General features: G+C 51.5%; 3 protein-coding genes and 1 non-coding gene across 6 annotated transcripts; 1 reads left to right on the forward strand and 3 right to left on the reverse strand.

Annotated features, from left to right (window-relative positions):
* Positions 1-25149: 25149 nt before the first annotated feature.
* PDCD6 (programmed cell death 6) lies at positions 25150-34937 on the reverse strand. 2 transcript variants are annotated; one of them, XM_049767947.1, is made up of 6 exons: positions 34674-34937; positions 33998-34059; positions 29651-29695; positions 29391-29543; positions 27290-27399; positions 25150-25678 (listed from the first exon to the last, which is right to left on the reverse strand). In XM_049767947.1, exons 1-6 carry the CDS (start codon positions 34766-34768, stop codon positions 25580-25582), a joined length of 564 nt encoding a protein of 187 aa, XP_049623904.1. In that variant the 5' UTR covers positions 34769-34937; the 3' UTR covers positions 25150-25579. The 2 variants fall into 2 exon arrangements, with proteins under 2 accessions (XP_049623904.1, XP_049623903.1); XM_049767946.1 differs by having other exon boundaries at positions 29385-29543.
* Positions 34938-38266: 3329 nt separating this feature from the next.
* On the reverse strand, positions 38267-38374 carry LOC126003146 (U6 spliceosomal RNA). Its single transcript, XR_007493683.1, has one exon. It is a non-coding gene; the product is annotated as a U6 spliceosomal RNA (small nuclear RNA).
* Positions 38375-38709: 335 nt separating this feature from the next.
* Positions 38710-55644, reverse strand: SDHA (succinate dehydrogenase complex flavoprotein subunit A). 2 transcript variants are annotated; one of them, XM_049767920.1, is made up of 15 exons: positions 55469-55644; positions 51616-51702; positions 50811-50972; positions 49745-49888; positions 49490-49654; positions 48535-48683; positions 47703-47827; positions 45348-45516; positions 44326-44521; positions 43452-43623; positions 42317-42435; positions 40386-40497; positions 40170-40300; positions 39386-39499; positions 38710-38968 (listed from the first exon to the last, which is right to left on the reverse strand). In XM_049767920.1, exons 1-15 carry the CDS (start codon positions 55529-55531, stop codon positions 38882-38884), a joined length of 1995 nt encoding a protein of 664 aa, XP_049623877.1. In that variant the 5' UTR covers positions 55532-55644; the 3' UTR covers positions 38710-38881. The 2 variants fall into 2 exon arrangements, with proteins under 2 accessions (XP_049623877.1, XP_049623876.1); XM_049767919.1 differs by having other exon boundaries at positions 51616-51705.
* Positions 55645-55731: 87 nt separating this feature from the next.
* Positions 55732-58550, forward strand: CCDC127 (coiled-coil domain containing 127). The gene is made up of 3 exons (XM_049767942.1): positions 55732-55868; positions 56390-56532; positions 57598-58550. Exons 1-3 carry the CDS (start codon positions 55762-55764, stop codon positions 58257-58259), a joined length of 912 nt encoding a protein of 303 aa, XP_049623899.1. The 5' UTR covers positions 55732-55761; the 3' UTR covers positions 58260-58550.
* The last annotated feature ends 2398 nt before the right edge of the window (positions 58551-60948 follow it).

Genomic DNA, 60948 nt, shown 5'->3' on the forward strand with positions numbered 1-60948 from the left:
CTCTGTCCCTCTCCCCCTTTCTCAGAGCACCCTGTGCCAGGAGAGGGGCACAGGGAAGAAAACCCAGGGAGAGTTGGAGAGCCTGAGCTGTGGGGGCCAAGAAGGGATCCAATTTCTGCTTTAACCCTTTTACCCCAGTTCCCATGACTGAGTCAGTCCTGACCTAAGTGAAGCACTGGGTCCAGGTATCAGTACCAGTACGCCTTGGGGTCTTACAAAGGACCATACAAAGGTCTTACAAAGGATCCTGTGTTCTCAGAGGAGCCCCAATCATAAGCCTTGGGTTCCCAGAGGAGACCAAGGTCCTGGCCCTCCCCAGGGACCAGCTTAGAACCCACATCTCCTCCAGAGATCCAGTAACCAGGAGTGACTGGGACTAAGAGCACCTTCATCTGCTCACCTTTGGGTCACCAAGATTTCACATGAGCAAGCTGCACCCCAGGGCCCTGGTCCTCACTCCACAGCCTCACAGGCATCTGACTTGCAGCTCCTCCAAATCCAAGACCCTATAGGCTCCCAAAGCCCACCAGCCTCCAGCCCCATAGTCCCTCAACTATTCAGCCCTGAGACTAGCCTCTCAGACTAGCAGCCTATCAGGCATGCATTCCCATAACCCCTCAGCTCTGTAGCCCCCCAGTTCCTCAGTTCTGTAGCTTCTCAGCCCTTACAGTCCCACAGTCCCTCAGCCCAGCAGCCTCTCAGTTTCCCAGAGTCTCAGTTCCTCAGCCCTGCAGCGAAGTGGTTCTTTAGCCCTGCAGGTCATGGCCACCAGCCCAATCCCTGGAAATCTGGGATAGAACAGTCCTGCCATCTCTCCTCCACCCGCCCTCACTCCTCTCTCCCTCTTTTTGTCTCTCCCCTTTTCTCCCTCTTTCTCTTTTCCTTCCTCTCCTGTCAAACTGGGGGCTAGAAGGGGTCTCCAACAGTGAGCACTCCCCACCTCCATGCACAGTGGGGCATCCCCCTCCTTTCCCCCTCTAGGGAGGACCCTGACCCCCAGCCTTGCGTGCTGCCCCGCACCCCACTTCCCCTCCTCTGCACCACATTCCTCCCGCAGGCCTCCCCATGTCACGCGATGGGGCCTCAGTGGCAGGCGCCTGGAGCCTGGCCAGACCCTCGCGTGCGAGCAGGAGCCCCGCCCCGCCTGTGGGAGCCCAGAACCCGGAGGCTCCAGCTCTGTGTCCCAGGAGTCCCTGGTGGGGGCATCAAGGGCTGTGGGTGGGGGCGCCAGGGTCTGTGTTGGGAAGAGAAACCAGCCACTGTCTTGCTGTCCTGGGAATCCCAGGGACTGAAAAGAGCAGAACAGGGGGCAGGCCAGGCCCTTGAAGCCCCCCAGATCCCCACCTATGTGACCCGGGATTCAGCTGCAGATCACCTGAGGTGTGTGCAGAGGGGCATGTGGGAGCTTCTCAGGGGACCGCAGTCCGTTGGAGGCACACTTGGGGATTCTCCTCTTGTGACAATAGATAAGCCAGGGCTTCCTAGTTACTAGCTAACTGCTTTCTTGCAAAAAGAGTTGCAAGAGCAGCAGGGAACTTTCTGGAACTGGTGGGAGCGGAGAGAAGCCTGCTGGCTAAGAGAGGCAGGGGAGGGGCCGGAGAGATAGCATGGAGGTAAGGCGTTTGCCTTTCATGCAGGTCATCGGTTCAAATCCCGGCATCCCATATGGTCCCCCGTGCCTGCCAGGAGCAATTTCTGAGCATGGAGCCAGGAGTAACCCCTGAGCACTGCCGGGTGTGACCCAAAAACCACACACACACACACACACACACACACACACACAAAGAGAGGCAGGGGCAGAGGATGAGGTACCAGGGGCGCTGGGCAGAGCTGAGCAGGACCCCTGAGACCTCTCAGAGTGACTGCCCCATCACTGGCCTGCCTGCTCTTGAGATAGGCCCACAGTTTTGGGCACCCTGGGGACAGTGACAGGGTCACTGAGCCAATGTCAGGAGCTTCAGTCTGGAATGTTCACTCCTGGGAATCTCAGGCTAGGCCAGTTCTGTCCAGGGCTCTCTCCCTAGTTCCAATAACCTCCCGCACTCAAGAGTCACTGTTCAGGCTGCACCAAGCTACCACCATAAGATCCAGCCACGTGAGATCGAACGCTTGTGGGGTCTGTCTAGCCTGCAAGGGGGCTATTCTACACAGAACCTACTACATCTGGCTCTCTGACTTGCTAACCAAGTTATGAGTAGGAACATTGTCCCTTGTGAAATAGCCTAGTACTAACCAAGTACTAACCATAGAGTTTAGAACTGACCACATAGCTCAGTATTTAACACATAGACCAGTACTGTCTATAGCTCAGTTCTGACAATATAGCCCAATACAAACCATAGAGTCCAGCACTGATCATATAGCCTAGTATTATCAACATATCCCGATACTGACCTGAGTACTGACCACAATATGCATCAACTCTCGTACATATATATGTATCTATAACATATCTAAATGCCTACTTGCACACATGTATACATACACTTTATCTGTTAAAGACCATGAGTCTAGGAGCCAGAGTAATAAGACAGTGGGTAGAGCACTTCCTTGCATGTCATGGGAACGAAGTCAACCTGAGTTCAATCCCTGGCATCTCATACATTCCCCTGAACCCTCCAGGAGTGACCCCTGAGCTGATCTAGGAATAGATCTTGAACACCACCAGGTGTGCCCCCCAACAAAATAAACAATACAACCCCCTCCTCAAACAAGTCTACATCAGGCCCTCCAACCTCAATTTATACTGTAGCATCCAGCTGAGTTTGCTCACTGTCTCACTGTCCCCATATCTGAGCTGGACTCTGTGGGGATACTTTTAACTGCGAATCCACCTTCTGTAATTATCACATAACTGTTTGGGTTTTCTATTTCTTCTTGAGTCAATTTTAATAACCATATATCTAATAATTCATTGACTTTTTTGTTTGTTTGTTTATTTGTTTTTGTTTTTTGTTTTTTGGATCACACCCGGCAGTGCTCAGGTGTTAATCCTGGCTCTACGCTCAGAAATCGCTCCTTGCAGGCTCGGAGGATCATATGGGATGCCGGGATTCAAATCAATGACCTTCTGCATGAAAGGCAAATGCCTTACCTCCATGCTATCTCTCTGGCCCCTGACTTCTGTTTTTTAAGTTCAAATTGATTGGCATAAATAATCTCATGATAGTCTCAAACTTTCTTTAAGTGTGTGCACCACTGAGACCATACTTCTTTTATATGTTTTTGTTTGTTTGGGGACATACTTGGTGGTGCTCAGGGGTTATTCCTGGCTCTGTGCTCAGAAATTACTTCTGGCAGGCTTGGGGAACCAAATGGAATGCCAGGGATTAAATCTAGGTTGGCTGAGTGCAAGACAAATGCCCTCCCCTCTGTGCTGTCACTCCAGCTCCTTCTTTTATACTTGTAAAACTTGCTCACTGTTTATGAATTTATCTTAGCAGATCTTCATCAGTTTTAAAATAACCCTATTTTGTGTTTCATTTTTATAATACCATTTATTTATTTATTGGTTTTCCGGCCACACCGGAAAAGAGGTTACTTCTGACTCTGTGCTCAGAAGTCGCTCCTGGCAGGCTTGGGGACCATATGGGATGTTGGGAATCGAACCCACTAAAGGTGGTTTTTCAATATAGTATTTCCTGCATCCTATATATGTTGATTTGTAAATACACCCTAAATCTCTACCATTTTCTTCTTTGATCTATGAGTTATTTACCAGTGTGTTCCTGTCCATATGTAAGTTTTTCCAGACTTGAAATTCATTGCACAGAATTTGCTGTGCATTTTTGTACAGAGATCTGATTTATTGACCCATTTCTTCTCAGTATATTGATAAGTTCTAAATAATTTGAAGAGATATAAATTCTGTGATACCAGTGTGTGGTGTGGTCAGTGTGTCTCTTAGATCAGCCCTTTTGTATAGTGCTGAAATTTTCTAGAATCTTTAGGTATTTTTTTTCCATTGGAGCAAACTAACTACTGAGAATTATTTTAACTCTCTCTCCCAATAAGTCCATGTGTTTTCCCTACAGCTCTGTCCATCTCTGTACCATGTTATTCGAGCTGTGCCACTAGAGGTTCACCAATCTAAAACAAGTCAGTTGCTCAAAATGACTCTATTGTTGAAGATACCATCTAATCCCCAGAAGGGTCTTTCATTTCAGGCATTTTCTTTCTTTTATTTATTTATTTATTTATTTATTTATTTATTTATTTATTTATTTTTTTGGTTTTTGGGCCACACCCGGCTTTGCTCAGGGGTTACTCCTGGCTGTCTGCTCAGAAATAGCTCCTGGCAGGCACGGGGGACCATATGGGACACCGGGATTCGAACCAACCACCTTTGGTCCTGGATCGGCTGCTTGCAAGGCAAACACCGCTGTGCTATCTCTCCGGGCCCACATTTTAGGCATTTTCTAATACATACATTTCTGTCCACACTTTCATCTTCTCTGAACCTTCAAGCATGGGTGTGGCCCCATAATTCTGATCTCAGTTGGCATGCTGGGTTCATTGACACTGAGCAGAATTTATGACACATTTGGAATTCTTTGCTTTTTATTGTTGCTCTGCCCTCTCATGCTTCTTTTCTCCCAATTCTTGTCCTTTTGCTTTCTCAGTGGGGGGTTATGCCCAGCATTCTCAGGACTTACTCCTAACTCTGCACTCAGGAATTATTCCTGGTAGTGTTCGAGACCATATGGGATGGTAGGGATTGAGCCAAGGTTAATTCATGCAACCTTACCCATTGGACTATCTCTCTGACCCCAGTGTTTTTGCTTTTGATAGGTCACTCTCTCATTCTACCTTTTCCCTTACCCTTTGTACATTAAAGCCCCTTTATGTTGTCTCCATGATTATTCTGGAAATTGGCTAATCAGCCATTAAAGTGCCTTACCAGAGGAGCCACTGAACATACTTGGAGTCCCTATTTGACTGAGTGGGCATTAGTATCTGGCAATTATCTCCTCTCTAGTTCCTCCACGTCCTTGGTTGATGCTACTTTGATTCACCATCTGGTACCTTCCTTGTTCTTACTCCTCAGTATTTCAATCTTCCCTTCTGGGCGCCCCTTCTTTCTGCAGGAATTTCAGCCCTCCAAGTGGCCTATCACAAAGTTCTTTGTGTCATCTTCACTTTGGCTGCCAAGTAACTCTCTAGCTTAGGTTTTTTTGGGGGGATCACACCCAGCAGCACTCAGGGGTTACTCCTGGCTCTATGCTCAGAAATCACTCCTAAAAGGCTCAGGGGACCATATGAAATGCCGGGATTCGAACCACCATCCTTCTGCATGAAAGGCAAATGCCTTACCTCCATGCTATCTCTCTGGCCCCAGTCAAGTAGCTCTCAATACAGGTGAGGGTAAAGAAATTGGGTATGGCCCAGCTGAGTCGCTGGGACAGCAGGGGTTCAATGCTGGTCACTTCTGGTTTCAGTGCCTAGAGAGCTGGGCTGTGCATGGAGCAGGATGATAAAATGGAACTTTTCCATCTGGATGTTGGCTGAGGCCCCAAGACAACAGGCAGAAACTTTACTCAAGTCCCAACACAAGATCCTGGGGCACTGAGACCCAGAGCAGATCAAGAGGCTGGAGCAAAGAGTTCTGGGGGCACCCCAAGAGGGAAAGCACCCTATCAGTCCTGCACAGAAAACACAGGGCATCTCTGCATGCATAGAGCCCAGAAATGCTGGACAGTGCCACAGGTAGCCTCATTGGTGCAAGGTGCAGGGTCCTGTGAGCAGATGGGACCCCCTCAGCTCAATATGGCCAAAGGGCTTTTCCTAGAAGGCTCACTTCAGTGTCTCCCTAGGATGCATTAGTCAGGGAGAGGCACCTGAAGATGGCCTCATCCCTGACCCACTTCAGTCTGGCCCGAGGGGCTCAGCCTCAGACATACACATCTGGAGACACCAATTTCTTTGATCATTCAGGTCTCAGGACTCAGGTCATGGGATGCAGGACTCAGGGTACATGATTCGGGATGAAAGACTTAGGACACAGGACTCAGATTCAGGATGCAGGACATGATTCTACACAGGTGCAGAATATTGGGACAAACTGCTGCACCCCAGGACAGATTTGCTTGCTCCCTGGGCCTTTGCAGGGAGACAGAACAATGTGGAGTTGACACCAGGATGGGTGTAGGACAGCTGAGCTCAGACTGTGCTAAACTGAACTTGACAAGGGCTCTAGGGTTGTCCCCTCAGCCTCCAGGATCTTGCCACACTGAGGGTCTTTCTAATCCTCTGAGGCCATTTGTCGCAAATCTTACCATCCACACATCCCACACAAGTGCTTTCCCACCATCGCCACACACACTCTGCAGGTGGTCATGTCCACACAGTCAAGAGAATGAAGATGGCACCTGAGCTTCAGTGCTGGTCCCCAGCATAGCCAACCTCCACAAGCTCACAATCACAGGGTCCCCAGTACAATCAAGGCCCCTCTGTGCTCACAATCACAGGGTGCCTAGGGGTGCCTCCAGGGAATACTGCAGCTGCCAGGCTGAAAGAGGCTAATCCTTAGGAAAATACCTCCCTCCCCTGAAAACCCCAAATCTGCCTCACACATGGATGGTTCAGGAAAGTGGATGTAGGAGAAACTGAGGCACAGGCTCCCCCTGAGGCACTGTCCCTCCAGCTATCAGCCTGTCCCAGGGCACCCATCCTTACTAGGCAGAGTGCTAAAACTTTGAGGCCCAAGGTTCTGCTGCACTAAAGCAGTGCTGGTACAGGAAGAGGAGAGACCCTCCTGTGGTAGCACCAGGCAGACACTGAGCTTGTGACTCCAAGTTTCCACAGATCTGTGTCCCCTTTACAGGGGAGCCTGACACTGGGGAAATGAGGCAACACAGCCTTTCAATCTAGGTAGACACACCCGCTCCCCTCCCAGGGCCTGAGTTTGGTCCACTGGAGGGTCTAACAAGCCCTCCAAGAACCAGGATAGGCTCCCACAATCTAGGAAACAGCATGTGATTGCCCCTGAGCTCTTCTGCCCTGTGTCCCCACAACACACACGCACTCCTGATCCCCAGTCCTTACTCCTTTCCCAGTATTCTCCATAGCTTCTAGCTGACATGCCTCCAGTGAGACCAACAGCACAGGTAAGACCCAGAGGCACAGGTGAGACCAAGTGGCACAGGTGAAACTGGGGCCCAGACAAGCAGGGAGGCCTACCTTGGAAGAAGCTCCTCACCCTGAGGAAACTGACACTGAGGCGTAGCACTGACAGCTTGTCCAGCTTGGAGACAATGTCAGGGGGGAAGGGTAGCAGGCTGGCCAGGTGGTCCAGTTCAGCATTGAGGCGGTCCCGGTGCCGTTTGGAAGGGTTTGACTTCTGCGCCCCCAAGGTGGGTCTTCTGTGGGAGACACCACAGTAAGACTCAGGCAGACTCACGCCTGCCGCAGTGGTCACACCCATAACTCTTAGCTCAGATCTGCTTCTCTCCATGCCCCAAAGGCTGAGACACCGCTATTCCCAAAGCTTGACATAAGGGGTGGGGTGGGGTCATGAGTGGGACAGACAGGGGTGGGGACAGTCCCAAGGATTATCTGGGTTACTTTCCTAATGCAGTCTGCAGTGTGGACCATGTGGCAGGGGGCAAAGGGGAGGCAGAGGAGCAGTAGAGAAGAGAGGAAGCCATAGGAAGGCAGGAGACAGAGGGGATCAAGGTGGGAGAAGGAAAGGGTAGGGGAAGGGAGAATATGAGAGGGGAGGGGAGAGGAAGAGCTTACACACTGTGGCTACTAAGGGTGACTGTGGCTTGAAAAGCCAACACTGTGTGACCCAGCATCTCCTCCCAGGTAAAGAAAATAGAGTTACAGATATGCAAAGACATGCCAGCAACTTCTCCTTAACAATACCCCTGTGCACAGCCTAGCTCAGCGGACCACATAGGGCTGTTGTTCACACTCCTCACCAAATGAGGGGCCCACAACACCACACATGGAGATCTGGGAAGAAGCATAAAAAAAATGCCAGGGTTGGAGATGGGCAAGATCAGGGCAGTGAGCAGGGCACCAAGGAAGAGGTGGTGTTTGTGGTTTTGACTATCTCTGATGGACGGACACAGACATTATCCCAGCATCTGCACGGGGAATGCTGCAGGCCAAAGGAGGAAACTAGACATGGGAATTGTACAGGCCATGAGAACAAGCTGCATGTGGCATGGTGCCAGCCAAGCTGCACATGAAAAAATGCAGGGCACAAGAGGAAGTTGCACATGGAACAGTGCAGGACTCAGGATACCACACAGTGAGTGGGGGAAAGCCACAGTAGCACACCACATACTGCTGCATTGCTGGTGAGCACAGACTATCCTGTGTGCACCAAACAGTTGTCATTGAGTTCCATGGGATGACAACACAAGAGGAGCCAGTGTAAGTATTGCACAACAGGCTTTCCTAACCACCACATCTATCCACGGGCTTCCTGCAGCAACCTCAGCTTATGAGCCAGGAGACCTAGAGCCCTGGCTCCAGCTTCTCCTCCTCATCCCTGGCAGAAGTCATCACTGCTGGGACAGAGAGGAGCATGGCCACACAGGAGAGCTGTGGGCTCCACGTCTTCAATCAAACTTCAAAACCTCAGTCACTTGTACAGCAGTCCCCAGAGAGACACACTGCACATGAACCCTAGGCACAAGGACTCATGCCAACACCACTCACAACCCCAGGTTCACAAATACACACCTGTACATATCACAGTTCCCTCCACATAGACTCATAACTATACATATCAGTCTCCATGTACATGGACACACACCTGCACATTCCACAATCCCCCATGTCACACATCTGCACATATACCACAGTTCCAATGTACATGAACATACGCCCATGCATACCAGTCTCCATGTGCATGGACACACATCTACACATACCATAGTTCCCATGTATACAAACACATCTGTACATACCAGTCTCCCATGCACATGGATATATTCCTATACATACCACAGCCCCACATGTACACACATCTGCACATGCCAAGTTTCTCATGTACATAAACACATCTGTACATATCACAGTCACTCCCTCCACATGGATACATGCCAGTACATACCACAGTCACCCATGCACATGGACACATATCTATACATACTACAGTCCCTGTGCAACAAACACAGCTGTACATTACACATTACCCAAGCACATGAACATATACATGTGCACATGCCACAGTCTCCTGTGTACATAAACACATCTGTACATATCACAGTCCCCTTCAAATAGATACATGCCTGTACATAACACAGTACCCCATGCACATGAACACAGTCTGCACGTACTGTCATCAGTCTCCATACATATGGACATACCTATATATAACATAGTTCACATGTATGTGGGCACATCTCTATACCAACCAGCTTCCCATGCACATGGACAAATACCTGTACATACTATTGTCTCCATGTACATGGATACACATCTGTATATAGCAAGTTTCCATGTACATGGGCAAATGCCTATATATACCATAGTCCCAGTGTATATGAACACAGCCTGTAGACACCACAGTCTCCCATATATTCAACATAGACATGAGTCTGCTGAAGTAGGAAAGGAAATGAATTCAGACCCCACAGCTGATACCTCTCTTAGCCACATCCCACACATACCTGCACACAAATGACCCCTGAAAGCCAGAGTGCTGCTCTAGGGGGACACTCTACAGCTCCTCTGGGAAGATGTGAGTGATCTGGCTCTACCCTTTCAGTGGCATCCTGGCTGCATAGGACAGACAGCTGGCAGAGTGAGGGAAAGCTGCTCCCTGCCCTAAGGTGGGTAACCAGAGGGCCTCACAGGCAGAGGGAAGGTGCCCAGCTCCATGGCACTGCCCCAAATCCTAGCTCTGCTCCTGGGAAGCTGAGTCCCACTCCAGCCTTGATAGGCCTCACTCCTTGACCTGAAATTACCCCCTCAGAGCTCCTGTTCATGGCTCCCTTCCTTCCCTTTTTCCTCCTTTTTCCCCGTCTTCTTTCCTCTTCTCTGTCCTTCCCTTCCCTTTCCCCTTTCTTTCCCTTCCCCTTCACTTCCTTCTCCTTCCCTCCTCTTTCTTACCCTCCCCTCCCTTCCCCTCCCCCCTCTCTCCCTTTTCTCCTCTTCCCTTCCCTCCCCTTCCCTACCTTCCCCTTCCTCCCTTCTCTTCCCTTTTCTCCCCCCTCAATCCCCCCTTCCATCTCAGACCCAGAACCCACCGCTTCTGTACAGGTCTCCTCCTCCTCCTGCCAGCGTAGGTGCACTCCCCTGGTGGGATCATCCTCTAGGCCCAGAGAGAGAGAGAGAGAGAGAGAAGGAGAGAGAGAGGGGGAGGGAGAGAAAAAAGGGAGGGAGGGAGAAGAGGTTCAGACCTTGAAGCCTATACCCCACAGGTGGGCATTACCCTTCTCCCCTCCCAGGGGTCCCCAATCCTCCCCCAAACAGTGAAAATGAATACCTCACCTATCCAGTCTGGCCTGAGTGCCTGCACCAAGCTCCTAGAGGGAGGCAGCCTGGGCCCTGGGCTAGTGGGTATCCCTGGGAAGTCAGTGACCAAGGAAGATATGGGGATCACTGGGAGCCCAGGAAGATGTATGGGAGCCCTAGGAACTCCAGAAAGATGGTCAGTCATGAGTATAGGCTGTGGGGAGCCCCCAGGCCCAGAGAGACCATCAGCTTCTGTCCACCAGGGTTTTTGTGACTCTGGGTCTCTTTCTACCATCCCTGTAGCCACAGGCCCCTCCTCTACAATCCCCTGCTTAGTTTCCCAGTGCTTCTTTTGTTGGGACCCTAACCCAGCACCTCCCACGCTGCTGACTGCTGCAGGCTCCACTGTCCCCACTGATAGAGGTCCCCGAGATGCACCGAGGCTGTGGCTCAGTGGGGCTGGTTCAGCACTGTCCGTCTTAGGACATCACAATCTTGATTTTCTTAAAGAGTGAGGACCCTTGTGGGTCAGAGAGCTAGCACAGTGGGGAAAGAACTTGCCTAGTATGCAGCCAATCAGGGGTTGATCCCTGGCATCTCATATACTCCCCAAAGCATGGCCAGGTGTGATTCCTGAGTGCAAAGCCAGGAGAAACCCCTGACTACCAAATGGGTGTGACCCCAAAACAAACAATGAGAACCTCTGAATCCCCAAACCACCTCAGACCAGGTGCACATCCCCCATCTCCACTCAGGCCCATCTGTCCTTATATGCAGGCTGAGCCTGGAGGACAGACCAGAGGGAAGACTGACAGAGATGCCTGTACAGACTCAGAAATGCAAGCATGGCCAGGACCAAAAGGAATGCTATGAAACCACAGATGGTCCCTCCCCACAGTGTGGCCCCCAGTGCACACAGCACAGGGCCTCAGGACACAGAAGGGAACTTGCAGAACAGTGGAACTAGCTGGGGACATGCATCTCTGATTAGCAGGGCAGGGGAACAAAGCCAGGATGGACATGAGGTTACTCCTCTCTGTCTGCCCCTGCCAACACCCACCTCCTATACATGTACCCTCATTAGGGGTCTTCAGCCTTCCTAAATAGGCTGCAAAGAGAAGAAAGCATGCCAAGTGGATTCTCTAATATCAGTGGAATAAAACTAGGAAGAATAAGGAGAATTCCCAGCTATTTGGAAAATCTCTCCCTTCTAAAAAATTGTAGGCAGAGTAAGTATTATGAAGGAACAAAAGAAACACAGAGGCGAGGGCATGTGTTGATGGGACTGACAGGAAATGCCAACTGGGGTTCAAAGTTTCCAGTACCCAGAGGCCAAGTCAAAGGAAGGTGCCAAAGGATGATACTGTTGTGAAAGGGAATCGGTTCTTGGAAAAGGGGAACAGAATCCATAACATCTCATCAGACAGATAAAGGCTAACAACACGGGAAGGAGGATGGGCTGTAGGCCAGAGCTCATGAGCCCATGAACTTCGGGCCCCTACCACAGCTCAAAACTCATCTCATTGGGCTGCATGGGAAGGGGGATACAGTGCCAGTGCCCAGAACCAGGTCAACGAGGGATCTCAAGTGGCGTCTAGTCAGTCCAGAAGTATGTGGTCACCTGCAGCCAGGCCTATGGGCACCTAGCCTGAGATATTCCAGAGATGAGAACAGATGTCCAGGTTTGTTACCCAGACATGATAACACTGTGGCAGCCAAGCAAACTACAAAAACATCATATTCACAAGGGCAGCGACTCAGATGGAACCTACCATGAAGGTCAGGCAGAGGAATCTGGGGATGTCAAAGTCTGTGCTCAGGACTCTTAGTGCTCAAGTTTCTGTGGAATGGACATGGCATTAACAGCAAGAGCAGAAAGTAGCAGGGCCTAGAGCAGACTAAGTCTCTGAAAGGTGTAAACTGCCAACACTCACTACAAAGAATCAGATGACCTATTTGGTCCTCTATCTGCTCCTCACACAAAGCCCAGACCCAGGGTTTCCTGAGAGCCCATCTATGTAAAGAAGTAGCAGACTACTAAAAAGGACAGAATTAACCAGCCTGTTTCCAAGTTCAGAATGACCCCATACCAAAAGACCATTTGGAGACAACCCAGACCCACATGGCTCACCTGCAATACAGAAGCCCTCGTCAGAGACTACAAAGGACCTCATTATCTCACACACAGAAGCACTACCAGGCTAGAGCAGGTACCCAGCACAGGGATTCTAGCTGAAGACTAAGAGAAACACACACGACCTCTTTCTCAAGCAGAGAAAGCTGTTCTGGTCAGGAGTCAGGAGAAGGGATGCAAAGCCTACAATGAAGGATGCTTTCCCAAGGTCACAGAAATCTGGGGTTGTTCTGCAGGGCAGTAGGGAGAAGAGTGAGCAAGACTCGGACCTATTTCTCATCACCAAAAACTTGGGCTCAGGATCACAGAGGATGACACGCACACAGGCTGGGCACTCCATCTGCACAGAAATCAAACATAGAAGGCTCTTTGTGGGGCTGGAGAGATAGCATGGAGTTAAGGTGTTTGCCTTTCATGCAGAAGGTCATTGGTTCAAATCCCAGCATCCCACATGATCCCCCGAGCCTGATAGGAGCGATTTCTGAGCATGGAGCCAGTAGTTACCCCTGAGTGCTGCTGGGTGTGACCCAAAAATAAAAATAAATAAATAAATAAATAAAAAATAAAAAAGAAGGTTCTTTGTACATAGATGTGCAAGTGACCCATAGAGGGAGGCAGGGGCCAGAGATACACTAGAGACAGGAAACCAGCTGGAGCTTGGGCCTACCTTGAAGGTCAGGCAGAGAAATCTGGGGATGTCAAAGTCTGTGCTCAGGACTCTTAGTGCTCAAGTTTATGTGGAATGGACATGGCATTAGCAGCAAGAGCAGAAAGAGCAGGGCCTAGAGCAGTCAGGCAGAGCAGACAGGAGCTCTTAAGGGGGATGATACTCCTCATCTTGCTGCATAGCCAGCACTGGGGACTCACAGTGGGGAAGAGGCTCCATGCTGGAGACCCCACTGGCATTAGGAGGTTTGGTGCCTGGGCAGGGGTTACAAGGGTCACACATGAGAGGAGCTTCCCCATATTGTAGGGCTTCTAACCAGAGCTTTGCCTCACCAGGGCTTGTCACTGGGGGCTTCTCACTGGGAATTCTCCCTGAAGGCCTCTCACCTAGGCTTCTCCTCATCAGAACTTCTCCTCACTCGAGGCTTCTTACTCTCACTGGGGTTTCTTTCTGGAACTTCTCTCACTAGAAACTTCTCATTGGCATTTCTCATTATTGGGGCCTTCCTCAACAGAACTTCTCACCGGGGCTTCTCCTCACTGGGGATCTCTCACCAAGGTTTTTCCTCATCAGGGCTTCTCTTCATCAGGGGCTTCTCTTTATCGGGACTTTTCCCTTCCAGGGGTTTCTCCTTACCAGAACTTCTCTTCACTGGGGTTTCTATTCATTGGATCTTCTCACCAGGACTTCTCACCAGGGACTTCTCACCAGGGACTTCTCACCAGGGACTTCTCACCAGGGACTTCTCACTAAGGCTTCTCTTCACTAGGGATTTTATTCATTACAGTTACTCACTAGGACTTCTTTTCACTGGGGGCTTCTCCTTACCAGGGACTTCTCATCCCTGGGGGCTTCTTGCTGGGCTTTTCTCTTTAGAAAATATCTCTTGATTTGGGGCCTCGCCAGCAGGGATGCCTATGTTTTTCCAGTTATCTCGATTTCCTCTACCAGACACTGAGCTATCCCCTTTGAAGTCTGTACATCTTGTATGAGACTGAATCCTAGTTTGGAAAGGGACACTTCAGAGTTTTCCTCACATCACTGTGACTCCACTGCTGCATTAACACTTCCTCATAATTGGTGCTGGAAGACTCTTGGCCCATGTAAGGCACTGAGTTCCTTAGCTGGCACTGTAGGACTTCCTAAGCTCTGACATGTGTAGCCTCCCAAAATAGTTCTTCCCATGAAAGTCTTTCAAGTCCAGTATAAAAAATATAAGAATTAAAAGTTGTGGTTTTGGCCCACATGTTTTAAAGCTAGTAAAATACTTTAAAGAAATGGCATGTTTAGGGCCAGAGCAATAGCACAGCAGGTAGAGTGCTTACATTGCATGTGGCCAGCCCAAGTTGAAGTCCTGCTATCCCATATGATCCCCTGAGCCTGCCAGGATTAATTTCGGAGTGCAGAGCCAGTCATGGCCAACAAAACAAAACAAGAAGAAAGAGAAAGAAAGAAAGGAAGAAGAAAGAAGGAAGGAAGGAAAGAAGGAAGGAAGGAAGGAAGGAAGGAAGGAAGGAAGGAAGGAAGAAAGAAAGAAAGAAAGAAAGATATAAACAAAGAAAGAAAGAAAGAAGAAAGAAAAGAAAGAAAGAAAGAAAGAAAGAAAGAAAGAAAAGAAAGAAAAAAGAAGAAGAAAGAAAGAAAGAAAGAAAGAAGAAAGAAGAAAGAAAGAGAAAAAGAAAGAAAGAAAGAAGAAAGAAAGAAAGAAAGAAAAAGAAAAAGAAAGAGAAAGAAAGAAAGAAAAAGAAAGAGAAGAAAAAAGAAAAAGAAAGAGAAAGAAGAAAGAGAAAGAAAGAAAGAAAGAAAGAAAGAAAGAAAGAAAGAAAGAAAGAAAGAAAGAAAGAAAGAAGAAAGAAAGAAGAGAAGAGAAAGAAAGAGAAAAGAAGGAAGGGAGAAAGGAAGGAAAGAAATAGGAAGGAAGGTAGGAAGGAAGGAAAGAAGCAAGGAGGAAGCAAGGAAGGAAGGAAGAAATAGGAAGGAAGGTAGGAAGGAAGGAAAGAAGCAAGGAAGGAAGCAAGGAAGGAAGGAAGGGATGTTCAAGTTAGAACAATACAGTGGATAGAGTACTTGCCTTGTACACAGCTTACCAAGATTCTGTTTTTTGTTTGTTTCAGGCCACATCCAGAGGCACTTGGGATATTCCTGGCTCTGCATTCAGAAAATGCTCCTGGCAGGCTTGGGAGAACATGGGATGCTGGGGATTGAACCCAGGTCTGTCCCAGGTCAGCAGTGTGCAAGGCAAATGCCCTACCACTGTGCCATCACTCCGGTCGTGGCTGACCCAGATTCTATAGTAGGCATTCCATTTGGGTATATTCCTGAGTGAGGAGCCAGGAGTAATCTCTGAGCCTCACTGGTGTGACCCAAAACAAAAAGACAGGTAGCTGAGAGCTTTTCTGTAAGTGCCAGGCTACAGCTCCTAGTGGGATACTCTCACATATTCTAGGGTTATCCCTGACTTCTAACCATGTTGAGGTACTTATACACACCTGTCTGTGTGCTGTATTATGGCTAAAAACTGCTTATGGATTGGGGTCACAGACAATAGAGCTGCTAGGAGGCCTAGGGATTGAAATCCTGGCTTGAGGTTGGGGCTCATAAGGACAGAGGTTAGGGGTGTAGTTCAGCAGTTGAGCACATGTCTTGCCATATGTAAAGCCTGAATTAGATCTCCAGCACCCACACACATACATAAATGCACATACAAACACAGACTTCTGACACAGGTGTAGGAAAGAAAAAATTTCTTTAACAGATGCCACTGGGACAAGCATACAATGACATGTCAGTGTATTTTAAATGTTAACCACAGTTAGAGACCAAAGCACAAAAGTTAAATCTATAAAAATTTCAACGAAATAGAGCCGTCGAGGGGGGGGGTGGCCGCTAGAGGTAAGGTGTCTGCCTTGCAAGCGCTAGCCAAGGAAGGACTGCGGTTCGATCCACCGGTGTCCCATTTGGTCCCCCCAAGCCAGGGCCAATTTCTGAGTGCCTTAGCCAGGAGTAACCCCCGAGCATCAAACGGTTGTGGCCCGAAAAAACAAAACAACACAACAAAAAGAAAACAGGATTATCCACCATAATCTTAATATTAAAAATGAGTTACCAGGTATGTCACCAGACACAAGCAAAGGAAAAAGAGGTAGACAGGACTCAGTAAAAAAAATTCAATCAAGGGCTGGAGCAATGGCTCAGCGGGTAGGGGTGTTTGTTCTTGCATGCAGCTGACCTAGGATGGGACTGCAATTCGGTCCCATGGCATCCCATATGGTCCCTAAACCCAGAAGCGATTTCTGAGTACATGGCCAGGAATAATCCCCTGAGCATCACCTGGTGTGCCCCCCCCAAAAGATTCATTTAAGAAAGTGGGGCCCGGAGAGATAGCACAGCAGCGTTTGCCCTTGCAAGCAGCCGTTCCAGGACCAAAGGTGATTGGTTCAAATCCCGGTGTCCCATATGGTCTCCCGTGCCTGCCAGGAGCTATTTCTGGCACACAGCCAGGAGTAACCCTCTGAGCACCACCGGGTGTGGCCCAAAACCAAAAAAGAAAAAAAAAAAAAAAAGAAAATGAAGACAGGGTTGGAGAGATAGCATGGAGGTAGGGTGTTTGCCTTGCATGCAAAAGGACGGTGGTTTGAATCCCGGCATCTCATATGATCCCCCGAGCCTGCCAGGAGCAATTTTTGAGCATAGAGCCAGGAGTAACCCCTGAGCGCTGCCGGGTGAGACCCAAAAACAAAACAAACAAACTAACAAAAAGTGAAGACAGCCTGCGGAAAGGGGGAAATATTTACAAATCATAACTCTAGAAAGGGTCTGGATGCAAGAACACAGAAAGACTCACACTTGGGGCAGGAGCAGTAGCTCACAGTGAGAAAGTCATGTACCTTGCACAGGCTGAAATGGTTCAATCTTTGGTATTTTCATATGTTCCAAAGGCTGGCCAGAAGTATTTCTGAGTGCAGACCCAGGAGTAATCTCTGAGTGCTGTGGGATATAGCAAAAAACAAAAACAAAACCCTCACATAGCTCAACAACAGAAGGCAAAACTATTATAAAGAGTGCAAAGGAGTTGAATAGAAATTTATACCAAGGAAAATATACAACCCAGGGCCAGAGTACAGTGATGGGTAGGATGCTTGCCTTGCACAATGGCCAACCCAGGTTTGATCTCCAACTTTTTATGTTCCCAAAGGCACTGCTAGGAGTAATCTCTGAGTGCAGAGCCATAAGATCCTGAGCACCACTGGATGTGGTCTCAAAACATAAACAAAATAAAAATACCAGTCAACAAGCTTCACAGAAAGAGGCTATACTTCACTGCCATGAGAGAAATGCAAATTGAAGCCACAATCCACTGGGGTTATGATATTCCAAAAACTGGAAATTGGATGAGGGAGACAAATCATAGGGCTGACTCAAGCTTCTTCTTCAGGACTCTTAGTCCATGACACCTCATAGTCCTCTGAGCACTGCCCAGAGTCATCCCCAAGCACCACCCAAGAGGAAGGTGGTGACCAAAAGCCTGGAAATTATCCAATCATACAAACCCACTCAGCCTCCTGGAAAGAGGTAGCTTTGGGTTGAGCTGATTGGCCTGATTCGGTGAAGGCAGCAGGGAACAGGAGGCGTCAAGCTGTGCTCATAACATGATGTCTATGTGGATAAAAAGTTTAAGGCAAGAAGAGAAAAATAAGATACAGAGTTGGGGGGACTCAAAGGATTAGTGTACATGCTCTGTATATTGGAGGCCCAGGTTTGACCCCCCAAAATACATCCAGAGCACAGCCAGAGTTATCAAAACACAGAGCCTAAAGAGTCCTTCAAGTACTGCCAGGTGAGGCTCAAACACAAAAACGAAAACAAAACTAAGAACACTGTGATGACATGAAGCACTGGGAGCCGGGTGCACCATGGGAAGATGTGAGTTGGTGGAAGTGAGTGAAAAGAGCCTGTTGCTTTCCCAAAAATTGTAGACTCACGTAAGCACAGTTCCATGCCTAGGTGCATAAGCAAGAAAACTAGAAACGTATGTTCAAATAGTCTGGCTCACATGCTCAGACATCGTCCTCCACAGCTGCCAGGATGCATGGATATCCAGCTACACACTTGCTGAGAGCGGAAAATCAACTAAGTATACTCAACTTCGGAGGCAAGGGCACCTGGATATGAGGACCAGAAGGAATGATAGCTGCTGGGCAGGATGCAGTGAGCCTAGTAGGCCAGAGGGGACAGAAGGACAGTCAGGGAGAGCAGTCTCAGAGCTCCTGAAAACTAAAGGTGGGGAGGTTACAACATGTGAGAAGTCACTGAACCCCACTTTTTAAAATGGGGACGTGTGGCCAGAGTAATAGTTGTAGTGGAGAGAGTGTTTGTTTTGCATGTACCTGAACTGGGTTCAATCCCCAGCACCCCACATGATCCCTGAGCCCTGCAAGGAGTGATCCCTGAATGCAGAGCCAAGAGTAAGCCCTGATCATCTCTGGGGTTGGTCACCAAAACAAAAACAAAAAAAATTTTAAATAAATAAAACGAGGAGTTGTGTAGATATGGGGCAGCATACAGATTTCAAGCTCCTTCATAAATGTGAGTAGAGTCTCTCGGTGGGCGGACAGGAAAGTCAGGAGACTTGGGAGAGCCAGGACAGGCATTTCCTGAGCCCCAAGAGGGCTGCAGGTCGAGGGGCAGAACTGACCTTTTCAAGGTACAGAACCTCGAACGAATCCACATCATCTCACCTGTGCCCTTCTGTTCATGGTTAGTGCCAGGGAATGGGGGTCAATGAGGAAGATGAGGAGATGAGTCCTTTGGGTGAGCAAGGCTGATGCCTCACCCTCAAATAACCTCTCATGTCCAGTCCCCATCACAGAACAAACCCCCTTGATCCCGCTGCTCAGAAAAGCCCCAACTCAGGCATGGGGAAGCAGAGCAGTGTCTCGAGGCATGGGGAAGCAGAGCAGTGTCTCGAGTTAGCACGAACTGAAGGAAACAGCCCAGCTCTTCAGCCAGTGTCCCAGGAACTTCATCTGGGGTCTTATGGGGACCCGGATCTGTTTTAGCACCCTGGACACAAGAGGAGAGCTGGGGCTGAGCCTGCCTTTCACTACTAGGATCTTATCTCTAGACGGGAATAGTCCACAATCTGAGGCAGAAAGTGTCACAGCATCCTCAGGACCCCTTCCCTTCCTCTGGAAACTCCCTCTCCTTCCCTGGGACCTCTTCACTTCTCCAATCCCCCTTCTCTGGGACCCCTTATCTCCCCAGGACCTCATCTCTGGATCCCCCAGCAAAGGGACAATCCTTTTGCAGGCAATCTCAGGTTGCATTGCTCCCTGCTCTTGCACCCTCAGGGGTCCCTTTAGAACTCCCCTGAGCAGACTGGTGGACAGAAGCCCAAATGCCAGACGGACATGCCACGTGGCCACTGACCAAGGCCCAAACATGTTGGCACACAAGGCTCCAGAGCCGGGGTGAGGGTCACCCCCAGGCTCAGCGGGGGGTACGGAGCCATCACCTGCAATTCAATCAAAATGTTGAAGAGGGACCCAGGACCCCAAGCCACCACTCTGACTCCCACCCACTTGCCCACACAAGAATCGGAGTTTGAATTCTCTGCCGGAACAGGGGACAGAGCTGCCCTTAAGATCAATATGCTTCTGTGCCCAGGCCACTGACCAGATGTCAGAGCAAAAGTGCTGCAGCATTGGACACCCCATCCACAGGGACAGGATACAGAGGTGGGTGACAGGGGGACGGAGACAGACACAGGAACAGGGACAGGGCAGAGGCAAAGGTGGACAGGTGGACAGGGAGGGACGGGGACAAAGGAGATGGGGCAGGAGGTGGGGAGCGAGGTGCAGGGAGAGAGGACGGTGGACTGCGGGCAGTGGCAGGCAGGGGAAGGGGAAAGGAACGGGGGTGAGAGTGAGGGACGACGGGGGACAGAGCACAGGGGAAAGGTCTGGGGGACAGGGACGGGGTCAGGCAGAGGATAGGGGCAAGGAACAAAACCGGGGGACGGGGCCAGGGGACTCTGGACAGAGGCCAGGAGGCAGGATGGGGACAGAGGCAAGGTGCAAGGAAAGGATACGGGGTACAGCAGAGAGGACCAGCAGGGGCAGTCGGGGACTTACCGAGCGCGCGCTGGCGCGGAGCAGAGCCTGCACGGAGGGGACCGAGCAGGCAGCTCGCCCGCGGCTCTTCCCAGAGGGAGGCAACAGGGGGCGCGCGCACCCCGGGCCGGAGTCTACACCCCCTTCACCCCGGCTAAGCCACCGCCCCCCCCACTCCCACCCCCGCTCTCCGCCTACACGGGTCCGGACCGATCCCGCCTGGGTCGTGCCCGGCGTTCCCGCACTCTGGGGTCCCGGGGCGGGCGGCAGGAGGCGGCGGCCCAGATCGGGGTACCCCACTGGGCTGGCGCCTCGTGTCGGGGCCCCGCGTTCCTGGTGCACCAACGCCAGAGACCACCACCCCCCACCCCCAGGCTGGGCTCCTCCAGCTGCCTCCGCCTGCCTACTTCAGGGATCTCGGAACCCCCGACACCGACACCCCGGAGCCTCAGTCAGGGAGTGTCATCGCCCCCCCAGCAGGCCGCCCGGGAAGCCCCCCGGGAAACCCGCGCCTGGACCAGCCCAGCTGCAGTCTACGTGCCCCGTCTTGCTGGCTCCGTGGACAGTCTTGGGAGACGGGGATCCCTAGTGAGACTCGCGGGGCGGTAAAGGGGGCCTGGGGACCCCGCGGGCCGAGTCTCCGGAGGCAGGGCGGGTGTATCATGACAGCGCTGGGCGGAGACTGTCGTGAGGGGCGAAGTCTGTTGCTATGGGAGGAGTCTGTCGTGAAGGGTGGAGTCTTTTTAATTTTATTTTTTATTAATATCTTTATTTAAACACCTTGATTACTAATACGATTGTAGTTGGGGTTTCAGTCATTTAAAGAACACCCCTCTTCACCTGTGCAACATTCCCATCACCAATGTCCCCAAATCTCCCTCCTCCCCACCCCACCCCTGCTTGTACTCAAGACAGGCTTTCTACTTTTCTCATCCATTCACATTGTAGGATAGTTTCTCAATGTAGTTCTTTCTCTAACTGTACTCATCACTCTGTGGTGAGCTGCATGTCGTGAGCTGGACCTTCCAGTCCTCCTCTCTTTTGTCTCTGGGAACTATTGCAAAAAATGTCGTATTTTTCTTAAAATCCATAGATGAGGGAGACTATTCCTGCGTCTAACTCTCTCCCTCTGACTTCTTTCACTCAGCATGATAGATTCCATGTACATACACGTATAGGAAAATTTCATGACTTCATCTCTCCTGATGGCTGCATAATATTCCCATTGTGTATATGTACCACAGTTTCTTTAGCATTCCTCTGCTGAAGGGCATCTTGGGTTGTTGCCAGAGTCTGGCTATTGTAAACAGCGCTACAATGAATATAGGTGTGAGGAAGGGATTTTGTCTGTATTTTTGTGTTCCTCGGTATATCCCCAGGAGTGGTATAGCTGGGTCGTATGGGGAGCTCAAGTTCCAGTTTTTGGAGGAATCTCCATATCGCTTTCCAATAAAGGTTGACTAGACAGAATTCCAAGGGTGGGGTCTTGATGATGGGCGGAGTCTGTCCGTAGCTCGGGCAAAGACTTCGTGGTGGGCGGGGTCTGTCATGATGAGCGGGTCTTGATGATCAGGGCTGTCAGCGCAGGGGTTGGAGACTGTCACGATGGGCAGTCTTCATGAAGGGCAGTCTGTCAAGGGGGGGTGGGGTCTGTGGTGATGGGCGGAAGTCCCTGTCAGCGAAGGGTGGAGTCTATTAATGAAGTGTCCAACCTGTAGGGGTAGGGGCAGCGTCTATCAGAGTGTTGGGGGTTCCGGGTGGAGGGTGGGCTTGTTGAAAGCGCGGGGGTCTGTCAGGGCGGAGTCTGTCAGGTCGGGGCGTGTCCTGCATGGGAGGACAGTCTGTCAGGGCCGGGCAGGATCTGTCATGAAGGACGGAGTCTGTAGGCACTGGCAGAGACTTCATGACGGGCGGAATCTGTGTGGAGGGCGGGGCCTTTATCAGTGGGCGTGGTCTGTCGTGATGGGCGGAGTCTTGATTATGGGCAGTCTGTCAGGTCAGGGTGGGTTTTCTATCGTGAAAGGCCCGACCTGCGGGGCAGGGCGGAGTCTATCATGGTGTTGGGGGTTCAGGGTGGAGGGTGGGCTTGTTGGAAGGGACGGGGCCTGTCTGGGCGGACACTGTCAGGTCGGGGCTTGTCCTGCCTGCGAGGACAGTCTGTGAGGGTAGCGCCTGTGTTGATGGGTAGAGTCTCTCAGGGCAGGGCGGGCTCTGTCATGAAGGAGGGATCTGTCAGGGAAGGGCGGAGACTGTCGTGGTGGGCGGAGTCTGTTTGATGGGCAGTCTCAGGGCGGAGTCTCTCAGGAAGGGTCGCTCTGCGGGGCAGGACGGAGTCTACCAGGGTGTTGAGGGTTCAAGGTGAAGGATGGGGCTTGTTGGAAAAGCCAGGTTCTGTCAGGGCGGAGTCTGTCAGGTCGGGGCATATCCTGCCTGGGAGGACAGTTTGTCAGGGCAGGGCAGTTTGCAGGGTCTGTCACGACGGGCGGTGTTTGTGAGGGAGGTTCGAGGCGGAGTCGATGGGCAGAGCCTCTGCAGTCTAGTTCCCTTGGTCGTCCAGGTGGTGGCTCAGTTTCGTTGCCCGGTTATCTTTGGACCTGGATCGTCCTCGGCTGACCCTGAAAACCTTCCATAGGTTCCCGTGAGTCTCCTGAGCAGAGCCTCTGCGGTACAGTCCAGGCCTTGGACAGTGGTAACAAGGAGAGCAGGAGCTGAGGTCAGTGATCCAGCACAAGCATGGCTGGGCCTGGAAGGGGCCCGGTGTGGGTGATTGTGCCACATCCGTGCTGATGCTACCCCAGCTCCGGGGACTGCAGCCTCCCCCTGCTGGTCATCGAGAGGCCATTCTGGGCGGAACTCGGGTAAGGCAGCGGTTACAGTCTAAAAAGGCGCAGCCGGATAGCGCCATGCAGCATGTACGCCCCCTGGCGGGAAGAGCACGGTACAGCGGGCACTGCGTCCAAATCCCTACCTGACCACCCTTCAATGAATGGAACCCTGGCCAATTAAGAGCCCTGTTCTAGCTTCCCCAATCCCCTACAAAACAGGCCAGCATGGACTCAGATGCCAGGGATGTGGCAATGCACAAGCCTCGTACGCATAGGTAGATGTGACCCTATAGTAATTTTTTATTCTATTTTTCCCCATACCTGGTGGTGCTCAGGGATCACTCCTGGCGGGCACTGGGGATAGGGGATGTGGAGGATTGAATGAACCCTCATTGGACACGTGCAAAGCGAGCGTCTTACCCGCTGTAGTACCATTCTGGCTCCTTTACAATGATATTTTTTTAGTCAGAACAGAGGGCCAGATAGGACAAGGATTAAAGCACTCACACCAAGATGATGTCCATGGGCATCCCTGGGAGAAAAAAATGGCTTGCATGCTGCTGGGATTATTCCAGCAGTAAAACCAGTCCTGAAACCCGTGTCCAGTATCTCCCTTCTTATATGGGTAACATGTGAACTGAGCACATGGGCCTAAACCAAAGGATCCTTACCTACTCTGAGCAGCAGCATAGCCAGATGCCACTGATGAAGAAGCCAAGTGGGGCATAACTGCACAACAGAACAGCACCAGCCTTAAAAAAAAAGGGGACAGCTGGGGCTGGAGCAACGGTGCAGAGGTAGGGAGTTTTGCCTTGCGATGCGGCTGACCCAGGACAGGACTGTAGTTTGATCCCCCAGAGTCCAATATGGTTTCCCAAGCCAGGAGCGATTTCTGAGGGCATAGCCAGGAGTAACCCCAGAGTTACCCCCCCAAAAGAGGGACCCCCCCCCAAAAAAAAGAGGGACCTTATGGTAGCAGGTAAACCTAAGGACAATGCTCAGGAAATAATCCAACAGATACGAGTTCACTCGACCACTCTAATACCTTCTCTACTGTGCTCCTTCGACTCATCCTTAATGAAATAATGTATTATGATCAACTGTGTCAACAAACTATAGCCTTTAGTTTAATGTTAAAGGAGTTACATAAATTTTGTGGCTTTAGATTGCTTTGTGTACTGCTAAGAAATGTTATAATGTACTACAATCTGGGGACTTGAGGAACAAAGTAATTGTGCATGTATTTTATTTTTCTTAATGTTTTTTGGTTGAAAATGAGAATTCTGTTTATGGGTGATTGTCTTCCAACTGTACCTTCACCTTGTCCTCTCTCTTTGCATCTTTGTCTTCATAAAAGAAAAAAAAGAAAAAAAAGAAATATTCATAAAGTGATGAGAAATAATATTAAATATACCCAGACACCCCCCACCCCCCCAAAACAGAGTCCACTTGAACAACAAACCTGCTCCAATGCAGAAAGTGAGAGCAACCTCAGAAGCTGAGGGAAAGTGCAGAATGGAGATCAAGTTGGTGAGGGGAAATTAAATTGCTCAGGAAACAAAGGGCAGGCAGTTGCACAACCATGTAAATGTACCTTGCATTGCTTTGACAAATGCAACTTTCCCCAGCACCCATTCACTCATTCAAATACTGACATTCAGGTCTTAGAAGCAGCCATAGGCTGACAGAGTTTCTGTCTCAGGGGTCAAGCCTTTATCCATGATTACACACTCCCTCACCTGCACACTCAGGCACACACCACACACATTACCATGCACACTCAGGCATATGTGGGTATACACACACAACCCCTTGCATGTAAGGTGTCCCAGGATCATTTTTCAGAACACTGCTACTTGGGATCTAAAGACCCTCCTAAGTTCCAGCCCCAACTCTGGGGAAGCATATTGCAGAGCAAGACAGAGAGAGCTTTACAGACAGGGTAGAGTGCCCAGGACCCACAGGACCCATGTTAGGGACATGGCCGAGAGACTGAGATCTGGGGCGCATCAGCTTTATTGCGACAGTACATATGCAAATGAATACAACAGCCCCTTTAAAAAAGTAAGGCACATGAAAGTGTGCAAATTCCCAGGTCCCTGAGTATCTGGACTCCAGGAGAGAAAGTCTTAAAAAGCACATGATTTCTGAGCATGCAGAATAGCTGAAACATTATTATCTCTTACCTCATGGCACTAGTAAAGAGTCATAAACTACATTTGTATCTGAATGATAGAACTATTGTTACAACTGCAAAAACAATCAGCTTATCCACATATGTACAATTGGTTCCCCAAAATATTAATCATATAAAATCTAAAGAACAACAGCATCTAATTGCATCCGTGCTCTGCTCTGTTAAAGGTAGAGATTTGGCATTTCCAGTCTTTTTTTTCCATGATTCATGCTGCTATTTGCAAGGCAGATGCTACACGATGGTGAAGACCATAGAGAGATACTGCTCGTAGGACACCTGGATCCAGCCATCTTGGTCTGTGTCATAGCGCCTGAATATATCTGTCAACCTCTGAGGAAACACAGCAGTTAGTCAGAGAGAAATATTTAATATAAACTCAAAGACAATCAAGACATTCAAGGTTCCACACCCCATCTCAGGGATACAGACAGGACCCAACTGACAGTCCCTACCAGGTTTTCCCCCACAAGTCTGGTGTGATCAATAACAAGCAGGCAAGAGGGCAGGGAGCTTTGTCACACTACTCAGGTTCCTAGGTGGGGAAGCAGGTGCTTCCAGGTCAAAGGCTTCACATCGAGGGACACACACACACACGGACACACACACACACACACACCTTCCAGGTCAAAGGCATCACATCGAGGGACACACGGGGACACACACACACACACACACACCTGCAGGTCAAAGGCATCACATCGAGGGACACACACACACACACCTGCGCAGATTTCATTGCTGTACCACTGGAACTGAACAAAACTGAATGTTTCCCCAAACCTCAAATGACATCTGGTTGGGGTGGGATGGGGGATGTGTCTCCCCATTGCTGCCTGGCCCAGGTGGCAATGTTTGGCCTGACTGTAGGCCTAACAGTTTTCAGTGCTCAGAGGCTTCCAGAGCTACCCCAGTGGGGTTGGCTTAAATGTGGGACTCCATGCATGCCCAGAATGTGCTCTAGCTCTCAAATTACATGCATGAACCTCAGGCTGCTTAGAGGATTCTGGATTCTAGGTGATCTCCCATTCTGTTTAAGCAGAGATTTCAGAGGCAGGTTCTACTGAGTCCCATGGAAAAGGCCCCCCACGGAACCTGCCTCAGAGTTAGGGGGGAGCGTCACAGCACCTACCATGCATGCAAGCAACAGGCACCTGCATGCACCAGCCATCAACTCTGCTGCTGCTTTACATCATCAAAATCCCAAAGATCAGTATGAGTGAGCGAGGTTCCACATTTGTTTGTTTTTGTTTTTCAGCATACCCGGTGATGCTCGGGTTACTTCTGGCTATGCGCTCAGAAATCACTCCTAGGTTGGGGGACCATATGGGACACCGGAGGATCAAAGCGCGGTCCGTCCTAGGATAGCGCATGCAAGGCAGATACCTTTATGCCCTGCGCCACCACTCCAACCCCAAGGTTCCACATTTCTAAGGCTTAAATGAGAACTGGAGTGGCACCCATACAGAATCAATTTGGGACTGACACCTCATGCAACATGGTTGCTGCCTCTGCTTTTGCAGGTATCTTGAGGAGGTTCCTTCACTGGGAGACAGTGAGGTGGGACGTCCAGTAGGGCAGAGTACAGCCACCTGCTGGCAGGGACAGAGGTACAGTAGCCCTGAAGGGAAGCCTGCTGGGGAGGGTAGGAACTGGGATCCCAGGGTAGAGTCGCCCATTTCAGATTGAAACGCATCAAAAACACAGCTAGAAATACTGGCCAAAGCCAAGAGAACTGCCCTCTTTTTCGCAATGGCCTGCCTACAAGTATGTCCAGGCAAAGCAAACTGCATGCAGACCTCTCTGTGCAGAGAGCATTGCTTCTCCAGGGGCCAGGCTGACTGCTGTGTACCAGACTAATCTTACACACTTAACACTGTTAAACAGCAGATTCTAGAAAGGAGCCCCCTGCCCATGTTTTGTAGGCCCCTGGAGTGCTGTTACCTGCAGAACGATGCAACCCTGGATGAAATCATCAAAAGCAATCTGGCCCCGTCCTTGTCTGTCAAACTTTCGAATGAGAATGTCGTGAAACTGGTCAGAGAGCCGGTACCCTGGAAGAGGGAATCAGAAATCAAGGAGGGCCAGGAGAGTAGCCATCCCCCTTCCAAGGGACCCCTAAGCTCCTCTGACTCTTCAATCTTCCCACTGGTCCCTGCACTGCCCAGGCCTAGGGCAGGTGGACTGAGCACTGTGAGTGAATGTGGGAACACTGGTGGCTGTGACAGTTCTAGGGAGACAGTCCTGAACCCTAACCTGATTTTTTTAACGCCTGATTTTGCATGGGCTTACTGCTGCCGCTACCCACTGTTCCCACTTCCTGAGGCTCTGGGTCCTCTGTGATAGAGCCTTCTGCTTAGTCCTTGCACCAGCACGTCAACCATCTCAAAGAAGATTCAAACATGCACACACAGGCAGCACATTCCAGAGTGGCCAGGGCATTCTGGGTGCATAACTCAAATCAAATCAGGGGCCTGTCCTTCAAGCTGACTCAGCTAGTAGATCTCAGCAGTGATCAGGGCTGAGAGCAGAGTGTAGGGCATGGTGGGGAAGAAACCAGTCTGGGTAAGCACAGGCAGATCACAGGCCTGACTCTCCAGCTGCCGACTCCCCTCATGCTTGGCAAGGCCACAGGAAGCAGGGACAGTGGGAGCTAAGGGTGAACAGTGTGGATGGATGCGGCATCTCTCATCACCCAAGCAGCCAGGGTCTGTCTACCCTGGGCCAGTTGGGAAGAAGTACACCAAGGTATGGTCCAGCAGGGTGCATGGGGAAGAATGGGGCCCAGAGTGCCCAGCCTCTGAACAGGACTGAGGCTGTGCCTGACAGGCATCAGCTTGGACACTGCAGGAACCCATCCCATACCCCGATGACTGAGCCCATGTCTTCACCCTCCTGTCCAACCACTGTCCCAGGAGGCAACTGTCTGTCCCCTCAAACACACCTAGAGCCAAGTGGAGTAAACTACTTCTGAGTACACTCCAGAGAACTGGAGCAGACCTGGTGCCCAGCCCTGCCCACACCATAGGGACAAGACTCTCCACAGAATCAGGGTCTTTCTACGCCAATGGTCCTCAAACTACGGCCCGCGGGCCACATATTGTATTTATTCCCATTTTGTTTCTTTACTTCTAAATAAGATATATGCAGTGTGCTAGAAATTTGTTCATAATTTTTGTTTTTACTATAATCTGGCCCTCCAACAGTCTGAAGGACAGTGAACTGACCCCCTGTTTAAAAAGTTTGAGGACCCCTGTTCTACGCCTATGTCCATGTTCCCCAGACGGGAGAGGAGGGAAGGTTCAGGGCAGGAATGAGGAGAGGGGGCCAGAAGCAGAAGGCAGGCCCAGAGCAGGAGAGAGGAGGAGAGAGGGGGCCAGAAGCAGAGGGCAGGGAAGAGGAGAGAGGGGGTCGACAAGGTCTTACAGCCCCTCATGCTTTCTCTAGGAAAGATACAAGAAGCACCTCCCAGGACATACCACAAGGGCCATGTCACCCCCAACAAATCAGGACTGGGCTATGCCATAAGCACCTGCACTCCAGGTTTCTTTGATAAATGAAAATGCCACTTCCTCTCAGACATGAGACCACTGGCCACTCTGGAAGTTTGCTATGTCTACACCCTACAGCACAGCACTCTCAGGTCTCAGCTCACCGCATTGAGAAACTGGATTTCTGTGCCAATGCATCCTGCACCTCACAGCAGTGCTGGACAGGAGCTGCTCCCCCTACCCCAAACCCCATTTTATCCCAAGGTTCTTTGCAGTGGGCTCAGAAGCTATGTTCTCAATGGGCTGAGACATCACACCACTCCATAGAAGACACACACTTGTATAGCCCTTATCTCATTTTGGATGAAAATCTGCATAAAGTCTTCATGTCAAATAGATGCGGCATGATGTCAAAAACCTGCCTGGTGTAAGCAAACGTTTTATACACACTGGGTCACAGAATGAGCGAGTTGAAGCATTTCAGATGTATCGGAGGGTCGCTGGGCTCCAAAATGAAATACGCTACACAAGCAGGAAAGGCGGGTTACCGAAACCTGACAGCGCTTGCTTGAGCTCGTTCTTGTCGATCATGCCAGAGTTGTCCCGGTCGTAGGTGCGGAAAACGTTCTGCCAGTCTGTGATGTACTTCCACACGCCCGTGAACTCGCTGAAGTTCACACCGGCCTTGTTCTCTCGGTCAAACATGGCTGAAAGAGCACAGGGTGTGATCAGGTCACATTACACACTAGCGCCCCCCCTAAACCCTAGGTGGTAAGGCAGTGAGCAGTGACCTGCTGTGTGCAGCTCTACTTACATATGATGGACCTCACGGTCACGGGGTTGAACGGTGTCCATGTGCCTGGAATGACAGGGGCTTGGGTGAGAGGAGCCCAGGCAAAGACACTCAGTGCCTCCCATGCACACACATCTATGAAGGCCCCTGTGCCATACCAATGAGCAGAGTGAGAGGGCTGCTAAAAAGAGGCTTCAAGCCAGGCACAGGGACTGCCCCAAATATAAACCCACCCAACATCCTTCCCCGACAGAACCAGCCCAGAATCCAGATCCTGCAGGCAGACCTGGACCTGCATCTCCAAGGAGCAGGGAGTGAACCACACTGACCTTGGGCAGGTGAAGCACATAGCTGCATTCATGAGCAGAGAGAAAACATTCAGAAGCACAGAGATTGGGAGGGCGAGCAGAGCTCAGGATGGAGGACACCTGGGCACACAATTGAGCGCAAGGGACAGGCTGCCCCTCTCGGGGGCACTGCTTCCCTGGTGATCACCCCTATCACTTCTCAGGGACCCCTCTCCATGTTTCTCTGATCTAGGGTTTCTTTTCTTAAAACTGGCCTGAGCTCCCAAAAGCAGGAGACGAGGTGTAAACCACAGAGAAGACAGAGGTGGATGCTAGCAACCCATGTGGTGTCTGGAGCTCCATCAGGCGTGATCATTGAGCACAGAGCCAGGAGTCCCTTCCTGAGTTTGCTAAAACCAAAAAGGAAAGAATCTAGTCTGTGTGGTACCCAGAGAGCAGCTGCTCCCAGACAGATCAGACTGTTCCACTGTGCTGCTGCCCCGCTATTGCCTCTTATGGGCCCTACCTCTACTTCTTTGCCAGAGAAGCTGTGTGGGCAGTGTGGGACCCTTTCCAGGCAGGGGGTTCCAGGCTCAGGCTTTCAGGCATGTTGGCGCCTTGGGAAAACATGCCCACCTGGCACCACAGGACGGAAACACGGCCCCTTGGAAGGTGACGATGGCATTGCCAATGCCCACACTGGCCACAATCTAGACACCTCAGTCTTCTGACATGGACCACAGCCCCACTTAGGTTCTGTAACTGAGGGCAGCATTGTTGTAAAGTAAGGTTTTGAGCTAGGAAGAGATGCTCTTTCTCCATGCCCATACTGTATACACATCTATTTTGGGTTCACAGAAAAACCTCTCAGGCAAATATGAGTCACCAGAAACATACAAGTAGTGTCAGCTCACAAAGCCTCAGTGAGCACAGGCCAGGTCCAAGCCCTAAGTACTGCCAGGTATGGCCCCAATCCAGAGCAAACGCCATGTAGTCCTGTGGGCAGTCTAAGAGGGGTATTCTATAGTACATTGCCAGGAAGGTCACTGCAGAGATGCTCTGGGGATGTGCCAGGTCCAGCAGGAGGGGTCCAGGATCCCCTCAGGAAGAGATGGAAGCTGCCAAAGTGACATTCTAGGTCCCTCCAGCTCAGCCTCTGAAACTCTCTCCAGCAATGTGGACTCAGGTAAGCATAGAGGTGCGCAATCAAGAGACAGACACTCCGGATGGTCTCCAAGGAATCCTGGCATGGTTCTATTTTGAAGGGGTCACACCTGACTGCTCAAGCCCCAAAGCCCTCAGGCCCACAGCACCAGGCCAAGTGTCTCTGGGCGTGGGCTCTGGGCTCTGGAGAAGACGTGCCTACAAACCTGTCCCCTCAAGGGACCGGGGCACCAGTGCAAAGGCTAAATCACTCGCTTCAATGTGGCTGTGGTCAGGTCCTAGGGCCGAATCCTGACATGGCATACAGTCCCCTGAACAGAGCCAGGAGTGGTCACTGGGCATCACTGAGTGTGAACTTCCCCCACATCACATCTCAAAAATCTTTTAGCAAAAAGTCTTTTCGGCTACATCTAAGTCATGTGAAGCTAAACTTGCAAAAGGCACAGAGGAGGCTTAAGCCAAATGAGCGTCCCAATAATTCCACAACGCACTATAAAGTGAAAAGGTTCCCAGTTCAGGGCAGACAGAGCCAGATTGTGCCCTGCACACTGATGAGCATAGCGGCCCTGTTAGCCAGCACTGCTTGAGGCTCTGCTCAAGACAGACACAGCACACAGAGCCAGAAGCTGTTACACACCGCCCACAGCCACCCACCACGAGGCACTTTCAGGAAATGGGCTGACAAAGGAGTGCTTCAGAGAACTGCCTCTCCACAGAGCAACGGGCACAGGCGGGCCGAAGGCCCACACCCAGGGAGTCCGCTATCCTGGTTCTCTTACAGAAATGAGCAGTGCATAGGCTCCTGAAAACAGGAGCAGAAACTTGGAAAAGCAGTCAAAATCACTGTAAGCATCTGGGTGACAGTGACCCAAAGCAGCGAGGACAGTGGGCACAGCCACCAGTGGCTACTACACTGTGAGCTGGCATTCACTTGCCTGCCCACCCCAAGTGGCCAGAGAAGTCACAGAATGGACTGAGAGAACAGGAAGGCGGTGCCCAGACAGGCCGGGGCAAATTCTGGGCTGGGTCATGCTGTGGGCTAGTGAGCCAGGACAGCTCGGCAGGAGTGGCCAGAGACATGGGTCAGGCATAGGAGCACAGTGTCTGCACTCACTGATGCAGCCTGACAAGAGAAGGGCAGGGTTGAGAATGGGCTCTGCTCTGTGCCCTGGTGCTCTGTATCTTATGCTATGCCCTGAGCTCTGTGCTCTGTTCCCTGTGCCCTGAATTCTGCACTGTGTAGTGGAAAGATAATAGAACCCAGCTGTACCCATAAGCATTTGTCTCTGAACCTGGAGAGACAAGTAGGTCAAGCAGGTTAAGGTGTTTTGTCTTACACATGGCAGACCTGGGTTCCAATTCCAGCATCCCTTATGGTCCCCCAGGCCTGTCAAGGTCACTCCTGAACACAGAGCCAGGAGCAGTGCCTGAACAGAACCATGTGTGGTCCAACTGGCCCCTCCCCTCCATTCTCACAATGGGAAAGTGGCGAATTTAAACATTTAGCACTTCACCGAAAAAGGAAAATTGCTAAACAAGTCAGGACTTTGAGACACAGCAGAGCCAGCAGGGGTCTGAGGAAATGGCATATCCATATCCATACTCCTACTCCTCCACCTCCCATACACATGCCCTGCTAGGCAGGTGCCTCCTTCATCCTTCAGCTGCCATGGGTCAGTACCGAATCCTGCCTCCAGTTGGGCAGTTTCCAAAGGGCAATTGCAGAAGGTGACCTGTTGCACCTCATTCTCCTGGGCAGGCAACAGAGAATTCGGTGATGTGATACTCCCTAGGCTTCTAGAAGTCTCCGCAGTTGAGGCTGGGCATGTTTAGAGCAGAGTGCCATGGCCAGCGGAGCCAGGGCTGCCATGGGCAGGAGCCCACATCCAGGTGCCACAGTAGTGCCCACTCTAAGGGCAAAAAGTGTGGACAGAATGCAGGCAGAAATGGGATTCCTCCATACTGTCACAGTCACTGTCGCAAGAGTGTTGTGGAGAAGTTGCAACAGCTGGTGCCTCCCCAGCCTATATGCCTCACTCAAGCAGCCCCTTATGGCCCTTCCATTGGCCCCTCTGACGGCAGGGACAGAGCCCGAAAGGCCGAGTCCATGCCCAGGTCACAGTCCCAGACAGGGGGACCACACCCAGATGCTGGGTGCCTGGTGAACAGTGCAGCCAATAAAGCTGAGCAGGAACACAACGTGTCCAAAGGGCATGGCCCAGGTGAGCCTGGAGCATGGCATGGGGCTAGTATGCTTGATGCTGGTGACGTCACCCAAGAGGTGGTACAGTGGGAAGGCGCCAGCCCTGAACACAGTCAACCAGATTCAATCCCCAGCACTGCACTGGGTCCCCCGAGCCCTGCCAGGAGTGAGCCCTGAGCCTTCCCGGTGTGGCCCCCAAACCAAAAATAAAGCACTCCAAGTCTGAAGCCAAACTAGTTGTCTGATGGCAGCTGACTCCGGCTCTGTCCAGGTGAAACCCAAGCCCTGGAGATGCTAATGAAAAATGTACGGAGCCAGAGCAGAGTCAAGGGCACAGAGTGGTGGAACGTCTCAGTCCCCAGACCAGTGCAGGCAATAATGCCCTTTATGTCCACGTGGGGAACCAGGACCCAGTAACCGTCACAGGAGGGGCAAGCACCACCCAGCTCCTCTGAGCTGCACAGCTCCACACAGGGCATGGCTCTCCTGAGTCGGCCAGCATTGGGAGGAAGGACCACAGCATGGCACGGTTTCACTGATGCCTCAACCAGCGAAGTCACTGTCTCCTACTGTCTCCCCCACCGTCCCCAGCCCAGTATTTCCACTGCCCCTTCCACTGCCCCTCCAGTCTCTAAACCACCAGCATGCCCCCCGCCCAGAGGCCCTGAGCATCACCAGGTTGTCCATAGTGGACACAACCCACCCTGCACTCACCATTGGACAGGGCCTGCTGGAGCTCGTTATCCGAGATGACACCGCTCCTGTCCTTGTCCACCCTGTTACAACAGCACAGTAGCTCTAGCAACTTCCTTCTGACCATGAGTCACGAGGGCGGCTCCACCTGGGACCCTCCCACCCACAGGGGACCCCGAGGGCCCCAGCTCAGGTCCCACAGCTGCAGCCTCCAGGCTCCAGGGACAGGGTTCTCGGGGTCCTCAGGAGGGAGCCCTGGGTCAGGGCCAGGGACAAGCGGGGTGGGGAGGGGGGCGCAGGCGGGAGGAACCCCATGGAGGCGGATGTAGGGGGGGGACTTGGGGGCCATGGGTGTATTCTGGGGGTCGCGGGGGAGACTGAGAACTGCGGGAGTCATCGGGGGCGAGAAGGGGCTCCGGGATCTAGGGGGGTCATTGAGGACCGAAGAGGGGGTCTAAGGGCCGCGTGGGGTGGGGGGGAAACTCAGGATCCGTGGGGATCACTGGAGTCAGTGGGGGCCTCTAGAGGTCGTGGGGGGTCACTGGGGTCGGTGGGGGCCTCTAGGGGTCGTGGGGGTCACTGGGGTCCGTGGGGGTGCTCAGGGTCAGTAGGGGGACTCTAGGGGTCGTGGGGAGACTCTAGGGGCGCGGGGCTCTCCGGAGTCACAGGGGGCCGCGGGGCCTCGGGTGCTGCTCACCTCTGGAAGACGTTCCACAGAAAGCTCTGGTCGGGCAGCGCGGCGGCGTTGGCGGGCCCGGCCCCGGGGCCCGGGCGGTACGGGTATGTGGCCATGGGCCGAGGCGCGGCAGGGCTGCGGCGCCGGAGAATTGGAGACGCTGGGCCGGGCGGCTTCACTTCCGGGACGGGGTCTGCACACGCAACTTCCGGAGGCCGGCGGGCCAATGCGCGCCCGGCCTCGTTCCCAGGCAACGTCAGGTCCAGCCCCCCGGAAGTGTGGCTCACGGACGCCGAGTGTCCCGGGCCGGCCCCAGCAGCACCATCTCGCCCGCTCAGCGTCATCCCTCCAGGACTGGAACCGAGACCCTGTCATCTTCTAGGACAGGAAACTGACACCCCCGTCACCCCCCAGCACGGGAAATCCAGACCCTGTCATCCTCTAGTCTAGGACAATGTTTTTCAACCTTTTGTGCAGACACACTTTTTTCATGGAAAAAAAAAAATCACGAGGCACACCACCATTAGAAAATGTTAAAAAATTTTAACTCTGAGGCCTGAAGAGAGCATGGAGTCAGGACGCTTGCCTTGCATGCAGAAGAACGGTGGTTCGAATCCCAGCATTCCATATGGTCCCCTGTGCCTGCCGGGGGCGATTTCTGAGTGTAGAGCCAGGAGGAACCCCTGAGCACTGTCGGGTGTGACCCCAAAACCAAAAAAAAAAAGGAAAATTCTGTGCCTATATTGACTATATAGTTATTCTCTTGAATAGGAATCAAATAAACACAATGCAATGATTTTATTACTCTATTGTAAAATAATCTAATGATTGGTCTATTTGTGAGCCGAAGCCACATGTTACGAATGAAATTGGAATTTTTCCCACGACACGACCAGACAATATCTCACAACACACTAGTGGTTAAAAAACACTGCTCTAGGTAGGACAGGAAACTGAGACCCCCATCACCCCCCAGGACTGGGAACTGAGACACCCATCTCTCTCCAAGAATGGGAATAGCCCATGGTTGGGACTCCCATTACTGAGATATCAGCTCTGTGTTCTCCACCCTGACCCCTTCACTGAGACAAGCAGCCTGTGGGCCAAGACCCCCCTTTGCCAACAGAGACCAGGACTCTGCGCCCTGGTTCTGCTGTCTTGGTTGCTTTAAGTATTGATGTGCTGCCACTATCATGGAGTCATCAGGATTCAATTCCCTCGTAACCAGGTCGCAAGTGCATGGGTCACAGGCCTTCCCTGCTTTAAGGCTCTCAAACAGGCCTGTTTCTCTCTGCAACAGTTCTCTAGTGGTTTGAAAATACCCTTTATTACTTTGATTTCATTTCCCAAAAACTCTACTAGAAAAGTCATTTGTGCTCCGATGTTCATGGTGACTGTACTCAGACCAGCCAAAATCTGGAGCACTTCCAGTGTCCAGATGAGACGACTAGAGAGACTAATTTATACACAGTGGAATTCCTTGGCTCTGACACACACACACACACACACACACACACACACACACACACACCCCTTCACCTCACTGCTGGTCCCTTTGCACAACACACACACACAGCTTCCTATGTTATTTATAGGGTGGGAACAGGAACCAACACTAAATGGTCCCTTTGCCCAACCCAGGTCTGCTAAATGGTTCCTTTGCTCAACACACACACACACACACACACACACACACACACACACACACACACATTCCCAGCCTCCTGTTATTTATGGGGTGAAGACACACATACACACACACACACACACACACACACACACATTCCCAGCCTCCAGTTATTTATGGGGTGGAGACACACATACACACACACACACACACACACACACACACACACATTCCCAGCCTCCTATGTTATTTATGGGGTGGAGACAGAAGCCAACACACACACACACCCCACCACCACCACCACCACCACCACCACACCACCCCTGCCATAGTCATCACAGCTAGATCTGATAAATGGTCCTTTTGCTCAATCCAGGCCAAACCCACCTGGGGATGCAAACACCCCACCTGCTGTCCTATGGCTTCAGCCTCCAGGCTCACCTGCTTCTGTTGTTAACAAATATTCTATTGTGTTAGCATCACTGGCTGCTCACTGCCAGAAGACTTCCCCACTCCCCACTGTAGCCAGCATCCATGTCTCAGTCTGCTGCCTTGATACATCAGGACTTAAACTCTGTCCCCTCTTTTCACCTGAAGGATCTTTACATGAACACTAAGTATATACAGGTATAGGAAATAGGTATTCTAACCATTTACTGTAATAATACATCAAAGATCATAAAGAAATTCATTTTAAAATGAAATTTTAAGTTATCCCTTGTGGGGTCCCAACCAAGTTTAAGCAGCTACAGAAGGTTCCCCTGAAGAGGCCTTGGACATTCCTATCTCCCTCATGCTGGCCTGGGAAAGCATAAACAAGCTTGTGGTTGAGGCTCTGCACCCATTTGAGTCTTGGCCCCTGGAAGACCCATTACCTCCAATAAGGAGAGCTTGATCAAGTTTGAAGACATTGTGGCTGAAAGCAGCTTATCCCTGTGCTTAAACCTTATGGCTGTGGGTTGAATTACATCCCAAACCAGACTGACTATTGGGCATATGAGGTGCTGCTCCCAGGATGCTTCCTCACCCTGCCAATAAATCCTGCATACTGCCCCCAAACCCCATATTAATTACACCCCAAACATTTCAATATACAGACAATTCAAAATGCCAGGGACACTTGTGGCGACCATGTAGGTCCCCCTAACTTCTTGCTTTGTGGTGGCACTGTGGGTCAATCCCTGTAACTACCTTCACTAATTTCTTACCTAATGGGCACATGCCAGCACACCACTAGGTTCATTCTCCAGCCCAGCAAAGACAGAAGAGAACATTGTCTTGCAGGCTAGAAGGCTCTGCCTCCCACTGTCTAATGCCTGCCTCCATCACTGTTTTTCACACTGCTGTCTAGGCAAGTTTTCTACCAAAAGGCTCTATTTTGAGTGATCAGGGCCAATTTTGGAAAGAACATCATTCACTGTTCTTAATGAAAAATCCCATTCAAGTACCCGAATCATGTGGATGACTCCCACCCACATCAGCTCCACTGAGCACTCCATTCTTGGTGGTGCTTAGGGGCTATGCCTGGCTGTGTTCAGGGTCACTTCTGCCTTGGTTTGATCCCCAGCACACTCCAAGCACAGCCTGGTGTGGCCCACAAATTAAGAAGACAGCAGCTCAGGTATCATATGACAATAAGCAAGGTTAGTGCCTTAACTGACCTATACTATCTTCTCCAGTCCTAGCATTGGTTTCTTTCAACAGAAAAGAAGTAGTCATGTGCTCAAGCCACCTGCTTCCTACGTACAGTAGAAAATGTTCTTCTTATTTTAATTTTTGGGTCACACCCGGCAGTGCTCAGGGATTACTCCTGACTCTGCCCTTCTAAGTCGATCCTGGCAGGCTCAGGGGACCATATGGGATGCTGGAATTTGAACTGGATCCGTCCTGTATTGGCCACATGCAAGGTAAATGCCTTACCACTGTCACTGTGCTATCGCTCTGCCCCCAAATGTTCATTTTCTCTCTTTTTCTTTTCTTTTTTTTTTTAAATATGGAACGCTTCACGAATTTGCGTGTCATCCTTGCGCAGGGGCCATGCTAATCTTCTCTGTATAGTTCCAATTTTAGTAATATGTGCTGCCGAAGCGAGCACCAAATGTTCATTTTCTACACTTGAGCACCTCACACTCTGACACTGGTGCATCTCTGCGTATCTCTACTGTCTCTCATAGATCCCCCAGTTTACAGAAAACAGAAGTATCATTGCCAAAGTTTCACACAACATCCTTTAGTTTGGTGCCACCTGCTAGAGCAGAGCACCACTAACAAAGGGCTGCGATAGAAAGAAACTAATCAAGAGCAGCGCCAGTGTCCATGTGCTCAGCACAGACCTGGTTCCAGTGTCAGAGTGATGGACACAGGACCATAGTTTGCATTCCAAATAAGATGCCTAAAGTCTAAGGCTTTACATAAATTTGGAAATCGAAGCAAGTTTGTAATTTAAGTTTTATTGAAGAATGGTGCCTGGTTTTACCACCTCACAAGAACGAAGCAGGCACAAGGAGAGCACGAGTTTCCTGCAGGCTGGCGACTGGTAGCAAGGCTGGCTGCCTGGCTCCAATGGGTACTGGAACACACAGCCGGATGGGGTTGCTGCCCCTTAGTAGGATCGGATGGCGGGGGGCACTGTGGCACAGTCGGCCTCATCTAGAGTCTTATCGATTACGGGTCTGTATTCCAAAGAGACCTTAAAACAAATTAATGGCAAGTTAGAGGAACACTCCATGTTCTTCTAAAAAAATCTACTAGAATGCAGACTGGTCAGCAAATACCCACAAACCAACCCAGGGACTCCTGGAGCATTTTTCAGCTTGGAAATGACTCAAGTTCTCAAGAGGACACTGGTACTGTGACTTCCAATAAAGCCACGTGGAGGAACCAAACAATGAAATGGAACTGGGCAAGGCCAGTACAGAGAGGAGCTCCAGGACAACAGAGAAAAGAGCTGGGGGGACCGTCCAGGGAATGGCTGGAGGGAGAGTCCTGGAAGGGGCTTAGTGGCAGAGCACACCTATACACAAGTTTTCCCTGTCTATACACATGTAGACACATTCCCATGCCTTTCCTTTGTGTACAACATGTGCAGACATGGCCCCAAACGTACCTTCCCTGTCCGGACATCCACGTACGAAAGGGTGTGCTTCCTCCAATGTTCTGCAAATGGCTTCTTCTGCTGGCCCTGAATGGGCTTCGAGTAATCATACTCATCCACACGCACCTAGGCCAAAGTCACCTTAGTTTAGAAAATGATGCTCGTATCTTGCAGGTTTCTTCCCGACTAGAGCAGAGCAACCACAAAACAGTAAAACTGGTAATGTGACTCACAAGACAAGTTGGATGTGAACCTGGGCCAACAGATCAGCCCACACGGACCTGGCCCAACAGCAAGAGACCCCACTTGTCAGCTCTCCACCCAAGGCCCTGCTTCTCACTGTGCCAACAAGTACACAAGCGACAGCAGCCTGGCGTGGGTGGCAGGGGCCTCCCTATACGCCAGGAGTCAGCTCCGCCAGGTGGAGGGATGGGAGAACGTGCCTACAGCTGCCAGATGTTTTCTCCTGCTCTTCCTGAGATGATTCAGACACAAAATGCATGTGCCTGACTGCAAGGGAGCAGGTAGCAGTGTATAGGGGTAGGTCCTTTGATGTTTACACTTGGATGGACAGGACAGTTCCTGACACAAGGTGGCCCTAAGCAGCTCCGTCTCAGGAAGGAGAGCAGTGAGCCTGCTTCATTTTCCTCGACACTGCTGTGCCCCTGACCCTGGGGAGAGCTGAACCACTTCCCCACCAGCGTCTCCCTGTGAGAGCTGAGGCAAGGAGGGAAACAGCAAAGGGATCCTGCACACTGACAAGTGGAGATGGAGGGTGAAAGGCAGCTGTGCATACCTTGTAATCCTCCCGGGCATGGGCACCACGTGACTCCTTGCGGGCCTCTGCCCCATAGATGGTCTGGAGTGCACACAGCATCAGATTCTGCAGTTCCAAGGTCTCCACCAGGTCAGTGTTCCACACCATCCCTGCAGCAGGCAGAGGGACGTGGATTGTGAGAGCTGTGGATGGGGTGTGCAGAGGGAGGGGAAAGGAGCGAGTAGAGGGCCGTACCTCTGTCGAAGGTCTTGAGGTGCTTCAGGTCCCCGTAGAGCTGGCTGATCTTCTCACAGCCCTCCTGCAGCACGCTGCCCACGCGGAACACAGCAGCATGGTTCTGCATCGACTACAGAACACACACATACGCGGGTGAGCCTGGGCCTTGCAGGGCTCATGCCTGCATGCATGAATACACACACACACACACACACACACACACACACACACACACACATACACACACACACACACACACACACACACTTACGCGGGTTAGCCTGGGCTTTGCAGGGCTCATGCCTGCATGCATGAACACACACACACACACACACACACACACACACACACACACACACACTCTTCGCTCAGCCTTATGGAGCTGCCCCTGACACACACCCAAGGGTGACTCTGTAACCCGTGTGATAGATAAAAGGTGAAGGACGAGTTGGGTCACAGACACAGCCAGGAATGGTGCCTGACTTGAATGTGCCTACTCCTGCTGTGAGTCCTGGTGCCACAGAAGGGCCACAGAACACTGCCAGGATTATTCTGAGTAGAGTCAAGAAGAAGCACTAGCTTCACCTCACAAAAAGAAGGGTCAAGCCTGCAGCTATTTCCTTATGGCACTTATCAAATGTTTTCATATATATATATTAAAAGGCCAAGTAGGAAGCTCGGGAGTTAATTCAGCTTCAGTAACACCCCCAGCCCAGAATGATGAGCTCATCCCTCTGACAACACACCTCGTTGAGGGGGAGGGGAGGGTAGCATCCCAGGCACTGCTGGGGTGGATTACCACAAGCAGAACCAAGGCAGGAAAGAGGTTGGCAAAAGGGTACAAGCGCTGCCTGGTTCCCCCAGAGCCTCCTTGTCGTGCACAAGCCTCGGGAGATTGCCTGGCAATGCACGGGGTGCAAGAATAGAAAACCAGAGGCTTGGAGGTCTATGGCTTGCTCCTCCGATCATTAGTTTTTAAAGTTTCCAGTCTTTTACAAAATGACTATCTCTAAGACACTGTGAAAAGGGCCTCTCTGGGTCTGAGCACTGGGTCTGGCCTTCGTGCACCCTCTTTCCACATGGCCAGCTCAGCTGTCCCAGTTTCTAGGGCGGAGCAATGGTTCCCTCAGGCTCAATAAGAGGAAAGCAAAGTGTTCATTTCACAAGGTCTTCTGTGTGGCTGAAAGTCACATGTGAGCTCACATTCCCTCCTACCAACTGCTTTACTTGGCTAAACACATGGTACCCACTATACATTAGCCACAAGCCCTTCTACTAATGCTGTTAAAAAAAAAAAACAAAAACAAATCTCAGCTCCTCAGACCCACTCACAGGGAGTGTCCCCATGCCCAATGTACCACACCACCACCACCACCACCACCACCACCCCCCCCACCCCCCCCCCCCCGCTTCCATCCACCTGCCATGCAACTGCTGCCTTCCCACATTCAGGGCATCCCAGAGCTGCTGGAAGCAGGTAGAAGATGGGATGGTTTTCTGGGCAAGGCCACCTGCTGGCTCCCAGCATGTCTGCTGAGAAGAAGCTCCAGCATAGACTTGAGTGTCTCAGCCCTGGCAGCCCTGATGCACACACATTGGTTGGTGTGAGGGGAAGAATCACACCAGACCCTGGGCAGGCACAAGACATCACTGTTGCTAGTTCTGCCCTGGGATGCTGCCTCCAGATTCCAAAAGGGAAAAATATGCTTTTAGGGCTTTCACCTCATCTCCTTCATTTGTTTGTTTGGTTTTGGGCCATACCCAAGAGTGCTCAGGGATCACTCCTGGTGGTGCCCTGGGGACTAGATGCAGTGCCAGGGTCAAACCCAAGCCTGCCTTGTGCAAGCCAAGTGCCCTCCCACTGTCACTTGGGCCCCAGGTCTCATCTCCTTGAGGTGGCCACTCCGAGGATAAGCCACACAGTCCAAACACACAGCTCTAGCCCATACCTTCTGCATGTTGAGCCTCAGTTCTGAAGTTCTAATGTTTCCATCCGCAAACCTCAACTTGTCAAGATTCATCACAGATTCCTCCCCAGCGTTTGGTTTAATGGAGGGAATTTTATCTCCTTGAAGAACAAAACAGGGTGGGACAGCAGCTCTGTAAGTAGGACCCTTTCCCAACCTTTCAACCTTCTCGAGGAAGCAAGGAGGAAGCTTTACTTATTAGCTGAAAGCCAAAGCAGCAGCCAAAGACTGGCCAAGAGCAGTCACAGGCCTGAGCAATGGTCTGACCTCTACTGTATTAGGGTCCCAACCCTACCCCGCAGAAGCCACAAACCATTAAAAAAAAAAAAAAAAAAAAGGGGGCCGGGAAGGTGGCGCTAGAGGTAAGGTGTCTGCCTTACAAGCGCTAGCCAAGGAACGGACCAAGGTTTGATCCCCCAGCGTCCCATATGGTCCCCCCAAGCCTGGGGCGATTTCTGAGCACATAGCCAGGAGTAACCCCTGAGCGTCAAACGGGTGTGGCCCAAAAACCAAAAAAAAAAAAAAAAAAAAAAAAGACACATCCACCAGCTGAGGTTTCTTTTGAGGGGTAGAAGGGATATCCTGGCTCTGTGTCTGGGGGATCATATGTGATGACAGAAGTCTCACCAGGCAAGTTTCTCATCCACTGTACTAATTCTCTGGCCTGCACACATCAGCTGGGAATAACTCTACCAATGCCTGGGACAGTCACACTTGCTTCTTGTTGCATCCCCTCTCCTTGAATAAATGGCTTGTTTTGGGAAAGGCCCACATTTTTTTCCTAGGAGTATCACTTAGGAATATTTACATATAAATAACTATCATGTCATCAGGGCTCTACTAATGCAATTAACTTTCCCTCAGATAAGCATGTGCTGTTCAGTAGAGTGGGCGCATCACTCACTCATCTCTGGGTTCACTCTAGGCACCAAAACATGGAAAGAAAAGCACCCAAAAGTGGCCCATTTCCTAACAGTGTCTCCTTAAGAGAAAAAGCCTGCCTACTCTGTTCAGACCATGGCCGCCCAGTCCCATGGTCACAACACCCCCTTCCACAGCTGCACCATGTCGCAAAGTGCACTCTCAGTTACACAGCAAGACCCAGCCTGGCACCTACCAGGTCTGCAGGACTCGGCGATACTCAGGGCACACGCCCGGCCAAAGACCACCAGGTCCAAGAGAGAGTTTGCCCCCAAACGGTTGGCACCGTGCACAGACGCGCAGGCAGCCTCCCCACAGGCATACAGCCCGGGTACAACCTGATCCTGCCCATTCACGTGCCTCAGCACCTGTGGAGACAAGAGCAAACAAGGCTGAGGGAGCTGCCACCACAGACTGTCCTTCAGAGGCTACTGTATTCCCCTAAACCTGCACAGGACTGGGAAGAAATAAGAGGTTCTGACTGCTTCCCTGCACCTGATGCTCACTGAAACCTCATCTGTCACCAAAACCTGGCCCTGGGGAACCCGGCAGAAAGTCAAAGTGGGAAAACAGAAGCTGTCCTCGCCTTCAGCTCCTCACACGGCAGTTCCTTCCCTCATGGACACAGGTAGTTGTGTGTTTTGGCCATTCCCAGTGGTGTTCAGGGGTTATTCATTGTTCAGTGCTCAGAAATTATTCCTGACCATGCTTCAGGGACCATGCGGGGTGCTGGGATCACACATGGGAATGTCTGTGCAAGGCCAGTGTCCTTCCCACTGCCCAGTTGCTCCAGCCCCCACTGGTACAGTTCTTACCCTTCACCCACACAGGGTTCAGTCCTACAGTTGGTTCTGATTCCCCTGTCCCTTCTTTACTGAGGACTAAACATCTCTGGGCTGCAATTAACGCTGTCAGAGTCATTAAAGGGTATTCACTGGACAAGGCTCACATATGATGACATGCAGGTCATCGTGAGTTGGGAACACTGCTGGCCAGAGTCGCTGTTTCTGAAGGGGGAGCTCAAACTAGCCACTGTAGGAAGGATGTGGAAGGCCCGGCACTGCACTCACCTGTCCCTTATAGTTGGTGGGAATGCCACCCATATTATAGTGCACTGTGGGCAGGACGGGGATGGGCTCCTTGGTAACATCTACTCCAGCGAAAATCATGGCTGTCTCCGAGATGCCCGGCAGGCGAACGGCCAGCTGCTCAGGGGGCAGGTGGTGCAGCTGCAGGTAGACGTGGTCTTTCTCAGGCCCACAGCCCCTGGAGAGAGCAGAGAGGGCCAACAGTGAGAATGGCTCAGTTAGACGTGAGCAAACTGGCCCCTTCCCAGATCCCTATCCACCATGCCAGCTTTGCCCACACACTGACCAGCACCACAAGGGGATGCTATGTGGGGCACGGCTATTAACACCACGACAGAGACATAACCTGCCCTCATGTACTTGGCCAATGCCTTTCGGAGCAAAACCTAGACAAACCCCATTTGATTTCACGCCCCAAATAGGTCTCTGGAGCAGTGTCAGGGTAACCCTTGAGAACCACTGGGTGTGGGCCCTCCCCAGAATAAACAAAAGCAGGAGTTGTAAAAAAAGCACTGAAGGCCCGTCAGTGGAACCACAGTACCCCTCTGGTGTCAGCCACAGAAGAGCACCGCTCAGATGCTTTACCAAGCAAATGGACCAGTCACTCTGCAGGCACCAAATATCTCGAAGGGAGGGAGGGTGTCAAGTGCACATATGTATGTGGACATAATGTGTTTGAGAATGCATGTGTGCATGTGTGTATGTATGTGTTAACACAGCTGCTTTACCCCAGAACACAGGGACTAGGCTACTACAGGCACCAAACATCTCAGGTGCATGAAAATGTGCAGGATGGGCGGTTTCCTCACCCAAGTGCCAATGCTCACAGGTCATACTCCACAGACAATGCCTGCTCTAACTGGCTGCAGCTGTCCCACTCTAGGCCCTTAGATGCACTAATGGGAGGCAGGAAGAGGTAGTGGCCTCACAGGAGAGATCCCTACAGCAGCAGCCAGGGAAGGAGACTGTGCGCACGCACTGGGTCTGCACCCAACCATACCTACCTTCCTTCTCGGATTTCCAGTGTCATGGATCGAGACACAACATCTCTGGATGCCAGGTCCTTGGCGACGGGGGCATATCTCTCCATGAACCTCTCTCCTTGACTGTTGATCAAGATGCCACCTTCTCCACGGCAGCCTTCCGTAATGAGACAGCCAGCACCATAGATACCTGAGGAGAAACAGCATGTTTTAGAACCCAACGACAGCTGAGTCTGCACATCTTGCATATGTGAGGCCTTGAGTTCCATCACTGGCACTGCAGTCGATTTTGCCTTGTCTATACTGTTCATCAAAACTTCTATTTGTCCTGTTGTTGAAAGTGTGAATCCCTTTGTCTACTTTCTTGTCTCCCCTGGAACTGGTTTGTACTTGCCATGCAGACACAGCTGTCGTCGGGTTCTAAAACGTGTTGGCCTGCCGCTGTTTGAAGCAAACTTTCTGTCTGTTGGTTTTGGAGTCACATCTGTCAGTGTTACTCCTAGTATTGGTCAGGGACCATATGGTGACCTGCACTGAAACCAGGGCCCCAGTATTGAAGCCTGAGACACAAGCTTCAGCCCCGGCTTTTCCCCTGGCACTTAAACATCAACTTCCAACATAGATCGACAGCTTGGGGCTTAACTGCTGGCTATTCCACTGCCTCATTTGACTGCTGCACCAAGAGAAAAAAAACAGTATGAGAAGATCCTACCTAGTGACCAGAGAAGATCCTACCCAGTGACCAGATGACAGCAGAGGCCATGGTTTTCACAGGAAAAACTTAGGTGGTCCTTGTATTCATAATTAATTTTCCTTTGGACAATACCCAGAATTGCTTAGTGCTTACTCCTGGCTCTGCACTCAGGGATCACTCCTGCAGGACTATGGTTAGGGTTAGTTAATTGCATGCAAGACAAACTCTCCTCCACCTCCAATACTATTGCTCTGCCTCTATAATTAAATTTACAACAATCTATTAACATCATTTTCAGAGACAGCAATAACCAAAGCCTAGAAGCTTGTCTCATCAACTGATCCATGACTGAAGGGAGATCCCCACATACACCTGCCAACACAGCTGAGTCTCCACACACCCTCAGTCTCCATGCTGGAGTGCCAACTGCCAGGTGACACACAGTGACCAACATGACAGAAACACCCCAAAGAACCAGCTTAGTTTTAGAACAAGGATGCAAATTCTTGTACTTCCTCTGCTTTTCACCTGTCCCAAGTTTCAATGACATTTATTCTAGTTGTTTACTAGAATAACAAATTTATTTCTTATATTTTATATATAAATACTATGATATTTACTTATTTACTATACTGAAATGAAGCACAAGACTTGATATTTTTTTAAATAAATGTGGTGTTGGAGCTGGGGTGATGGCTAATGAGGACAGAGCATGCTTTGATTGGTTCTGACCCCTGAGCACCATATGGCTGTGACCCAAAAACAAAACCAGTAACAGGGTCCGAGAGATAGCATAGCGGATAGGGCGTTTGCTGTAGGCCGACCTGGGTTGGTCCCCAGTATCTCATATGGTCCCCAAACCTGCCAGAAGCAATTTCTGAACATAGAGCCAGGAGTAACCCCTGAGCACTGCCGGATGTACCCCCCCCCCCCAGCCCCGCAAGCAAACAAACAAAACCAGAAACAAAAAAGGTGGTAATAACAGTTGGAGATAGTAGGGCTAGAGAGCAGAAGGCCTTGATCCCCAATGCCGCATGCCAGCCCTCCAATCACCTGGGACTAATCCCCAACACTGCAGAGCCAGCAAGCCCCCAGCCACCTCCGAGAATGCAATCCTGGGGCAACAGGGATAACAGAAGTGTAGTCTGTCCCAAGGGCTTTTCTTTCATCTCCATACTCCATATCTGAGATGCCATTTCTGCTATAACAACGACTCTTTAGCCTGCAGCCCCCTAGCTGTGTCCGCCCCCCACAAATGCCTGCTTTCTTGACAGATGTAACCCTCTCCTCAGGACATTTGTCTCCTACCCCCACTCCCCAGACTGAGGGGGAACTAGTGTGCCTGGCCCATTAGAACCCTAAGGGTGGGTGGCAAGCTTGTCAGGGACTGGACTCAACACCTGCTGTTTTAGCCAGTGACCCAAACGGCCTTAGAGAAATGGGGTCTAGGGGCTGGAGAGATAGCATAGAGGTAAGGCATTTGCCTTTCATGCAGAAGGTCATTGGTTTGAATTCCGGCATCCCATATGGTCCCCTGAGCCTGCCAGGAGTGATTTCTGAACGTAGAGCCAGGAGTAACCCGAGCGCTGCTGGGTGTGACCCAAAAAAAAAAAAAAAAAAAAGAAAAGAAAAGAAATGGGGTTCAAGGAGAGGAGTCTGGACACAGATTAGGCCTGTCTTACCTGTGGGGTGGAACTGGACGAACTCCAGGTCCTGGCAGGGGAGGCCGGCCCTGGTTATCATGGCGGTACCATCCCCGGTGCTGGTGTGGGCAGATGTGCAGCTGAAGTAGGTGCGCCCGTAACCCCTGGAAGAAGGTAGCAGAGCAATGACGCACAGGGGCCTCCGAGGGCCGGGGTTCATCCTTTGCACCCAAGCGCCATGTCCTAACAGCTCCTAGATAGCCCAGCTACTTTGTAAGAAAATCTTAGGGATGTCCCCACACACACACACATTCTGTGGCTTATCTCTCTCACACACACACACACACACACACACACACACACACACACACATTCTGTGGCTTATGAGCTCAGGCATCACTCCTGGTAGCGCTGAGGGAACGCTATGTGTTGCCGGGAACTGAACCCGGTTCAACTGTGTGCAAGGCACATATGTTTCCATCATCCTCTTGGTTCCCTTTCTAATGCCAGCACCAGAAGGGAAGTCATGTGCTCCAACAGTCTTGAAAGCAGGGGCTGCTTTTTCGGCCATACCACAGGACTCAGGGCAACCATGTTCCAGCACACACAGGGAAGAGTGGCTTGTTCATTGTCCACACTGAGTTAGGACAGCTGTTAGTACAGCACGGAGGGCATTTGTCTTGCATAGTTGATCCCTGGCATCTCTTATGGTCCCTGGAACCTACCAGGAGTGATCCCTGAGCACCTCAGGATGTCGCAAAAAATAAAAACCAGCCTGCTTCTGAATTGAGGGTCTACAAGGCATATTCATGGGAATGAACTATGGAGTTCCACTTCCCCGGAAGAAGTTTAGCTCCGAGCAGAGCCCTACCCAGTGGCCACAACAGTGTTCTTGGCTCGGATGCGATGGATTGTCCCGTCTTCTATGCACAGGGCAATGACACCACGACACTCCCCATTTTCCATCAGCAGGTCCAAGGCAAAGTACTCCACGAAATAACTGGTATCATAGCGCAGGGACTGGAGGGGGAGAGAAGGCAGGGCAGGAAGTGAAGCTGTCGGATGGTCAGACCAGTGCAGAGGAGGTACAACTGAGAATACCAGGCTGGCAAGGGAGCGTGTCCACCCACCAGACACTAGTGCATGAGGAATGGAAAAAAGGACACAGGCACCTCTGCGTGCCAGGAGAAAAGGCCAGTCTGCAGGAGTCTCCTGAGGCAGCTGGAGCTCTGCTGCTGTCACTGCATGTCACTGGAGCAGGGCTCAGAAGTGGGAGTAGTCTACACAACCATGGACTAAAACCAAACAGCACACCCCAGAACCCACTAGCCTAGCTTGGTCAAGGGAGGCAGGTAGCAGGTCAAAGGAGGACGGTACAAGGCTGCATCCCCTGCAGCAGAACCATCGCTTCCAACAACTCCACCCAGACCTTGACTACATGGTCGCTCCAGCTACTGAAGGCTCCCACGGGACACAGTCACAGCAGGCCCAGATTTACTACACACCTTGGCACCTGGGAAGTCAGTCTTGTGGGGGACCTTTGGAAATGAGAGCAGTGCCCTGCTTATCTGAACGCAGATGCTCTGTGCCGTGAGTACTCAGAACATAGTCTAGGAAGACTTGGCACAAAAGCACATGGCCAATTGGCTCAGAAATCAATACACATATTGCTCACTTATGCAGGTGACAAGCACAATGCTCCAGGTGGGAGCACACACCCTGGTGGGCATCCCCCACTGATCTGCAAGGGATTGCTGCTCTGAACAGCTCCTGGGGGCTGCACTCTCCCCACCCCTGCCCTCCAGGAAGGCACCAGGGGGCCTTACCCGTCCATAGAGCGTGTGCAGCAGTGAATGGCCAGTACGGTCGGCCACACAGCAGCAACGGTGGGCCTGCCCGCCTTTTCCGAACTTGAGGCTCTGGCCCCCAAAGGCACGCTGGTAGATCCGCCCATCCTCGGTCCTGCTGAAGGGCATGCCGTAGTTCTCCAACTGCGTGGAAAAACACAAGACGCTCCAGATCACTCCCACCCAGAGTCAGCCCCCACCTGACCCAGCAGGGCATTGCCCATGGAACATCACCTCCACCACCGAGGCGGGAGCCTGCTCGGTCATGTAGTGGATGGCGTCCTGGTCTCCTAGCCAGTCAGAGCCCTTCACGGTGTCGTAGAAGTGCCACCGCCAGTTGTCCTCTTCCATGTTTCCCAGCGCAGCATTGATCCCGCCCTGCACACACCATTTTCCATCAGGCTGCCAGGGGGACCCCAGCGGGTCTTCCACAACGTGCCCCAGCAGAGGGCAGACACCAAAAGCCTGTCTGTCCCTTACCTCTCCCTCCCAGGGTCTGCCAGGACATGTCAGATGAGCTCTTCCTGTCCAGCACTGGCCTCCAAGCCCACAAACCCAGGGAAACCTCCTAAATGGGCCTGCTACATTGGTCCCCTCTTCCCCAGACAGAAGCGAGTTGCCCCCGGTCCCGCTCCATAGAGTCGTCCTCTTTTTCTCTCTTTCACGCACAACCTGGACCCAGCAAGTCCCGGCCCCTCCCAGCCCTGTGATCACTGAGCGGACCCTGCAGGGAGTATGACTGACACCAAGGTTCTGTTAGTTAGTCACATGTGCCACTCCTTGAGGCAGCCCCTGGCCAGTCTTTGCTCTTGGTGCCAACCAGTATCAAACTGCCTCAGCATGGTCCAATGTGCCAAGCCTATTCTGGAAGCAGTTCAGACCCACATTTTCTCTCATGGAGGCACTCAGAGGCTCTACTTCAGAACAAGGGTTCGGGCGGCCAGATGCCAAGCACAGGCCCTAGGGAGCTCCTGTTTGTGCCTCAGAGGGGAACAAGTCCCACAGGGCAGACGGGAGAGTCACACAGAAGTGACCTCAGCACTGCCCAGAGCCCAAGAATGGGGCCCATGAGAACCAACACTCCTCCCCAAACTGGGCCCCCTGGAGGGGAGTTTCTGTCCTGCATGTCCAGGGTTCTGGTCTCAAGGTTGGCCCAGGTACAGAGCAGCAGCAAAAGCAAGTCCAGACAGACAGAAAATGAGCCCAGAGACCAGCTTCTGGCAGACAGGGAGGATATAGGAGGGGAGACAAGTGACCACAGGCTCCAAGCAGGCGTGGCCAGAGACTCCCCCCACCTCACCTGAGCAGCAACAGTGTGGGACCGGGTGGGGAAGAGCTTCGTGACACACGCCGTGTTAAATCCTGCCTCGGAGAGGCCGAATGCCGCTCGCAGGCCTGCTCCTCCAGCACCAACCACCACTGCATCGAACTCATGGTCCACCACGGGGTATTGTGCAGAAATCTGCAAAAGAAGTTGTTACCTGCTGAGCCCCACATGATGGGATGGGACCCTGGGAACGCTGGCAGTGGGAGTTACCATGTGTTGACACCCACTGGTGGCAGACTTGGGACCCTCCAGACCCACCCTGTGAGTACTCTCCTGCTCCTCACGAAAGCTCCTCAGCCCAGGCTCTCTGTCCATTGCTGCAACTCAAGGCCTCAGCCTGGACACTTCCAGGCCCAAGGGCACAGTGCCGGCCCACTGCAAGAGTATGGCACAGGCTTGCAAGTGAAAGTCAGAGGTCTCATGTCCTCGAACAGGAGGGCAGACGGCTATGGTCTTGGCCTCTCAGATCAGGCCCATTTGGCAGCTGCTATTGCTGCTGCTTTACTGGATTCAACTCTGGGCCCAGGGCTCAGGGTCCAGACCCTTAGGAGGTCAGACTGCTGCTGCTTTACTGAATCTAACTCTGGCCTGGATCCAACATGTCAGTGCTGTAAGCAAATGTGTTAATCTCTGCTTGTACTTGTATTACAACGATTATTCATCTGAGCAGCACGAGTGTGTAGTTACATGACAAGAGTAAACACACAGTCACATTAAAATCCGGCTTCGTCACCCCTCTAAGCCCAGGGATTGTAAGAAGGAGAAGTAAGGTACTCACAGAATCTGAAACTTTAGCCGATGACCTCTTGGTCCCGTCAACAGTGAAGTGGAACCCGCGGGAGCCTGGGTGTAATGTAGCCGGCCACTGCTGAAACACACAAGGAGTCTGAGAATCTGAGGACAGAGGCCATCACTGAGGCCAGCCCCTTAGGGCAGGGGCTGCCATGCTGGGAAAGGCCCCTATGGTTGAGGAGCATCATAACAGTACAGTTGGCCACTCAGAGACGGACGGGAAAGTTGCACCACCATAGTTTTTCTCTCCTGTTGGGCCTTTTCTCTCCCCAGTGGGGCATTGGGGATGGTGGCTGAGCTGTCAATCCCGGTATGCATTTCTTAGCAGACAGGAAACAGGAAGAAGAAATGTGGAGAAAGGACAGCCTCAAAGGCAGCCTGCATACTGGGCTGTGCCAAGCTCCCTGGCATGCCCACAAGCCTGCTACATGTCAACCCTGACCCAGCAGCCCACATCCACTCTAGAGCCTAGGCTGAAAAGTGCCACAGGACACATGTCCACCCAAGGACACTGGTGTTAGGGCATGTTCTCCATGTGCAGAGACAGCTGGAGGATGGCAGTCATGCAGAGGTCCCGAGTTCTAAGCTCTGTGGATACAGACACCAAATAGTCAGCAGTCAGGACACATCATTCAGGTTATGTCTGTTCACTGAAGAACTTAACCCAACAATCAACAATGAGTCTTGGAAAATTCAAGTAGGTTTTTCTGTTTTGTTGACTTGGGTCACACCAAAAATACTCAGGGCTGACTCCGAGCTCTGCTTTGCTCAGAAAAAAAAAATTGTTTTTTTTTTTTTTTTTTTTTGCCATATCTGGTGCCCCTCAGGGGTTACTCCTTGCTCCGTGCTCAAAAATTGCTCCTGGCAGACTTGGGGACCAGATGGGATGCCAGAAATCGAACCAGGGTCCATCCTGGGTCAGCTGCGTGCAAGGCAAACGCCCTAAAGCTGTGCTTTTGCTCCAGTCCCTACTTTGCTCATAAATTAAGAAATACAGACACGAGAAATAACGGGGAAGTGAGAACTTGCAAGTGTTTTACAATCTGTAAAGGATATCTGAGTCTCAAAAGTTTTTTGGGTCCCTACAGGTGGTGTAGGGGGTGGAGCTGAGGATCACGAATCCCTGAGCATCTAAGTCAGGGCCTCAGGCAGAGCATGTGCTAGAAGTGGACCCACAACTCAGTCACGGATGTTAGAGACAGATGTGTATGCCTGTGTGTCTGGCAGAACCAGAACAAACTCTGAGCTGTGTGAATCTAATCAGATATCCCTGTGGCAGGAAGCACTTGGAAAGGGCAACGGTTCACCAGCTGGAGTAGCATTTATTCTTTCTAGGAAGTTCACAAAGACATAAAAGATATACAGACACAACATAGTAAGTGGCATTTACTGTAATTAAACTTGGAGAAAATCATTTTATCATCTCCCTGTGGATATCAGTAACACAACCCTTTGTGTTTTGATTTGCCAGGAATTTGGAGGCAAGAGAACACCCTGCAGTACTCAGGGATAGTCAGTCTTGGTGGCCTTAGGAGGCCATATGTGGTGCTGAGATAGAATCTGGGTTGACTTGGGTGTGACTTTAGTATCTGGAGACTCCAATTTGAAATGTGTTCTGAGAAGAAGCGGCCACTTTCTTTAGGACACTTTAGGACAGCAGATACAGGGCAGTGGCAGGGAAGTCTAACATCAAAGCCCCAGGGCCTTCCAGGGAGACAGATGAGCCAGGAGGGAAAGGGTAGCAAAGAGGGACATGACAGAAAAGAAAGGGGAAGCAGAAGAGCAGAAGGACTAAATCAACAACCACCTCAAGACCAGCAAAGTGCATATCAAAGGGGGTTAAATTGGCCCTGACACAGGCTGGAGATGGAAGTGTTGGACACCCTGGCCCACACATAGATTCCAGGGCTCATTAATTACTTTATAACTGTGTAATTGCATTAAATGCTGAACCTACAGCTCACAAAGCCACCAGCCCAGACCAGGAGCAGTGACCTTTGGTTCGGAGGAGAGAAAAAGTTCCTCAGTTCTTTACAGAACTCTCATAAACCGGGTCTATCTGGTATACATATACCTCTGCCTGGAAGGTTCCAGACTCTCAGGACCCTTGGAAAAGCTGGGTCACACCAAAATCAAGTCACAATTTTTCAGCTGAAGCAGGGAACTCACTCACAAAATACAGAACTGGTGACAAAACAATCTCAAGGGACTTGGGAGACGGGACAGGGATTAAGGCACTCACCCTGTAGAAGGTTAACCTTGGTTCATCCCCAGCACTACATACCTGAGCACCACCAGGAGTGACCCCTGAGTACAGCTTGGGTGGCCCACCCTGCCCAATAATCCTAAGAAGCAAAGAAAATGCTAATACAATGGCCTAATGATGCAATTCTAATAAACCAATTTAAAATGCATTCAAAGAAAGGGCCTTTTCTGGGCCACTGCCTTGGTAGCTCTGGAAAATCTCTGACCCTTGGTCCTTTCCTTTAACTTGCAGGCAGCAGGCCATGCCTCTATGCAACAAAGAGAAATACAAAGTGAAGGGCAACACCAGGAAGAAGAGTTCCCTCCCTGAATCTCCCAGTCGGTCATCAAACTTCCCTTTTCTTTCTGTTCTACTGATGCAGTCACTTCTGTTATTACCCACTGTCAACTCCCAATTTAGGAAGCTCCAGCCCAGCTGGAAGCTGCTCCTCCCAGTGACCAGAGACACATCTGGTTGCCCACACCCCGAGCCCCTTGTGGAGGGCAGAGTTTGACCAGTTCCTAGGGCTGTGCAAACACAGAAAGGTGACCCAAACAACTGGTCCTGCAATTCAAGTTCAGGGTTATGCTGCGGTGCAAACCCACTTATTTCCTACAGCAGAAACCAGACTTACAAAGACAATTTTTGCTGGCCTAACCTGGCCTCACCTTTGCTACCCTGCCCTGAATTTCCAAGAACCTACTGCTAGGACATAGGCAATGAAGCCGGCAGCAGATTCAACTAGATCCATGGCCCTGTATTTCCTGCTGAGCTAATCAGTCACTTGCCCACCAGAAACACAGAGCCACGGAAGAAAGCGCTCAATCTTGTTCAGGACCAAGGCAGGGGTCAGTGGAGCCGCGTTGATCACGGATCACCAGCCTGATGAACGCTGCAGGGCACTTCATCATTCCTGGAGGCCTTTGTGGGGAGCACTGGGCCTGGAGCGCCAGCATAAACAATGCAGGACGTTGCACCCATCCCAGCGGCCTCCACAGCGAGGACTGGGCATGGAGCACCAGCAAAGACCCCCGCAGGATATTGCAAAACTCCCAGGGCCCTCCACAGAGCACCCACCGGGCATGGCGCATCTGCACGAACCCAACAGGACGCTGCATCCTGGGGCCTTTTGTGGGGGAACACTGGGCATGGAGCCACAGGACGGACAACGCAGAACGCTGCCCCAATCTTGGGGCTTTTTGTGGGGAGCACTAGGCATGGAGCACCAGTATGGAGAATGCAGGACGCTGTCCCAATCTTGGGAGCCTTCGCAGAGCATTGGGCATGGAGCACCAGCCGGGCCCAGCAGGGCCGGGCCCTTCCAGCTCGCCGTACCGCTAGCGCCGACCTTGGCAGCTGCGTCCTTCGAGGTCACCGCGGCGGGGCCGAGCGCGAGGACCTGCCCTCCCCGAGGCCGGCGGGCGAGCGCGGCCGAGCCCCGAGTGCCCAAGCCCCGGCCCCGGCCCCAGCGCACCCCGGCCCGGCTCCACCCAGGCGCCCCCGGCCCGCGGCCCCTCCCGCCCCCGCGCCAGCCCGGGACCCACGTCGGCCCGCTATGCCCGCCGGGACCGTCCCGCCCGCGGCGCCGACTCACACGTCCGCTCAGCACCCGGCGCCGCTGGCGCAGCAGCCGCGACACCGCCCGGACCCCCGACATGCTGCGGTGCGCCAGGAACCCACGCAAGTCTGCGCCTGCGCCGCACCAGGCCGCGGTCACCCAGGGCAGGGGGCGGGCTGAGCCGGCGGCGGCGGTGGGCACGCGCAGTCCTCGGCGGGGCGGGGCGACGACGCACCGCGCAAGCGTAGAAGAACGGGCCTCCCCCCTCCCCGGGAGGACAGATCACGCAGGCGCAGCACGTCGCGCCCCGGGCGCAGGCCGCAGGGCTAATGCGCGTGCGCGGGTCGGACTCCAATTTAGACCCCCCCACCCCCTCCTCGACCCTCTCCTCGCCGGCGGATTTCTGCGCACTCTGGGCCGGCGCAGCTGGTCCGTGGTAGGTCGGAGGCGTCTGAGACGTGCAGCAGGCCCTGGGCAGACGCGGGCACCCTCGCAGCGGATACTGCTCTGGGCCTGTCGGCTGCTCCGAGCCCCCCTGTTGCGTGGGTGGTGGTTCTGAGCCCGGGACGGGCCGCTGACATCTCCAAGCACGCGCGCAGCCTCGAGGCTGCGGACGGCGACTTTGCAAGGACCGCGCCCCTGGCATGCTCGCGCCCCAAGACCGTGGGGCCTCGACGGTGCCCAGACCGCCCGTACTCAGGGCAAGAGGTCCCTCTGCTGCAGGCAGATAGGTCAGGCCTGCTGAGGATCCCTGGGGACCCCGATTGTGGTTGGCCCCACTAGCCTCTCATTTGGCCAGGCTGGGAACTGCGAGGCAATCATGCACAACACGCATTTTGGGAAAAAGGAAGGATGTATATGAACCCTGTCGAAGGTTGTTAGTTGTGACACGTATTTTTTATTCCTCTTCCCCAGTTAATGGCTTTCTGTGATTTTTTTTGTGTGGTTTATTTCAAGGTGCATCTTTATGAATAACTTAAATGATCCCCCCAATTGGAACATCCGGCCTGACTCCAGGGCTGATGGAGGTGTCCAGGGTGGTGACGGCGGCAGATGGAATTACGCCCTGTTGGTTCCAATGCTGGGACTGGCTGCTTTTCGTAAGTCATTTTCCCTCACATTTCATCTTCTAGGTGTTGAGTGTGTGGAGCCCAGAGACAAAAGGCAAGTGTGTGTCCTAGTTTTATCCTGCATAGTGTTTATCGTCATACATAGTCCAGTCCCTGCAGACTGTACACTCCAGTCTTGGAGAGAACACTGCACGCCAGACAGTTGTGTGCAGGGAGAGTGCCTAGTGCTTGGACACAGGGTTGTTCCGAAGACCAAATGCCAGAGATCCTGTTACTGAGTCACTCTTTGAAGCCACGGTCTGTCCTCAGCTTTTATCCTCCGCAGGGGCAGCATTGTGCCCGTGCCGTGACACCGACACACTGCTCAGACTGAAAGACAGACTCAGTCCATAAGTAACAGTAACAAGTGCTGAGGAAACTGCATATGTCTGTTTTCAGGCAGACACCTGAGGTGCTTTTTTAAGCACTTCCTGACGTAGATCCCTCCTTACAGCATCCTTGCAGCTGTTCTTCACCGCCCACACACAGTCAACAAAAACAAGGAGGCATCTTGCTGTGTGGGCCAGCTAGGGTCATCTAGTTTAGGTTCTGGTCTACTCAGCACTATTCTGGTCCACTCAACTACTCAACTCAATACGGCCCCGCTCTCCCCACTGTCTTATTGCTCCAGTCCGAACCTTATGTTTTCTTTGAGAAAAGATCACATGGAGCCGTAGAGATAGCATGGAGGTAAGGGATTTGCCTTGCATGCAGAAGGGCGGTGGTTCGAATCCCGGCATCCCATATGGTCCCTGAGCCTGCCAGGAGCGATTTCTGAGCGTGAAGCCAGGAGTAACCCCTGAGCACTGCCGGGTCGATCACAGGTGCCGGAGAGATAGCATGGAGGTAAGGCATTTGTCTTGCATGCAGAAGGGCGGTGGTTTGAATCCCGCCATCCCATATGGTCCCCCGAGCATGCCAGGAGCGGTTTCTGAGCATAGAGCCAGGAGTAGCCCCTGAGCGCCGCCGCATGTGACCCAAAAACAAAAAAAAAGAAAAGATCACAGAACATACTTATTCATCTGTTCCTTATGTGCGTTTTTGTATACCTAACAGGTTGGATTTGGTCCAGGGAGTCTCAGAAAGAGATAGAAAAGGAGAGAGAGGCCTACCACCAGAGAACAGCATCTTTCCAGCGGGACCTGGAGGCCCAATATCATGCTATCATCTCTGAGAATCGGCGCGCTGTGGCCCAGCTTTCCTTGGAACTGGAAAAGGAACAAAACAGGACAGCGAGTTACCGGGAGGCCCTTATCTCTCAGGGCCGCAAGCTGGTGGAAGAAAAGAAGCTTCTAGAACAGGAGCGAGCTCAGGTCCTGCAAGAGAAGAGACAGCTGCAGCCACTGAGAAGCGCGTATCTGCACTACCTAGCACAGGAAGAGGACTGGCAACGGCGTGCCCGGCTTCTGCTCAGGGAGTTCGAAGTAGCACTTACAGAGCGACAAAACATCTACTGCAGCCTTCTGGTCCCCCGAAACAAGCGGCTCGAGATCGAGAAGAACCTGCTGGTCCGCGCCACCACCGACCCTGTTGCTGCTGAGCTGGACATTGTGACAGGTCTGACTGACATATTCAAGCACGACACGTATTGCAGTGATGTTTGGAACACCAACAAACGCCACAATGGGAGACTCATGTGGCTGTATCTCAAGTACTGGGAGCTGATGGTTGAACTGAACAAATTTAAGAGAGTAGAGAAAAATATTCTAGAGAAGTGAGGCAGGTCCAGTTGGAGCGCCAGTGAACAGTTGGCATCGCACGTGCTGCCCTGAGTCTCTCTCCCCACCAGTGCTGCCCACATGGGTCCACAGATCCTCATACCATCCCCAGAGCTCCCCGCTCCTGCACAGAAGGATGATGAAGTGACAGGAGGCTGCATCTCCCTACTGAAGTTCTTTGGCTCTGCTGGTGCAATTTCCAGAAGCATCTCTTGAACTGTCCATGTTTCACTAGGAAGAGCTAAAGGGCCTCCCATCTCAGCCCTAAAATTGGTCCTGAGAAAGACAAGTACAATCACTCCCTAAATGTGTTATTTCTTAGAAAAATGTTTTTCCTCCTAAATTAAGTCTACAAGACATGGGTGACGGACAAAACTGCCTGGTGTCACAGTGGCCTTTGTGAGTTTTGGACGTATTGGCTCAGACTTGGGTCTGTATTCAGTGTGCTGTCACAGACCGGCACACCACAATAAAATATCTGCTGTCCGCAGCAGCTGCCACACCGTGTGATTCTTTACTCTCATGATTCTGTTTTACTATGGTGTGGGGCTCTGCCTCTTTTCACACACACCACCTTTGTCAGCTACATACCCTTCGCTCAGTCCTCATCTGTATGGTAGACATTGCTCTGGGACCCACTGGGAGGACTCAGCACCTTGCTGCATTCCGAATTGAGGATGATCACACAGAAAAGAGAGCTGAAGTGGGCTAAGGGCAAAACTGGCACAGCTCTTAACCCTTGGTTTGTCTCAGAGCAGACCGGTCCTCTATGAGAACGTTGGAGTCACCTCCTCACAGGGCACTAATGTCTAACCAGGTGCTAGACTCATGAACACCCCAATTCCAGATTCCCACAAAGGGGTAATTTGAGGGTCTAAAGTGCTATAATTCGGGCATAGTGAGCCCTTCACTTGGGCCGCAGGAACCCTCCCAGACGTTGCAAAGTGCTGCCAGTATGCTGTGACCAGGTGTTAGCCTGTCTAGGGCACACAGCTAGTCACAAAGCAGTCTGGCTGCACAACCACCAGTGACTTGACACCAGCAAATCCTTTCTTAGAAGTGGCCCTGCAGGGACTGAGGAGCTGTATGCCAGGAAAGACAAAGTTGAAAATAAACTTGGAGAAAGTTAAGTGCAACTATAGGGAATAATATAGCACACTGCACATGGAGTTATGGTTGTGTTTACATGTTTTGGGGGAGAGGATTGGTTTTTGGGTTACTTGCTGTAATCTTAGGGGTTACTCCTGGCTCTGTACTCCAGAATTACTCCTAGGATGTTCAGGGACCGTGTGGGGTGCTGGGGATTGAACCCTGGTCAGCTGTGTACAAGGAAGCACCTTACATGCTGTACTATTGCTCCAGCCTTGTGTGTTCACATGTTTGTATTCTGAGTTTGGGACCACGCCAGGCTACTCCTGGTTCAGTGCTTGGGATCAAACCCAGACCTCACACTTAAGGCAAGTGCTACCACTGAGCTATATCCTCATTCCTGACAAGAGGGTCCCTGCTCCCTGTGAGCTCATCATTTGTCTTTGTGCAATATGACCACCTAACCAATTAAAATCTGTTGAACCTGAACAGGAAACATAGGTGTTTCCTGCTCAGTCCCAGTCTTCCTTGGAGTGGTCTGTGTTTTTCCTCTCTATCCCATGGATTGACCATGTGTGCACAGAGAAATACTGTTTTTCCACTTTGTTTTAAAAGTGAAAGAATGGGCCGGAGCAGTGGCACCGAATGGCAAGACATCTGCCTTGCCAGCACTAGCCTAGGACAGACCATGGTTCAATCCCCCGGTGTCCCATATGGTCCCCCAAGCCAGGAGCAATTTCTGAGCACATAGCCAGGAGTAACCCCTGAGTGTCACCAGGTGTGGCCCAAAAAACAAAAAAGTAAGAATGAAAGAACCAGCCATTCTGTAGGTGAGTTTCAAGAATGACTAGCCTTGTCCAGTGGATCTCAGCTAAGCCCCCTTTCACAGCAAATAAAAATGCTCAGATCAGGGCCAGAGTGGTGGCGCGGTAGGGCATTTGCCTTGTCCCTGCTAACCTAGGACGGACCACGGTTCGATCCCCCGGCGACCCATATGGTCTCCAAGCCAGGAGCAATTTCTGAGCACATAGCCAGGAGTAACCCCTGAGCATCACTGAGTGTGCCCCCAAAACAAAGATGTTCAGATCAGCTCATGCTCTTGTCTCAGGGCAGTCAAAGAACCAAGATAACGTCTATCCTAGTGTGCTTATGGCCAAGTGCCAATTTCATGCTACCTGTTTCTGAATGGGCAATTATGCTTGAGATATTTGCGGTGAAATGGCTTGTAGTGACTTCCTAGTGGCTGGATGAAGACATTACAATTGAAGAGGGAAGTAGAAAGCCTGTCTAGAATACAGGCGGGGGTGGGGTGGGAGGAGGGAGATTTGGGACATTGTTGATGGAAATGTTGCACTGATGAAGGGAGGTGTTCTTTACATGACTGAAACCCAACCACAATCATGTTTGTAATCAAGGTGTTTAAATAAAGATATTAATTTTAAAAAAAGTTGTTGTTTTTTAACTAAAATCACAAATCAGGGGCCAGAGCGATATACAGCGGTGTTTGCCTTGCATGCTGACTACCTGGGACGAACCAGGGTTGATCCCAGCATTTCATATGATCCCCAAGCCTGCCAGGAGTGATTTCTGAGCGCACAGC

This window comes from Suncus etruscus, chromosome 2 (genome assembly GCF_024139225.1).
Source record: "Suncus etruscus isolate mSunEtr1 chromosome 2, mSunEtr1.pri.cur, whole genome shotgun sequence".
In the NCBI taxonomy this organism is placed as follows: domain Eukaryota; kingdom Metazoa; phylum Chordata; class Mammalia; order Eulipotyphla; family Soricidae; genus Suncus; species Suncus etruscus.

Coding starts and splice junctions, on each gene's coding strand:
- PDCD6 (XM_049767946.1), bottom strand. CDS start 34,768: ATGGCCACATACCCGTACCGCCCGGGCCCCGGGGCCGGGCCCGCCAAC. Junction 29,544..29,650: donor GACCGTGAGGTCCATCATAT/GTAAGTAGAGCT, acceptor GTGCTCTTTCAG/CCATGTTTGACCGAGAGAAC. Junction 25,679..27,289: donor AGGGTTGCATCGTTCTGCAG/GTAACAGCACTC, acceptor GTGTTTCCTCAG/AGGTTGACAGATATATTCAG.
- SDHA (XM_049767919.1), bottom strand. CDS start 55,531: ATGTCGGGGGTCCGGGCGGTGTCGCGGCTGCTGCGCCAGCGGCGCCGG. Junction 48,684..49,489: donor TGCACACGCTCTATGGACGG/GTAAGGCCCCCT, acceptor CTCCCCCTCCAG/TCCCTGCGCTATGATACCAG. Junction 40,301..40,385: donor CCTCAAGACCTTCGACAGAG/GTACGGCCCTCT, acceptor TGCCTGCTGCAG/GGATGGTGTGGAACACTGAC.
- CCDC127 (XM_049767942.1), top strand. CDS start 55,762: ATGCGCGTGCGCGGGTCGGACTCCAATTTAGACCCCCCCACCCCCTCC. Junction 55,869..56,389: donor GCCGGCGCAGCTGGTCCGTG/GTAGGTCGGAGG, acceptor GTTTATTTCAAG/GTGCATCTTTATGAATAACT. Junction 56,533..57,597: donor GCTGGGACTGGCTGCTTTTC/GTAAGTCATTTT, acceptor TATACCTAACAG/GTTGGATTTGGTCCAGGGAG.